We start from the raw sequence: 72,089 nt of genomic DNA on the forward strand, positions 1-72,089 counted from the left end.
CATGGAGATACCATAAATTGGTAGACATTATGTGTACACGAATTTGTCAATGATTTGGAATGGAGTTCCAGCTGGGTTTTTGTGATATTTTACATAATGACGGGGGATGCTGTGATTGAGACGACCCTTCTTGATGCTGGCCAAATGCTCATTGACCCTCACTGAGAAAGTCCTGATGGTACGTCCCACATATTGCTTTTTACATGGGCAGGTCAGCAAATATACAATAAATCGGGTGGCACAGATAGTAAAGTGTGGTAGGTACGTTCGTTGAGTGGTAGTGGATGTAAGTGTATCTGTTTTACGTCTCCCATAGGTGTTATGCAAACATACATTACAACTGCAGCAGGGATGATACCCTTTAGTTGGAAAAAGGAAATAGTTTTCGGGGGATCGATGATATTGTATGGACTATGCACCTCAACAAATCACCCCAGCACGATCTGGGAAGATTGGTCCTAAATATCTATCATTCTGAAGGACCTTCCAATCTCTTTTATTTGTCTGTGTTCGATAGAAAAAGTGGTAAAAAAAGACCACCTATATTTGTTATCCACAGTGGGTTTGGGGCCGTTTTCCAATAGTGTGTTCCTATCAACCACAGAGGCCTTTTTGATGTCCTCATCTAAGTCAGTGGATCGTTTGCCCTTTTCTAAGAATCCTCAGAATTTAAAACTAATGGTAGAAATCTGTTATATTAGTACAGTTGCCATCACAGTCACTGGCTGTGATGGCAACTATCGACCAGAATAGGTACATTCCGGTTGATAGGATTGAGATATGTTTTGAATTCCAAACACTGTTTTAAAACTGAGATTTCAAGTTCCAAAAATGTATAGAGGTGCGAATAGCCTCATAACTCAGTTACCCCTGTTATTGTCATTGAGGGCTGTCATGAAGGTGTCCAGGGATTCGAAGTCTCCCTTCCATAGGAGGAGGATGTCATCAATGTAAATCACCCAAAGAACCAGCTCGGATCCCCCGAGAGTATAGACGACATCCTCCTCCCACTGTGACATAAATAAGTTTGCCAAACTGGGTGCAAACTTAGCCCCCCATAGCTACCCCTTTTTGTTGTAAATAGAACTGGCCCTGGAACCAAAAGTAGTTGTGTTTCATTGCAAACTCCAGGAGTTCCAAAATGAACTCCTGTTGGATCAAAGGGAGACCTGCATTTTTAGATAAATAGTACTTAACTGCCGCAAGGCCTAAATCATGTGGGATACAGGTGTAAAGGGCAGCAACTTCTGCTGTTACCAGTATTAGATCCTCCTGATAATCTACTAAAAGTCTTATGGTATCTTTAATTTACGAGGGGGCCAGTATAACCAATGGTTGAAGGTGGAAATCGATGTAACGTCCCATACGCGATGTGACTAAGTCGAAGGAAGGAACACACTATTGGAAAACTGCCCCAAACCCACAGTGGATAACAAATATAGGTGGTCTTTTTTTTTACCACTTTTTCTATCCAACACAGACAAATAAAAGATTTTCAATAGACATTGGAAGGTCCTTTAGAATGACAGATATTTGGGACCAATCCTCCCAGAACGCGCTGGGGTGATTTATAGTGGTGCATCGTCCATACAAGGACAGATTGCCCAGAATATCATCGATCCCCCGAAAACGATTTCCTTTTTCCAACATTGTAAGGGGTATCATTCCTGCTGCAGGTGTTATGAATGTTTGCATACCACCTGTGGGAGGGAAACACTTTACGACCTGTGCCACCCGATTTATCGTATATTTGTTGACTTGCCCATGTAAAAAGCAATACGTGGAATGCACCATCAGGACTTTCTTGGTGAGGGTCAATGAGCATTTGGCTAGCATAAGAAGGGCGTCTCAATCGCAGTATCCCCCGTCATTATCTAAAATATCATAACAAAAACCCCGTTGGAACTCCGTTCCAAATCATTGACAAATTCATCCCCCATTGGAAGGGTGATTCATGTCTACGAGGGGTCTCCAGACTTGAAACATTCTGGATCCTTGAGCTCAAGTCCTACTCCCCGTTCGGTATGAATATTGATTGGGATAAATGCTTTTATTAATCAAGCTTAGCTGTAGTTTATATCCCTTTTGTATGCATTTATGATTTTTTATATTTTTTTGTGTACATATAATGTCTACCAATTTATGGTATCTCCATGTGAGACGTCCTCCTCTTTTAGATTTAATTGCTAACCCCTTGATTTGCCAGTGATTCTTACTAATATTACACCTTTTTGCCTTATATTCGATCGAGGCTTGGAACACATATTGCCATTTACTATTGTTCATTATAACTTTTTCACTCAGATTGAGGCTTTTGAGTCCATACTGAGGCTTGGCGCGCATGTTCGCTATAGACGCGTCATATGTCATGGCAGGCACTATAGTAAGGCTCGAATGTCACACGTAGAGTCACGTGATTGGCGTTGCTGCACCCAGCGGCCCTCAGAACGTTGGCGTGCAGCTCACGCCGACGGCCATGCTTCCGGGTCTGGGCACCATGGGGTCTCATTGTATTTATGTTTTATTATAAAAGCTAGCAATGTGGCGGGAGCTGGCTAATACCCCAGTTGAAGCCCAGTGGGACAAAACACATCGGGTTTGCTAGTCCAGCTCCCCACATTGCTTTTAAATCTGTGATCACTATTTTTTGTACTAATCTCATCCAATGCTTGTACTATTAAATAAATTTCTACTTGTTTGATCTACACCATATGGAGGCTTTTTTCTTTCCATGATCCTTATACTGCTATTTGCTGATCCATACGTTAAACGATTTCTACCATTTACATTTTGGACGATTTCCTCCAGAGCTTCAGCTTCAACTTCCAGTGTAAGAGGTCCAGTGTTCCATCTCGGAGTCTACCTATTCGGTATTTTCTGCCTGATTGACCCACTGCCGCTGGCATGTGTGTCCACACCATCCAGGAAGAGTATTTACCCCCTAAATTGGGCCGATGATGCACTATCCCGGATGATCCAATTGTGGCTTTTTGGGTTTCTTCATGCACCTTCTCCCTTCTATTGGACCACATCTCCGATCCCTCCTCCCCGAGTGGACTGTTCTAGCATATTGTGGTATTAATACACCATTATATGAACTTTATTCATCATCTAATTATTTGCATTTTCACTTTTTGCACTTCTGCACTTTAATTAAGCAATGTGGTTTAATTATTTCATTGTATGATATATTTTGCACATGATTTATATGCCAATATCTCGTTCTAGCGCTACACTTTACTCACAGTTAAGTTTGTAGATTTGTAGATTCGTAATCCAATGTATAAGGAAAATCTTATCCATGATGTTGGTCTGGTGTAGATGTAGATGTTAATAGGGGACTCCATGCGAATAATAAAAAAATGATCTTGATGAGGGTCTAGTATGGATGTTAAGGGGTAAACAAAACAAAATAACAAAAAAAAAAGCAGAATGGGGTCCACCCCAGATCCCATAGCAGACCCTCATCTCACAATGCAGCCTGGCAGGCTACATGCCCTCAACATGGGGAAAGTTCCTTGTCAGGGGGGAACTTGGCAAAGCACCTTGTCCCATATTAATCAGGGGATGGGTCTCTTACCACAACCCTGGCGCAATGGTTGTGGGGGTCTAAAGGCAGGGGACTCATTGGAATCTGAAAGCCCCCTGCTTGCAGAACCCACAACAATAAGGGTACCTCCCTTACTCATTCACATAAAAAGTAATTAGTAAATAAACACATTTACATTTATGCCACAGGTTGCTAAGAATGTGATTTGTGCTGTTACCCACTGCTTTGTTACCAATCATTGACAGCTAGGAGGCTGTCATGTATAGCAGTGGTATGTCTACTGCTACTATTTTGAATTCATTTATACTCAGGACAGCCCATGATTTATATTATATTATATTATATTATATTAAAAGAATATTTGTACCTAAAAGGTTGCATCTATCCAGAGGGGTTATGTGCAAATGACTCCAGTAAATAGTCCGGAGCCTGAACATGTTGCCGATGTGTAGGTGTCCCCATCCACCCGAAAGCAGATGGGGACAACAGGAGACATGGAAAAGCCTCCCTTTGTACACATCGCAGCCCCCAATGCTAGACAGAAAATGCCAACGCCAACCAAAGAATCGCACAACAAGGAGCCAGGGTATAAAACAATACTGGGATAAAAAGTAACATACTTATGTTTACAGCCTACACTCTTTATGAACTAACGAGGTCTCTAGGGTTACATCACTACACCCATGCCATGCCTGCTCGCTGTTTGGCCCCTGGTGGGGTCCCATCTTACTTCGCCCCCTCAGCTCCCTGGTGAGGCACCTGCTGCCGCTATCTTGGAGCCGCACACCTGTAGCCATGGTCAAGCTCAGTGGTGAGTATGGGGACCCATAACCCCTCCTACCCTGTGCCTTTATAACTAATACTGTGCCATTTTGCCAACTATATACTTTTTTATCTTAGGTACAATGTAACACACATCCACCCCTGAAGAGCAAGCTGGATCTCGCGAAACTAGTCGGGTAGTATGATGCCCGTGTACTATGACTGCTATTACATCCATGTACCACTATTTCTTGTTTTATATATCTTTTTTTGGCAACTGTTGGTGTTATCTATGCATGTAAACAATTTTACTTGAATAAACCATATACTGTATTTACTACTGTTATGTTTCCTGGCAGAAATGGTACCCACTTCATTTAAAGTCCCAGGGCGAATCCTTTGTTTTACTATATGTTATAGGGATGGAAGTGTGTTACTGGGGACACCAGACCTTTCTCTTTTTTCTTTATGACTCCAGTAAAAAGCATGGTTTGTTGGAATAATTTTTGATTCTTAGTGAGCTAACTTTAATTAGCATACCAGTATTAAGATCTTTTGCTTACATTATAACTGAGACTGAATAGTATCCACTTGAAGACCAGGCCTTTTCTGATACTTCTCACAAAATTACTTAGAACCCCCAAACAGTATATATAGTTTTTCAAAACAGAGGCCTTAGAGAATAAAATTGTGGGTGTTGCAATTTTTTATGTTACAGGGGACAGGGGGGTGCGGGGCCGGGGCTCCGTGTCTGAATGGACACAGGGAGCTGTGTCTCAGATCAGGTGCCCCCATATAGCAAGCTGCTTGCTGTGGGGGCACTGAACAGGAGGGATGGACCAGGAGCAAAGACGAGGAACGTGAGAAAAGGAGGATCTGGGATGCTCTGTGCAAATCCACTGCAACAGAGCAGGTAAGTATAACATGTTTGTTATTTTTATAGGAAAAAAAACAAGACTTTACAATCACTTTAAAGTATTTTTTGTGATAAAGTAGACAAGATGAAAGACATTCCACTCTAATGTAAACCAACTGAATGTGCTTTCTCAGGTGAAGCAAATTTGAGAGTAATTAGTTTTACTGCCCTAATGTCCACTATGCTAAGCACAATAAATGTTAATGTGTCCACAGGGTGGGGCACACACTGATGGTATTCAGCATATCACATCCTAATAATTAACAACATGAAATAGTATATATCAATGAACACTAGGACTTTTTAAGGCACTCAGACCCATGGGGGGGGGGGGGGGGGAGTGATTGGGACAAACGGATTTTACAGAAAAATACTCTCTGGATAGAACACCTCAGTGCTACTCAGCCACCAGGCAAGTATTAACATATAAACCATTATGTGTCTGAGTGCCTAAAAAGTCCAAGTGTTCATTGATCTATTCTATTTCACTATGCACAGCACACCCAGCATGCACAGGACAGAATGCACTGAAGACATACAACACAGAGTTCACAAAACACTGGACTTAAGCCGGATGTACATGGATCAACATTCAGCCAGTTTAGCAGGGACCGGCCGAATTTCGATCCAGGTATGTTCAGGGAGGTTGTACAGAATTATACCTACTGATTGACTTCTGTACAACCATCCTGTAAAATTTCCTCTGCTTGATCAGCACTGCCGGCTATAGCCAGTGGTGCTGATCAGTGTATTCTGACAGCGGGGAACTCCCCCCACTATCAGAATACAATGACACAACAGGGAGGATTCCCCCATTTACATTGAGTGCATGGATGGGGGAATCTAGTAATTTTTTTTGTTCAATCCCAGCGCCGTATAATCCATGTTTGCAGCGTGTGTGGGGCACATGGGCCATGATGGAAGGGTGGTCCACTGCACAGATAAGGTTAAATAAAAGTTAGTTCAATAAAATTTCCCTGGGCCCCCTTATTTAGATCAGAGCGGTGCAGGGGGTAGTAGCAGTGATGGAACTCTTTTTTTTTTTTAATTATTTTCTGCAGTGCAGGCGATAGTAGGTTTGTAGTTGTCCAGACTCCTTGCAGCCCTGGTGTATATGGGCAGCTGCTGCTTCTCTCTTAGTAAATCCTAAAGGTAGAGGGTGGGGCTGTAGCCAGCAGAGTATGAGAGCTCATAGCAGGATCACAGTTATAAGGTGGCGGCAGCAGCAGCGGCAGACATAAGCCAGTAGGGTACGTTTCTTTTTTGGTAAGAATGATGAAACGATAGTATGGTACATTAAGATGCAGGCTGCATACAGTGTTTGCACTGTATACTATTACTACTGCTGTCAGCAGTAGTAATAGTATACAGTGCAAACACTGTCTGCAGATGTGAATGAATGATACAGCCACAATACTTGTGATCATTATGATAATCACACAGCACAGCTTGTACTTCATAATCATCATCATGACAATGATGATGATCACATAAGAACAGTGAAATTATGCCTTTTAGCATACCGTCCTGGATTCACTGGATTCAGTGGACCATCCTAAGATTTCAAGTAAAATCCTGGCATCCTGCATATCAAGGATGGAGTCCCACAGCCTACAGTGGCAGAACGTGTTCTGGCACTGGGCTCCACTAATGAGGGGGGGACATGCACTCACTGGGTAACTGCCCCACATACTGCGAGGTGCCCTGGGTCCCTGGCACCCTAATTTTCCACTCTGTTTATTGTGATAGGCAGTGGCAGGGAGAGGTTCTGGCTGCCTTTCACAGTAATACACGGAGAGCACTGAGGGAAACTTCCTTTAGACTCCTCCTCTGCTCTGACATGTATCAAGCACAACAGTAAGAGGAAGAGCCCAGTTGGAGGGAGTTCCCCTAGCATTCAGCCAAGCTGACCTGAGGTCTATAGGTTTTGAGAATGTCACTTGGGGCACACAAGTGATTCGGAAGGGGGGCACCAGGTAACAAAAGATGCTGTGAGGAGAGGTGGTCGCAGTTAACAAAGGATTTTTTTTTCGGGTGGGGGGATTTGTGCTTTAAGGAGGGGAGAAGTTTTGCTGGGAGGAGGAATCAGGGATGGGGGGATTTATGCTGGGAGGTGCAGTACATACTCCTGGACCCTGCTGTGTGACTGCAGCACTCTATGCCTTACACACCCCTGACCCCTGCACTCTGTGTTATACAGTTGTCAGAAACCATGAAATCAGGCTGAGACAGAAGTACAGTTAAATCACACTTGTTTAATAATAAAAGTAAAAAGAACAAACATAGTCAAAACATAGCCAAAGTTCAGTAACCGGAACGGATAGTCAGCCAAGTCAGAAGTCAGGGATCAATGTAGTGGAACAGCAAGCAGGATCTGGAGCCAGAAGGGACGTCAGCAAATCAAGTTTTGAACAGGATCACAGGAGATAGTTTCTGTGATGTGACCGAGGCGAAGGCAGAGCGCCTCTGGACTGGACAGCTTAAGTAGGCAGGACTGAAGAGCAGGATATCATCAACAGCTGAGTAACTGTTGAGAGATAGGAGCTGGCAATTAGCCGACAGCTGAGCGGCCAACTCAGAGAAGGAAGGGCTGAGCCCAGCCCTGACAGTACCCCCTCCTCAACGACAACTCCCCCTCGGAGGACCACCAGGCTTGAGGGGAAAACGTCTATGGAAATCATGGAGGAGGACAGGGACATGTACGTCTGAGGATGAGACCCTCCGGAACCTACCCTTTCTAATGCACCAGGTACTGTATGTACCCACGGAACCTACGGGAGTCAACAATGGACTGTACTTCATACTCCTCATGGTTCTCAACCTTCACAGGGTGAGGACATGGCACCAAGGTGGTAAATCAGTTGCAGACCAAAGGTTTTAATAAGGAGACATGAAATACATTTGAAATATGCATATTAGAAGGAAGGTCTAATGCGTAAGCCACTGGGTTAATCCTGCGGAAAGGCCCAATAAACCGAGGTGCGAACTTCAGTGAGGGAACACGAAGTCGGGGGTTGCGAGATGACAGCCAGACCTTGTTCCCAACCTGGTAGGAAGGCGCAGGCAGATGTCTGCGGTCAGCATGGAGTCTGTGTATAACAAAAGCTAATAAACGTAGGAAGAAACCGCGCTAGAAAATATGGCCATAAACAACAAAAACTGTAGCTGCACAAACAAACACCAATATCCGTGTAAACATAAATAAAAAATCAAAAATAAGTGCACTTACAGCTTGTATGTAAGAATTAGTGACATTAATTGATTAAAATATAAATTGTAAATTTCCGTGCATGATAGTGAAATCAAAAATGTATATCATAAAGAGTGATAAGATGATAAGCAACTGTGAAAACAATACAAATGTACCATATATTAAATAAATAATCACATCAAACTACTACTTGACAGAGTGAACTTCATTAGTAGTAAGAACCAAAAAATAATGATGTAAGTCCATAAATTAGAAAAAAAGGGGACGAAAAAGCACAAATAAGTTCATGAATAGATATCAGCTTCATGCAGATAGGGAGACCTCCCTTATAGCAAGGTCTATCGAACATGCAGATCTAGCCCTCTGCAGGGACCGTGAAGTAAAGCCGTCCAGCTCTGTTGCTGTGTCCAGCGTCTCCAGCCTGGCGCAGTCCAAGTAATCTACCTGGTGTAGGGGGGGGGAAGCGCTCACTTGTCCTCCAGGAGATGGATGGAAAAAACAAAAAAGGCTCCAATGGTGTAGTATATTCCAAATAGATTTATTCAAAAAGTAAAATCAGAATTGGAGGGAACACACTCCGTAAGACTGTAATTTAAAATACATAAAAAAGCCGGCATGTAAAAAGAAGCGAACACCCGTGCAAGTCATGGGGCGATCTCTGTAATGGCATTCAATGCGTATCCATGCCCTACATGTTTCGTCACAACTGACGTCTTCAAAGGGGCACGGGCGACGCATTGAGCCATCACCTATGTAGTGCTGAGCTGGAGCCAAGCCTCGTTTTCGACTTGGCGTCGAACAGCATTTAACATTACTCATAAAATTAAAATGAAAGACGAAGCCTCTACCTGGTGCTCTCCCCGGGACGATTGTTGCCATAGAGACCTCCCTCTAGCGGAAATACATAGAATGTGGAGTTTAACCCTATGAATATGTAATCTTCCATTCCTCGAGACAGCTGCCACTATAAGGCGTGGTTAGACTCTGTCCCTAAGAGCCAATATATCAGGTTAAATCGCAACTGCTCCACATATGAGGACTTCGTGGCCCAGTCCAGGATCTTAACTGATAGATTCTTGGAGAAAGGCTACAAGGCCCAATTTCTGGAGGAGAAATTAGATCAGGTCAAACTAATAGATAGAGACTCACTCCTAGTGGATAAACCTAGTAACAACACTGATAGAAAGGTGGTTTGCCCTTTTATAACTGGCTTTTCATGTCATCACCTCTCTATTAAAAAAATACTTCAGAAACACTGGCACATTATTAAGAATGATCCTCTTTTGGGTCCAATCCTTCCTGATAGACCCCAGTTGGTTTTTAGAGGGGCTCCTTCAATTAAATCAAGGATTGTGTCCACTGTGTGTGACCTCCCTGTTAATAAACCTATGTTTTTCCAACATTTAACAGGCTACTATAAATGTAAGAACTGTGAAGTTTGCTCCATCAATGCCATTACAGAAAGGAAGGTCTGTCAATTTCACTCGAATAACACATCTCGTAATTTTCTTATTAATTCATTCATTACTTGTTCCACTACTCATGTCGTATATCTCCTCACTTGTCCATGTGGGCCCCACTATGTGGGCCACACTGTACGCTCATTGAAGGTGAGACTTGGGGAACATATTGGAAATATAAAGAGAGGGTTTGTGGGCCATCCCGTTTCCAAACACTTCTTAGAGGTACACAAACAAGATCCTAGAGGGACCTCATTTATAGGGATTGATAAACTCAAAATCCCATGGAGAGGAGGGTCCAAGAGACGGGCTATTTCAAAGCTAGAAATGGAGTGGATTTATAAAATCCGCTCTCTTAGGCCACTAGGATTAAATGTGGATATTGAGCTGAACGCATTCATTGATAATTCCTAATAGGGGTTGTTCCCCCTTTTTCATGATAGCAAGGTGGGCTAAAGATATCTTTCACCTATATGCGATTCCCATTGTAGCTTTTATGATTACAATGTCCACGGTTTATATTAAATTTGTTTTAATATTTTTTGTTTTTTGTTGCTATTTTTAGATTTTTCCATATAAAATTGAATTTCTATTATTATGTGGTATTTATACATAAGGTTCAGGAGTGTATCTCCCAATTGTTCAATGGTTAAAAAACTTTGTGATACTTAGTGCTCCCCACGCAAAAGAATGTGCCTTATATTAAAATTTGGGGCATAGGAGACACTTTTGTATATTTATCCCTTTTGCTTCTTTTTTTTTTTTCCCTAATATTTTATGGCAATAATTTTTATTTTTATACATTTTTTATCTTCCTTTAACTGTATTCTGTTTTCCGGGCATTTTTTTTGCCTCCCTATACACAGCCTACAATTCGGAGAGATCATGCACGGTGAAGCGGTCCTACGATTACATATTCATAGGTTTAAACTCCACATTCTATGTATTTCTGCTAGAGGGAGGTCTCTATGGCAACACTCGTCCCGGGGAGAGCACCAGGTAGAGGCTTGGTCTATCATTTTAATTTTATGAGTAATGTTAAATGCTGTTCGACGCCAAGTCGAAAACGAGGCTTGGCTCCAGCTCAGCACTACATAGGTGATGGCTCAATGCGTCGTCCGTGCCCCTTTGAAGATGTCAGTTGTGACGAAACATGTAGGGCGTGGCTATGCATTGAATGCCATTACAGAGATCGCCCCATGACTTGCACGGGTGTTCGCTTCTTTTTACATGCCGGCTTTTTTATGTATTTTAAATTACAGTCTTACGGAGTGTGTTCCCTCCAATTCTGATTTTACTTTTTGAATAAATCTATTTGGAATATACTACACCATTGGAGCCTTTTTTGTTTTTTCCATCCATCTCCTTGAGGACAAGTGAGCGCTCCCCCCCCTACACCAGGTAGATTACTTGGACTGCGCCAGGCTGGAGACGCTGGACACAGCAACAGATCTGGACGGCTTTACTTCACGGTCCCTGCAGAGGGCTAGATCTGCATGCTCGATAGACCTTGCTATAAGGGAGGTCCACCGTTCGTGGTAAGGGTCCATCTTTAGCACTATTTGTGGAGTCACCTCAACAGAGAGTCACATCTTTATATTCCTTTCCTTTTCCTTCACCTATATGGATCACAGCGGGACGGAGCGTGGATGTGTCTCCCTATCTGCATGAAGCTGATATCTATTCATGAACTTATTTGTGCTTTTTCGTCCCCTTTTTTCTAATTTATGGACTTACATCATTATTTTTTGGATCTTACTACTAATGAAGTTCACTCTGTCAAGTAGTAGTTTGATGTGATTATTTATTTAATATATGGTACATTTGTATTGTTTTCACAGTTGCTTATCATCTTATCACTCTTTATGATATACATTTTTGATTTCATTATCATGCACGGAAATTTACAATTTATATTTTAATCAATTAATGTCACTAATTCTTACATACAAGCTGTAAGCGCACTTATTTTTGATTTTTTTATACCATGGAGTCTGTACCTATCATTAGCATGTCGCAAAGCCTCCTGGACTTGTGCCCAAGTGGAACGAAGACCACGGAGATGCTCCTCTAACGCAGGACTATTCTGCGGAAAAAAATAGTCAGGCAAAATGGAAGGTTGGAAACCATAATTCGCCATAAACGGGGACAATCGGGAAGCAGAATTCGAGGCACTGTTGTGAGCGGTAATAGGTCTGACCAGTTGTTATGATGGTCAGAAATATAGCAACGTAGGAATTGCTCCAAGGTCTGATTGGCTCGTTCTGTGGCCCCATTAGACTGCGGGTGATATGCAGAGGTGAAAGCAAGCTGAATTCCCAACTGTGCAAAAAAGGCTCGCTGGAACCGGGACACAAACTGACTACCCCTGTCTGAGACAAACAGCTTGGGTAGCCCATGTAAGCGAAAGATCTCCAGAGCAAAAATAGAAGCCAGTTCCTTAGAAGTGGGCAACTTCTTAAGTGGAATACAATGACACATCTTTGAGAACCGGTCAACCACCAAAATGGTAACTGTGTTGCCCTGGGAGTTGGGTAACTCCACAATGAAATCCATAGACAGGTGGGTCCAGGGCCTCTCTCCATTGGGTATGGGTTGTAGGAGGCCCACTGGAAGGTGTTGTGGAGTCTTACTCTGAGCACACATGGAACAGGCAGTTACGAAGGCAGTTACATCAGCACGTAGACTAGGTCACCAGAATTGTTGGGAAATGGCCCAAAAGAGTTGATTCCTCCCAGGGTGGCCAGCAGCCTTGGGAGAATGGTAAGTCTGGAGCACGGCAGTACGGAGACTCTCTGGGACAAAGCAGCGGTCACAAGATTTCTCAGATGGAGCATGGACCCGAGCAGCAAAAATTTTGTCACCCAAACGAGAAGTGAGACTGGTGCGAACCGTAGCCAGAATACAATTAGGAGGAATCACAGGAACCGATTCCAACTTGGAAGTTGGAGGAAAATTGTCGTGACAAGGTGTCAGCCCTTACATTCTTAGTACCGGGTACGAATGAGACATTGTAATTGAAACTTGACAAGAATAGAGCCCATCGCACCCTTCTGGGAGAGAGGTGTTTAGCCTTAGTCAAGAATGTGAGATTCTTATGGTCAGTAATAATGAGAACCGGCACAGTGGTACCTTTGAGGATATGTCTCCATTCTTTCAGGGCTAAAATGATCGCCAACGGCTCTCTGTCACCAATCTCATAATTACACTCCACAGGTGACAATTTCTTGGAAAAGTAACCACAAGGATGCATAGCGCTCTCAGATGTAGGACATTGAGACAGAAGGGCGCCAACACCAGTCTCAGAAGTATCAATCTCATGGATAAAAGGTAACATCGGATTAGGATGTGCCAACACAGGAGCAGAAACAAAGGCAGCCTTGAGTCTCTCAAAGGCCTTAATGGACTCCGGAGACCAAGTCTTTGGGTTAGCGTCCTTTCTGGTCATATCAGTCAGGGGCTTGACCAGAGACGAGAAGTTACAAATAAACTTCTGCTAATAGTTGGCAAAGTCCAGGAAACGCTGCAGAGGATGTAAACTCTTGGGTCGGGGCCACTGTAGAACTGCCGAAAGTTTCTCTGTGTCCATTGAAAAACCAGCAGTGGAAATGACATAACCCAGGAATTTAACCTGTTCACGATAGAACTCGCACTTCTCCAGTTTACAATAGAGATTGTTCTCTCTTAGTTTCTGAAGCACACGGCAGACATCTGTGTGGCGGCTCTCCAGGGACTTGGAAAATATGAGGATATCATCGAGATAAACCACCACACATAACTGCAACAAATCTCGGAGGACATCGTTAATAAATTCCTGGAAAACTGCTGGGGCTTTACAAAGGCCAAAATGCATTATGAGGTACTCATAATGGCCTGGTCTGGTATCAAACGCAGTTTTCCACTCGTCACCCTCCTCATGAGATTGTATGCCCTTCTCAAATAAAGCTTTGTGAAAACCGTTGCTCCCTTGAGGCGGTCAAATAATTCTATAATCAACAGAATCGGCTAGGTATTCTTAATCGTGATACAATTGAGACCCCTATAATCAATACAAGGTCTGAGTTCACCACTCTTCTTCTTTACAAAGAAGAAACCAGCACCAGCAGGAGGCAAGGATTTGTGGATGAAACCTCGAGAAAGTGCGTCTGCAACATACTCCTCTATGGCCTTATCCTCCAAGACCGAAAAAGGGTAAACCCGGTCACGAGAGGAGATATGGCACCTGGTTGAAGGTCAATTGTGCAATCATACAGCCGGTGTGGAGGCAAACTACCGGCTTGACCTTTGTCAAAGACATCGCTAAAATCGCAGTACTCCTCCGGCAAGGAGGAGAGAGAAGAGGTGCACAGGACCCTGGCTACCTTCTGGAAGCATGTCTCACTGCATTGTGGTGAACAGGAGAGAACCTCAGCACGTAGCCAATCAAAAGAGGGGTTGTGCCTCTGTAACCAAAGATAACCGATAACCAGTGGAAATTTAGGTGAGGAAATAACTTGGAATTGAATTATCTCATGGTGAAGAGCCCCTACGGCCATGGACAATGGAACAGTCTCATGAGTCACATGGGCAGGCTGTAGAGGTCTCCCGTTAAGAGCCTCCATGGAAAGTGGAGCGTCACGCAGCTGCAGCAGAATCGAGTACTTCGATACAAAGGCAGCATCAATGAACAGGCCTGCAGTCCCAGAGTCGATTAGAGCCTGTATCTCGACGGACGACTCAGCCCAAGAAAGGGTGACCGAAACCAGGGGCTTATCCTTCTGGATAACTGGGGATGAAACAACGGCACCTAAGGTCTGTCCATGACAGGACCTCAAGGTTCGGGTGTTCCCTGGATGGGTAGGACAAGACTTCAAAAAGTGACCTGCTTGGCCACAATAAAGGCACAATCTCTCCCTCCTAAAGGCTCTCCCATCCGCAGAGACGCGTGAAACCTAAGTGCAAGGGTTCACCTTCACTCACCGACTCTGTACCAGGAAGCATGGGAGGTGAGGGAGGTACCGGTGGGACTGCAAAGCTTGGAGACAAACATACAGGAGGCGTCCACAAGCGCTCCTTGAAAGAGAGTCTTTCTCTGAGTCTGGAGTCAATGAGGATGGCAAACGTGATCAACTTCTCCAGCTCAGTGGGTATATCTCGGGCTGCTATCTCATCCTTGATGGTATCTTTGTTCCACGCAACCTCTGCTGCCAGAGTACGGAATTCAATGGCGTAGTCGGCAACCGTTCTCGTACTCTGTTCGATGGACATGAGGCACTTGGCAGTAGAAGCGGAGCGTGCGGGAACATCAAATACCCTTTTAAACAAAGCCACAAACTCAGGGTAGCTCAAGACAACAGGTTTTTGCATCCCCCATAGAGGGTTTGCCCAGGTCAAGGATCTGGAAAAAATATTACCAACAAATGGATTGACTGCATCTTCTGAATTCATGGCCTTTGCCTACTGTCAGAAATCATGAAATCAGGCCGAGACAGAAGTACAGTTAAATCACAATTGTTTAATAATAAAAGTAAAAAGATCAAACGTAGTCAAAACAAAGCCAAAGTTCAGTAACTGGAACGGATTGCCAGCCAAGCCAGAATTCAGGGATCAATATAGTGGAACAACAAGCAGGATCTGGAGCCAGAAGGGATGTCAGAAGGGATGTCAGCAAAGCAAGTATCCTGCTGTGTGTAAATCATATACTGCTAAACCCAGCACTGACTGCAGCACTCTATGCCTTACACACCCCTGACCCCTGCACTCTGGGTTATACAGTTTTCGGAAACCATGAAATCAGGCCGAGACAGAAGTACAGTTAAATCACACTTGTTTAATAATAAAAGTAAAAAGAACAAACGTAGTCAAAACATAGCCAAAGTTCAGTAACCGGAACAGATAGTCAGCCAAGCCAGAAGTCAGGGATCAATGCAGTGGAACGGCAAGCAGGATCTGGAGCCAGAAGGGATGTCAGCAAAGCAAGTCTTGAACAGGATCGCAAGAGATAGTTTCTGTGATGTGACCAAGGCAAAGGCATGGGACAGCTTAAGTAGGCAGGACTGATGAGCAGGATATCATCAACAGCTGAGTAACTGTGGAGAGATAGGAGCTGGCAATTAGCCGACAGCTGAGCGGCCAGATCAGAGAAGGAAGGGCTGAGTCCAGCTCTGACAACAGTGCCTTGTAAAAGTATTCATACCCCTTGAAATTTTCCACATTTTGTCATGTTACAACCAAAAACGTAAATGTATTTTATTGGGATTTTATGTGATGGACCAACACAAAGTGGCACATAATTGTGAAGTGGAAGGAAAATGATAAATGGTTTTCAAATTATTTTACAAATAAATATGTGAAAAGTTTGGCGTGCATTTGTATTCAGCCCCCCTGAGTAAATACTTTGTAGAACCACCTTTTGCTGCAATTACAGCTGCAAGTCTTTTTGGGTATGTCTCCACCAGCTTTGCACATCTAGAGCGTGACATTTTTGCCCATTCAGCAAAATAGCTCAAGCTCTGTCAGATTGGATGGAGAGCGTCTATGAACAGCAATTTTCAAGTCTTGCCACAGATTCTCAATTGGATTTAGGTCTGGACTTTGACTGGGCCATTCTAACACATGGATATGCTTTGGGGGTGAATACAAATGCATGCCACACTTTTCAGATATTGATTTGTAAAAAAAAAAATGAAAACCATTTGTCATATACCTTCGACTTCAAAATTATGTGCTAGTTTGTGTTGGTCTATTACGTAAAATTCCAATAAAATACATTTAAGTTTTTGGTTGTAACATGACAATGTGGAAAATTTCAAGGGGTATGAATACTTTTTCAATGCACTGTATGTATCCTAAACCCAACACAGACTGCAACACTCTGTGCATTGTACACCCCGGACCCCTGCACTCAGCCTTACAGACTCCTCCACTATATACACTATATTGTACATTATATACTTCTCACTAAAGTATTTATTGTCTTAACAGTTGCTGGTTGCTATTTTAATTAGGTTTTTCTTGAAGGTAGGCTTGGAAAAAAGTGTTAGCAGTTTTTTTTTTTTATATAGCGCTTGGGTTTCTATGTGTAGCAAGGTCTTTTACCTCTTTTGGTCTAATGAGGACCTCCAAGGCCAAAGATAGCTGACATCCTTCAATAGGTGGTGGGTTGTGGGGCATAGTGGGTACAAAGATAGTGAAAGTCATTGGGCGCCAGACACTTCTTGGATCTAAAAGAGATTTTATTTCTTTTGACAGTCCTTTTTATACATTTTGGGGAAAGAGGGTTAGGGCCAGGACACCCTTAGATAGTTGCAAACTCAATTGGCAGACTCTGAGACTTCAATAGGAAGACAGCCATACAGGGAAAGGCCCCAGCAAGGCACCACTTCTGCACGTGTAGGGTTGCTGCCTCCTATGGTAACAGTCCTTTAACAGTTCCTAACTCAATGTATCAGTTCTTTCAGCTCCACTGCAACTGCTTCTTGTAGTTCTTCAATACTGAGCTCCTGGTCTCTCACTAGATCCACTGATTCACTGACTATGAATCCCTTTAGCTCATCCAAGGTTTGCGGTGGTGTCCCCTCAAGCGTCATCCCCGCTTCTCTGCAGGGTCCCTAGCTTGGTACTCCAGATGCTTCACCCCTGCTGACGGGCTGGGCCCCTGGCTTGACACACAAGGCTGCTCTGCAAGTATCACCTTCGCTGGTTGGGTCCCTGACTTGATCACTGCCTGAAGTTTCCCCATTTTCCACCGTGCCCTTCGGTGAGAATATGATTCCAGTACTTGCTTTAGTTACTCACTATGGTCCCTGGTAAAGACGATTGGTCCCTTCATGGTGACAGTTTCCCTTCTACCTTCGACCACTGACAGGTTCTCTGGGAGGCAGAACCATCACTTTTGGTTGGACTGCAAGCCGCAGTCCCAACCCTGCGCAGCCCTCTTACTTCTGGATAGGCCCCCACACAGCCTGGCAGCCAGATGCCCCCGGGATAGGGGGCATTTTTCTCACTGAATGAATACAAATCTTACCCCGATTGGCGTAGAGGCAGGCCGATGATGTCACAAACTTTGCTTCAGCCAATCAGAGAAAGCTTTGTATTCATTCATAGAATACAAAGCTTTCTGTGAGTGCTTAGTCCTATTTTGTTTCAGAACTTGGACAGGAAGTCCCCATCAGGCTGCTGGAAGGCAGCCCAAGGCTGTATACTATATATAGAAAGTGGCTGGATGTACTGAACCTGCACATTAAATCAAGACCTGCTGTATGAAGATGAATGGCAATCTCAGCCTGAACCCCTGTCAGGCCACGCCCCCAACAAGTTTTGCCCTGCCCACCGGAGCTTACTCTGGGGATCAGCTGAGGCTACATACTGTACAGTTGATATAGCTCACCGATCAAGATCACCAATGCAGTAAATAGTTTGTTTGGGCCAGCTTGGCCTAAACAAACGATTTAATCTGACATTTAATTGGAATTGTGGAGTTAAGCTTTCAAAGGTGCATATAGAAAACAATTGTTCTCCATGAGACCTTTCAGTGACCTGCATATATCTAGCATGGAAAAATGAAGGTTATGGCATATAGTATGAACAAGCTGCTACTTTTGTGTGTCATTCCCATGTTGTCCGGACAGGGGATCATCTACACCAGCACACTACCACATTTTGCACTGTAAGTCATCTCAGACTCTATTTAACAACACCCTTTAAGCCACACCCAATATTTAGCACAGTGTAAACCACACGGACTTTTTCTTTCCTCTGGGTCTAGGGCCCAACTTATGATCTTGCACACAGGCCCACTGAATTCATAAAACACTCCTGTTCATAAAAAATATAAAGCACAACACACAACACGAAATGTACACTGTACAGAGGGTACACGGCTCTGCCACCATACACACACACGCACAGAACATACACAGCACACGGCAGATGCAGTACATAGTGCATATTACATTCACCACTTACAACATTCACAACTCAGAGTGCACATAGCATACACAGCAAAGAGCACACAGATCATGCATTAAGTAACAAAACATATAGCGAACAGTTTAGTCTTGTATGTATAGTTTATTATTGTAATCTATTATCCTGTTGCTAATTTTTTGACTGTATTACTGTTACCATACTTCCTCATTATTAATTAACAAATAAATAACTAACCCACTTTAATACTACTGATAATTAATATATCATTCCATGTATAATGTGATTGCTATGTAGTACCATCCAATTAGGAAATTACATCACAAGCAACACATTACGTGCAGGTTTTTTAGGCAAGATAATAACTTTTTAAATAGAATACAATTAGGACAACAGGCACTTGCAACATTTTACCCATGAAATCTGCCGTTGTTCAAATCAAATCATTCAAAACTCTCATAAGGTTTAGTGAGCAAAACATTTATTGGTCCATAAAGTTGTCTGACATTTACAGTGCCGTCAGCCTATATTAGACTGACATCAGAGTTACATCAAGGAGGTTACAGCAAATTTCATGTTAATGACACTGTTGCTTTGAATTAACGTAAATCAGGCTAATTTCTTTATTAAAACATTAATAATTTAAACAGATTATAGGCTAAACAATGTGTGTCAAACTATTTTAACAGAACATAGGGGCAATTCATTTTAGGTTAGTGGAAGGTTGTTCAAGTAATAATAAGGCTCATGTATGTATATTTGTGTATCATTTTATGAAGACATCTGACATTTAATAAAAACAGTTCAAAGGACGAAGAATCCATTTAGATTCCAGAATCTGTAATATTGCATAGCTAAAAGTTTCAAGGAAAAAAGCAAATAACATACAAAATATATAAAAAATATATACAATTTTTTAAAATGTAATTGTGTGATTTTATACATTACTATGCACCTGTATGGCATTGGTGAGAAAAATACCCATAGGACTAATCAGCCAAAATACCCAATAACATTATCAATGCACAATCACCTGGCACATTTTGATATTCAAAAGCATAATTCAGCATGTATTGTATAGTGTAGCCCCCTGCTGTGAAGTATTGGGATTCACCAAAGAACTGAAGAACAGGGGAATGCTGACTACTTTTAGACAGAGTGTAACACAGCCTATGTAGTTACGGTATAACTTTCAGCATTTGGTAAAAAGATACTTCTTGATTCATTAGAATCTAGCTTTACAGCTGAAGTTTAATATACAGTGTGTGTATATATATATATATATATATATATATATATATATATATATATATATCTATATTGTAGAAGGTCAACCTGGGGCAGGGTTAAGAAGGGGTTAATCGAAGAGGGCAGGTACTTCCCCTTCAGACCTGCTTATTGTTAGCTGGGCTGAAAGTGTCAGAGGAGAGCTGTTTGAGTAGGAGAGAGAGAGAGACACAGCAGCACGCTGTGTGAAATTTTCCATTGCTGGATTGTGTACTTGCTGGGTGAGCTTAACCACATAAAGGTCTGTAGCTCTGATTAGAGCCACAAACTATTGCCTGTAAGCCTGTATGCTACGGAACTGTGAGCTTTACCTGTGTGCACAACCGTATGACAAGACAGCCTGTTGTGTTTTCTGTTTGTTTTTGCAAGTTTGCTGAATAAAGCCATTTATATTTTTACGGGACTGTCTCTGAGCCGGCTGTTCACCCCTCTGATACCCTACAAATTGGTGGAGGGTGGATCGGGCAGTTTGAGGAGTCCAGTCCAATCCCATGTCCTGGGTTAAAGCTGCACAGACGGTGAAGTCTTCTGAACAGGCCATGGAGGACGTGGTTAAGCAGCTGGTACTGGCCAATACACAAGCGCAGGCCCGCCATCAGGAGGCCCAGGCCCGTCAGGAGCAGGCCCTGCTATAAGTGCAGGCCCACTATGAGGAGGCACAGATCCGTCAAGAGCAGATCCTGGTACAGACAGATGCTGTGCAACAGGAAACAATCCTCTTATGAGTGAGCAGATAGCAGGACAGCAAAAGGCGGTGACCCAGTCGGCTGAAATGATGAAAGGTGATCCCGCTTTAACCACTTGAGCCCCGGACCATTATGCTGCCTAAGGACCAGAGGTCTTTTTCCAATTTGGCACTGCGTCGCTTTAACTGCTAATTGCGCGGTCATGCAATGCTGTACCCAAACGAAATTTGCGTCCTTTTCTTCCCACAAATAGAGCTTTCTTTTGATGGTATTTGATCACCTCTGCAGTTTTTATTTTTTGCGCTATAAACGGAAAAAGACCGAAAATTTTGAAAAAAAATGATATTTTCTACTTTTTGTTATAAAAAAAATCCAATAAACTAAATTTTAGTCATACATTTAGGCCAAAATGTATTCGGCCACATGTCTTTGGTAAAAAAAATGTCAATAAGCATATATTTATTGGTTTGCGCAAAAGTTATAGCGTCTACAAACTAGGGTACATTTTCTGTAATTTACACAGCTTTTAGTTTATGACTGCCTATGTCATTTCTTGAGGTGCTAAAATGGCAGGGCAGTACAAAACCCCCCCAAATGACCCCATTTTGGAAAGTAGACACCCCAAGGAAATTGCTGAGAGGCATGTTGAACCCATTGAATATTTATTTTTTTTGTCCCAAGTGATTGAATAATGACAAAAAAAAAAAAATATTTACAAAAAGTTGTCACTAAATGATATATTGCTCACACAGGCCATGGGCCTATGTGGAATTGCACCCCAAAATACATTCAGCTGCTTCTCCTGAGTATGGGGATACCACATGTGTGGGACTTTTTGGGAGCTTAGCCGCGTACGGGGCCCCGAAAACCAAGCACCGCCTTCAGGATTTCTAAGGGTGTAAATTTTTGATTTCACTCTTCACTGCCTATCACAGTTTCGGAGGCCATGGAATGCCCAGGTGGCACAAAACCTCCCCAAATGACCCCATTTTGGAAAGTAGACATCCCAAGCTATTTGCTGAGAGGCATGGTGAGTATTTTGCAGCTCTCATTTGTTTTTGAAAATGAAGAAAGACAAGAAAAAACTTTTTTTTTTCTTTTTTCAATTTTCAAAACTTTGTGACAAAAAGTGAGGTCTGCAAAATACTCACTATACCTCTCAGCAAATTGCTTTGGGTGTCTACTTTCCAAAATGGGGTCATTTGGGGGGGTTTTGTCCCACCTGGGCTTTCCATGGCCTCCGAAACTGTGATAGGCAGTGAAGAGTGAAATCAAAAATTCACGCCCTTAGAAAGCCTGAAGGCGGTGCTTGGATTTCGGGGTCCCGTACGCGGCTAGGCTCCCAAAAAGTCTCACACATGTGGTATCCCCGTACTCAGGAGAAGCAGCAGAATGTATTTTGGGGTGTAATTTCACATATTCCCATGGCATGTTTGAGCAATATATCATTTAGTGACAACTTTGTGCAAAAAAAAAAAAAATTTGTCTCTTTCCCGCAACTTGTGTCGCAATATAAAATATTCCATGGACTCGACATGCCTCTCAGCAAATAGCTTGAGGTGTCTACTTTCCAAAATGGGGTCATTTGAGGGGGTTTTGAACTGTCCTGGCATTTTATGCACAACATTTAGAAGCTTATGTCACACATCACTCACTCTTCTAACCACTTGAAGACAAAGCCCTTTCTGACACTCATTGTTTACATGAAAAAGTTATTTTTTTTTGCAAAAAAATTACTTTGAACCCCCAAACATTATATATTTTTTTAAAGCAAATGCCCTACAGATTAAAATGGTGGATGTTTCATTTTTTTTTTCACACAGTATTTGCGCAGCGATTTTTCAAACGCATTTTTTGGGGAAAAAACACACTTTTTAAAATTTTAATGCACTAAAACACACTATATTGCCCAAATGTTTGATGAAATAAAAAAGATGATCTTAGGCTGAGTTCATGAATACCAAACATGACATGCTTTAAAATTGCGCACAAACGTGCAGTGGCAACAAAATAAATACATTTTTAAAAGCCTTTAAAAGCCTTTACAGGTTACCACTTTAGATTTACAGAGGAGGTCTACTGCAAAAATTACTGCCCTCGATCTGACCTTCGCGGCGATACCTCACATGCATGGTGCAATTGCTGTTTACATTTGACGACAGACCGCCGCTTGCGTTCGCCTTAGCGCGAGAGCAGGGGGCGACAGGGGTGCTTTTTTTTTTTTTTTTTTTTTTTCTTTATTATTTTTTTGCTTTTTTATCTTATTTTTAAACTGTTCCTTTAATTTTTTTTTTTTTAATCATTTTTATTGTTATCTCGGGGAATGTAAATATCCCCTATGATAGCAATAGGTAGTGACAGGTACTCTTTTTTGAAAAAATTGGGGTCTATTAGACCCTAGATCTCTCCTCTGCCCTCAAAGCATCTGATGACACCAAGATCGGTGTGATAAAATGCTTCCCCAATTTCCCAATGGCGCTATTTACATCCGGCGAAATCTAAGTCATAAAATGCTCATAGCTTCCGGTTTCTTAGGCCATAGAGATGTTTGGAGCCACTCTGGTCTCTGATCAGCTCTATGGTCAGCTGGCTGAATCACCGGCTGCATTCTCAGGTTCCCTGTTGAGACAGGAGAGCCAGAGAAAAACACGGAAGACGGTGGGGGGGGGGGGCATTCCCTCCCACGGCTTGTAAAAGCAGTCTAGAGGCTAATTAGCCACTAGGATTGCTTTTACATGAAAGCCGACCGCTAGCTGAAAAGAATGATACCAAGATGATACCTAAACCTGCAGGCATCATTCTGGTATAACCATTGAATGGCGTACCTGAAGACAAAAAAATGGTTAACAATAAAGCACAGTAAACGGTAAAGTATAAAAAATTGCATACCTGAAAAGCAAACATGATAAAACATAATAACAATAAAACATTGCAGAATAGAATACAGTAAAAAAGAGCAGAACAAGAGAGAGAGAATAGAGAGAGAGAGAGAGAACAATAAAACGACAACTATTTTTTTTTTATTTTATATATATTTTTTTTTTTTTTTACACTTTTTTTGTAACTAACTTTTATAACGGTAACCGGTTCCAGGTTCGGGTCTCTCAAAATGCGATGGCATCTTGGGAGACCCTGTGAAAGTGTGCCTAGTCTGTGCAATGCTGTACCCTACGCTAATACTCAACTAATGAATGGTAGCGTTCAAAACATTCACCAATGCAAAGACCAAGATTGTCAGGACAGGAGGGATAATAATAGAGGGTGTCACGCCTATATTCGCGCTTGCTGCAGACACGACATCTTTTTTGGGGGGGTTCGTTGGGTAGGGGTACTCGGGAGGACATAAAGAAAATGCCTCTCATGCAGCCGACTGCATTTGGTTGGGGATGTGAATGGGGGAAGTACGGGCGCTGCAGAAGCGGTGGGTTCCCAATTTAGATTGGCGAATACAGCAGGAAGGGCACTATGGGCACGACGGGCCTGTGTTTGTCTTCTTGGTGGCAGCGGGACACTACTTGTGCTTGCCACCTCACCAGCTTGAACTGCACTTATGGGACTCGCCACGTCACCAAGTGTTACTGCAGTGCTGGTTTGACTACGACCGGGGTGTACTAGGCCGCTGGCGCTTGCCAGTTCAATAAAAAGCTACCAAAAAAACTGTTAGCGATCGCAGGGATCAGGCCTGACTCTGCGAATGCTGCAGTTATGCGTTAAGTGTTTTGTAAGTGACAGTGATCGATCGATACTGCACTTGGGTGGGCTGGGCCGGGCGGAGGGGCAAAATGCAGGTGCTAGCAGGTATCTGGGCTGATCCCGCTAACACTGCGTTTTTGGGAACCCTAAACTGCTGGGGACGCCAGTATAGATCTGATCGGATCAGATATTGATCCGTTCAGATACTATACCACTAAGGGAGGTGTACGGTGCGTGCGTGGGTGTTAGCGGTACTGGCGCTAATCTGACGCTGCTTGGGGCTGGTGCTTGCCAGTTCACCAAAATACTACCAAAAAAACTGTTAGCGATCGCAGGGATCAGGCCTGACTCTGCGAACGCTGCAGTTATGCATTTAGTGTTTTGTAAGTGTCAGTGATCGATCGATACTGCACTTGGGTGGGCTGGGCTGGGCCGGGCGGAGGGGCAAAACGCAGGTGCTAGCAGGTATCTGGGCTGATCCCGCTAACACTGCGTTTTTGGGAACCCTAAACTGCTGGGGACGCTAGTATAGATCTGATCGGATCAGATATTGATCCGATCAGATACTATACCACTAAGGGAGGCGTATGCTGCACGCGTGGGTGTTAGCGGTACTGGCGCTAATCTGACGCTGCCTGGGGCGATGCATATCACCGCCGGGCGATCAGGGGGCTAAACCTTTATTCGGTAATAAACGGCGGGTGCCCTGACACTATAAAAAATAAACAAACTAACCACCGTCACCTGTAACAGTTATACGGTGATCAGTGGTGAAAGGGTTAACTAGGGGGCCATCAAGGGGTTAAAACATTTATTCGGTAGTATATGGGGGTCCCTGTCGCTATAAAACGCTGACGGGGAACCTAAATATTTAGGTCCCTAACTAGCGTCACCAGCGACACTAATACAGCGATCAGAAAAATGATCGCTTAGCGACACTGGTGACAGGGGGTGATCAAGGGGTTAAAACTTTATTAGGGGGGGTTAGGGGGGTATCCTAGACCTACAGGGGGGTAATACTAACTGTCCCAACACTGTAACTGTCACAAACTGACACCAATGCAGTAATCAAAAAAAAAAAAAAAAACTGCTGGTGTCAGTTTGTGACGGGGGGGGGGGTGGGTGACTGTGGGGGGATCGGGGGGCGATCGGGGGGGGGGGGGATCGGGGTGTTTTGTGTGCCTGGCATGTTCTACTGTGTGTGTGTAGTGTTGTGCACTCACATACCTGTCTTCTCTCCTCGGGCCGGAACGGAAATTACCGAGCCGAGGAGAGATGACATCATTTCCTTTGCTGCTGTTTAGCATACAGCAGCAAAGGAATGATGTGATTGGCCGGCGGCGATCGCGAGGGGGGGCCACGAGCGGATGGCCTTCCCCTCATCTCCGATCGCCGTGGGACAAAAGACGACCGCCTCGGGCACCGGGGGGGGTCCGATCGGACCCCCCACGCGCGGAAGGCAAATCACGTATATGTACGTGATTTTGCCTGTCCGTGCCACCTTGCCGACGTAAATCGGCGTGAGGCGGTCGTCAAGTGGTTAAAGAGTGACACCCGGAAGGCATAGCAGCGGACCCTGTAAAAGATGACGACGTCAGACAACGTGGAAGCGTATCTAGCGTGTTTGAGCGGGTTGCAGCAAGGGAAGGGCTGCCTGATAAAGACTGGGCAGATGTACTGGCTCCTTTCCTGACCAGACTCCCAACAAGCGTACTGTGACTTGGCCCCTGAATCAGCATGGGATTATAAGCTCCTGAAAGCAGAAATCCTAGCAAGGCTGGGAGTGACTGTCGCTTTAAGGGTGAACTGAGTACATGGCTGGCATTTTGACCATGCGCAGCTCTATCACCTAATGCACTTGTTCCAAGATTGGCTGAAACCTGAGGAAAAGACACCCACTCAGATTGTGGAAAGAGTCGCACTGGACCGTTTCCTGCATGGACTACCCAGGGAGCTCCACCAATGGGTGTCTCAGTCCGAGCCTCAGTCCCTGGATGAGATGGCTGCTGCTGTTGAGCGTTATAGTTGTGCGGAAAAGTTCCAGGAGAGCCTCTCTGTGACAAGAGAGCTGGCCTATGTCAAAGAAGTGCATTCCAGCACCAGGGTAGCTTCCGGTGATCGCATGGTGGCTGCTCGGGGGTATAATACAACTGCCAGGAGCACCCCAGGACCTAAGCTTCCAGGGAACCGACAGAGGGAACCCCATGAGGTTCACTGTTGGTCCTGCCATCAACTGGGCTATCTGGTGGCCCAATGCTCAAGTTGGGAAGAACCAATGGAGTGGGACATGGGTCGCCATGTATGCCCATGCATTATGTGCTGCAACCTGCCTGAATCCACATGAGTGTGTGGTGCGGTTCAATGGACAGGAGGTGGTAGCGCTCCTTGACTCTGAGAGTGTTGTCACCCTGCTCCGATTGGACAGGTTGCCAAGAAAGCTGGTACCAAGGGAACAGGTCGGGATCATCTGTGTGCATGGTGATGTTAAAAACTATCCGGTGACCTACGTGACCCTGTGTACACCAGCAGGAACGGCTACACTAAAAATTTGGGTTGTTCCCGGGATTACCTCACGACTTACTAATCGGGCAAGACTGCCCCATGTTTTGGGACTTGTATGATCAAAAGCTCAAAGGTTTGGGGGTTTCCCCCAAAGGCAAGAACCCACAGAGGTGGTAAATAATACTGTGTTGCAGGAGGTTGTTACTAAGGATCAGTACCAGGTTGCTGAACATACAGGAAGTGAGCCCTGTCCCCTGGAGACATTTCCTGACAGACTCCATGGCAGCCGGGCCTAACCTCAGTAATTTAACATAATGTCATCACAGACCCTGGCGGTCGAGTAAACCTCAAACCCTACCACATACCCAAAGCTCGCCGGAATATTATCTCGGCCGAGCTTAAGAGTATGTTGGACCTTGGGATCATTGAGGAGTCTTCAAGTAGCTGGTCCAGCCCTATAGTCCTTGTACCCAAGCCAAATGGAACCTGGCGGTTCTGCAATGACTTTCGCAAGTTAAATGAAGTCTCCAAGCCAGACACGTATCCCATGCCCCGGGTGGATGAGTTAATTGAGAGATTAGGACCGGCCTGGTACATCACCACTCCTGACTTGACCAAGGGATGTTGGCAAATCCCGCTTTCCCCAGAGGCTTCTCAGGAGCCTATCTTGATGACATTGTTTAGTCAGGACTGGAGAAGTGACTTATCGAAGGTCCAGTTGGTCTTGGATGCGATCCAAAGGGCGGGGTTCACAGTCAACCCGGAAAAGAGCAAGCTTGGGTTGGAGGAAGCTCGCTAACTGGGGCATGTTGTAGGCAGGGGCATGATTAAACCCCAACTAAACAAGGTTGAGGCTATGCAGAAATGGCCCTGTCCACTCACAAAGAAACTGGTGCATTCTTTCCTTGGCATTGTGGGCTATTATAGGAGGTTTGTCCCCAACTTTGCCAGTCTAGCAGTGCCTCTGACTGATCTCACCAAAGGAAAGAACGCAACTGTTGTTCAGTGGAGTGCAGAAGCAGCGTTCTGCAGGTTGAAGCAAGCTTTGTGCCAAGAACCAGTGTTGGTAGCTCCCGACTAGGGATGAGCTTCGTGTTCGAATCGAACCCATGTTCGATTCGAACATCGGCTGTTCGATCGTTCGTCGAATTGCAAATAATATGGGCCGTTCGTGCCAAATTCGTGTGGCACATCACGGCCCATAATTCACTGCGGCATTGCAGTGCATTGCTGGCTGATGATTGGCCAAGCATGCACTATGACCCGCATGCTTGGCCAATCACAGCGCCGTCGGTAGAGAGAGCTGCAATTGGCCAAAGCCAGGGTGGCTTTGGCCAATTATGGCTTAGGGGGTTTAGAACACGCCCCACACTATATAAGGTTGCCTGCACGGCGGCCCTGTGTAGTGTGTTCCGGCGTGCTTAGAGAGAGAGAGAGAGAGACAGTGTCATTTAATTTGAGTTAGCTAGATTAGGCAGGACAGTCAGTGAGTTAGCTGCACTTACAGTGTATTGTGTATATATATATATATATATATATATATATATATATATATGCATCCCAGGTATTGCATATATATATATATATACACTGTATTCAGTTTAGCTAGATCCGTTCCTGTTATCTTCCTACTGACAGGCAGGCTTGTCTTGTTACAGTATTTACAGCTACCTGAAGAAAATTGCTGGTGTTCTTTTGATCCTATTAGTACCACAGTCAGGCAGCTAGACTATTTACAGTTAGTGTAGTGCGTCCTCCTCACAGTGTTTAGTTAAAGCTACAAGTTAGTCTAGTGTGACCTCTGCACAGTGTTCAGCTAAAACTAAAAGTTAGTGTAGTGCACAGTGTTCAGCTAAAGCTACAAGTTAGGGTAGTGCGTCCTCCTCACAGTGTTCAGCTAAAGCTACAAGTTTAGTGTGACCTCTGCACAGTGTTCAGCTAAAGCTACAAGTTAGGGCAGTGCGTCCTGCTCAGTGTTCAGCTAAAACTACAAGTTAGTGTAGTGCGACCTCTGCACAGTCTTCAGCTAAAGCTACAAGTTAGTGTAGTGCGTCCTCCTCAGTGTTCAGCTAAAACTACAAGTTAGTGTAGTGCGACCTCTGCACAGTGTTCAGCTAAAGCTACAAGTTAGTGTAGTGCGTCCTCCTCACAGTGTTCAGCTAAAGCTACAAGTTAGTGTAGTGAGACCTCTGCACAGTGTTCAGCTAAAGCTACAAGTTAGTGTAGTGCGTCCTGCTCACAGTGTTCAGCTAAAACTACAAGTTAGTGTAGTGCGACCTCTGCACAGTGTTCAGCTAAAGCTACAAGTTAGTGTAGTGCGTCCTTCTCACAGTGTTCAGCTAAAGCTACAAGTTAGTGTAGTGTGTCCTCCTCAGTGTTCAGCTAAAGCTACAAGTTAGTTTAGTGCGTCCTTCTCACAGTGTTCAGCTAAAGCTACAAGTTAGTTTAGTGTGACCTCTGCAGTGTGTTCAGCTAAAGCTACAAGTTAGGGTAGTGTGTCCTCCTCACAGTGTTCAGCTAAAGCTACAAGTTGGTGTAGTGTGTCCTCCTCACAATGTTCAGCGAAAACTACAAGTTAGTGTAGTGCGACCTCTGCACAGTGTTCAGCTAAAGCTACAAGTTAGTGTAGTGCGTCCTCTGAACAGTGTTCAGCTAAAACTACAAGTTAGTGTAATGTGACCTCTGCACAGTGTTCAGCTAAAGCTACAAGTTAGTGTAGTGCGTCCTCTGAACAGCGTTCAGCTAAACCTACAAGTTATTTTTTTGCGAGCTCTGCACAGTGTTCAGCTAAAGCTACCTGTAGAAGGTTGGTGGTGTTTTCCTGATCCTATCACTACCACAGGCAGCTAAATAAGCCATTAGTATGTCTGGAAGGCCAACAAGGAGAGGCAGACAGTCACAAGCCAATAAAAGAGGGCAAGCAGGCTTTGTGTCTAGAGGCAACAGCGCTGGTCGTGAAGACAGTGCATCCTCATCAGCACGTGCCGTGGGACATGCTTGGCCTTTTTTCCGGCAGCTGGCCATGTGCGGATGACCAAGCCGTCCTCATTCTCCTCATCCTCTCTTACCCATGCTCAGGGTACTTTGGCAAAGCAGCGGCCTCTTCCCTCGGCTCAATGTCATCTGTGACTCCTTACCTAGCCCCACCATGTCCTCCTGAGGAGTCCCTCGAACTGTTTGACCACAGTGTTGGGTACATGCTCCAGGAGCATGCCCAGTGTTTTGAAGGCTCTGATGATGATACTGAGCTAGATGAAGGCAGTAACGTGAGCACGGACAGAGGGGGTGCCCAAGAAGGACAGCAATCTGGCAGTCATGCTCCCCCTGCTGCAGCATACTGCCAGGTTTGCTCCAGTGATGAGGAGGGAGGGGATGATGAGGTCACTGACTCAACGTGGGTGCCTGATAGGAGAGAGGAGGAGGAGGAGGAGGCACATCACCGAGGCAGGATGCCCTCCAGGGGCCAGCCTAAGGGCAGCACACTGACTGCATCACACCCCAAAGCTCCGCATTTGCAGGGCGCTGCAGTCTCTGCGTGTTATTCAAAAAGTTCTTTGGTGTGGGCCTTTTTTGAGACGAGTGCATCAGATCGCACCGCTGCTATTTGCAACATATGTCTCAAGCGTATCTCGCGTGGCCAAAACATCTCCCGCTTGGGCACCACATGCTTGACCAGACATATGTTGACCTGCCATGCAGTTCGTTGGCAAGCGTATCTAAAAGACCCACACCAAAGAACAAAGAGGACCTCTCCTTGCTCCTCATCAGGTGAGATCCCCAACCCCACTATACCTTCAGTCCTCTCTGAGACCTGCACTGAGAGGAATGAAGGTGTAGAATTAGGTGTGTCACAGCCAAGTACTTGTGGGCAATCTGCTTTCGGTACACCGACGTCAGATTGTACCAGGCAAATTTCCCTGCCCCAGCTGCTGCACCGCCGAAAGAAGTTCGCTCCCAGCCATCCACATGCCCAGCGGTTGAATGATAGCTTGGCTAAATTGCTAGCACTTCAACTGCTGCCTTTTCAGTTGGTAGACTCTGCCCCCTTCCGTGAGTTTGTGGAATGTGCCGTTCCTCAGTGGCAGGTACCCAAACGCCACTTTTTCTCACGGAAGGCGATTCCGGCTCTCTACCGGCATGTGGAAGGCAATGTTTTGGCCTCGCTGGACAGGGCGGTCAGCGGTAAGGTGCATATTACCGCTGACTTATGGTCCAGCAGGCATGAACAGGGACGTTACCTAACTTTCACCGCGCATTGGGTGACTCTGCTGGCAGCTGGGAAGGATGCAGGACAAGGTGCAGTAGTGTTGGAATTTGTTCTGCCACCATGCCACTACTAATGATTGTGACACACCTCTCTCCTCCACCCCCACCTCTTCTTCCTCCATGGCTTCTTCCTGTGATTTGTCCTTGGAACCAGCGGTGCTCCGTAGGCGTTCAAGGGGCTACGCAGGTATGCAGGCCAAAAAATGCCATGCGGTGCTTGAGCTGGTGTGCTTGGGGGACAGGAGCCACACTGGGGCAGAGGTTCTGTCAGCTCTGCAGGGGCAGGTTCAGAGTTGGTTGACGCCACGCCAACTTAAGGCAGGAATGGTGGTTTGCGACAATGGCACCAACCTCCTCTCTGCCCTCCGACAGGGTCAAATGATCCATGTGCCCTGTTTGGCTCACGTCCTTAACTTGGTGGTACAGCGGTTCTTGGGCAGGTACCTGGGCTTATAGGATGTCCTGAGACAGGCCAGGAAAGTCTGTGTGCATTTCTGGCGGTCATATAATGCCAGTGCTCGGCTGGCGGACCTCCAAAAGGAGTTTAACCTGCCCAAGAACTGCCTAATCTGTGACATGCCCACCAGGTGGAACTCAACATTGGCCATGCTGCAGCGGCTGCACACGCAGCAGAGGGCCATCAATGAGTACCTGTGCGACTATGGCACCAGGACAGGGTCAGGGGAGCTTGGTTTTTTTCCCCATGCCAGTGGGCCATGATCAGAGATGCATGCACTGTCCTATCACCATTTGAGGAGGCCACGAGGATAGTGAGCAGTGACAGTGCATGCATCAGTGACACTGTCCCCCTTGTCCACCTGTTGGAGCACACGCTGCATGGAATAATGGACAGGGCACTTGAGGCAGAACAGAGGCAGGAAGAGGAGGACTTCCTTAGCTCTCAAGGCCCCCTTTATCCAGACAGTGTTCCTGCGTGCCCGCCGATCACACAGGAAGAGGAGGATGAGGAGGAGGAGGAGGATTGTGTCAGTATGGAGGTGGAGCCTGGCACTCAGCATGAGCAGCAGTCTTTAAGGGATCAGTCCCAAGAAACACATGGACTTGTACGTGGCTGGGAGGAGGTGGCTGCGGACCATGTCGTCCTTAGTGACCCAGAGGACTCTGGACTGAATGCCTCAGCAAACCTATGCTGCATGGCCTCCCTGATCCTGCAAAGCCTGCGTAAGGATCCTCGTATTCGTGGTATCAAGGAGAAGGACCAATACTGGCTGGCAACCCTCCTTGATCCACGTTACAAGGGTAAGGTTGCGGACCTTATCTTGCCGTCGCAGAGGGAGCAGAGGATGAAACATCTTCAGGAGGCCTTGCAGAAAGGTCTGTGCAACGCGCTTCCAGAGACTGGGAGGTTACAAACTCCTGTTTCTGTACAACGTGTTGCTGAGGCTTCGGTCAGTCAAAGAAGGAGCGGTGGAGAAGGTGGCCGCCTGACCGATGCGCTCAGACAATTTTTTAGTCCACAGCCCCAAGGTATGATTGGTTCCAGCAACCATCGCCAGCGTCTGTTTTACATGGTGCAGGAATACCTAGGGGCAAGATCTGACTTGAAACCTTTACCACCGAAAATCCTCTGGGTTACTGGGTCTTGAGGATGGATCACTGGCCAGAGCTTGCACAGTATGCAATTGAGCTACTGGCCTGTCCTGAATCCAGCGTTCTTTCGGAACGCACATTCAGTGCTGCTGGAGGCTTTGTAACCAAACACAGGGCGCGTCTGTCCACCGACTCGGTCGATCGACTGACCTTCACAAAGATGAAATAGTCTTGGATCACCACCAGCTACCAAGCACCTGATGCTGATGTAACCGAATAATTTTTTTTGAAATCTCAGATCCCTTCAAAGACTGCCTATGCTGATGCTGAGTGACTATCCTGAGTAATTATCCTCTTCCTCCTCAATGATCACGCTGATAGCTTGTAAGAACATTTTTGGTTCTGGGCGCCGCCACCAGTGCCTAAGGCCCAATTTTTCAGCCCCTGTTTAACAGGGGCGTGTAATTACAATTTTTGATGCAATACTTTGCAGCAGGGCTCCTTCCTGCGTTCCAACTAGAGTATCTGTGAGGGGTTGCAGTGTTGTGGCACCAGCACCTGTGCCTAAGGCCTAATTTTTCAGCCCCTGTTTAACAGGGGCATGTAATTACAATTTTGATGCAATACTTTGCAGCAGGGCTCGTTCCTGCGTTCCAACTAGAGTATCTGTAAGGGGTTGCAGTATTGTGGCACCAGCACCGACAACAAAATCCTAGGATTTTTTCCGACGGATGTTGGCTCAAACTTGTTTTGCGTACACACGGTCGCACAAAGTTGTCGGAATTTCCCATCGCCAAGAACGCGGTGACGTCAAGCACGTACGACGAGACTAGAAAAGGCCAGTTCAGAACCAAGCGCGGCACCCTTTGGGCTCCTTTTGCTAATCTCGTGTTAGTAAAAGTTTGGTGAGAGACGATTTGCGCTTTTTCAGACTCGTGGTTTTCAGATCGTTTTCTGCTGTTCAGTTTGTGCTTGTAGGTTTGTATCTGCTCTTCAGTGCATGCAGCAAGTACCATTGACTTGTCAGTGTGTTCTTGTTCGTTCGTTACTGTTTTTTCAGGTCGCTCTTCACAGGCCTTGCTGTTCTTCAGTGCGTTCTGTTACTTCGTTCTGAGCAGCCAACCGTTTTCTAGCCATGTTGCGTATACGTACTCCTCGTAGAGTTCATGCTGTGCGGGGGCTTAGTGTTGGGGTCCTGACCTTGACACAAGTCCAGTCCATAAACAGGGTGGGGAGGAGTTCATGGACCAAGAATTGGTTGCTTCAGCATGACCAGTTCTGTCATATGCCTTTGCTCCGTGAGATCCGTGAGAATAATCATTTCTCCGGATGACGGACCCCGTATTTCACCGTTTGTTGGCTTTGCTGACCCCCTATATCAGCAGGCAGAATACCTGCATGAGGCAAGCCATCACTCCGGAGCAGAGGCTCGTTGCCACCCTGCGGTACTTAGCGACGGGGAGAAGCCTGCAGGACCTGTTCTGCCATCATCCAGGTCCTGCAGAAGGAGTATATTAAGGTAACATTTTTATCCTTTAATATCACATTTTATTGTATATAATGTTTGCTAATATATTGTATTTCTTTCCTCATTCCCTAATTACCATGATTGTAATATGCTGTGAATGTCCCCTTTGTCCTCATGCATGCTGGATTTTTATGTAATTTTTTTTTTGGTCCTTCATACTTATTTGCCTTCACTTACCTCCCCAGCATGGTCTCCTGCCCCTATATTCACCTCATGTAGTCACTTAACAATGTATTTTATCAGCTCCATAGTAGTGCTTTACCCCAAACACCCCTAAAATGTTTTTAAATGTGATTTGTGCTTTAAATTCAGGCAGAGTGCCAGAGGCTTTTTTTGGGGGGTACCCAAATCATTTGGAGCCCTCCCTCCCCCAACTGCTAAGTCAGCTGATACCAATTCTTTATCTATCCTCTGTATCCTCTGAAAGCCTGTATGCTTTCAAATGGTACTGTTTCAAGTTTTTGTATCTTATTATTATCTTGATAGGTAATAGCAGAATGTCCAAATGTGCTCAAATGTGTACAGTGTGTATTTATATCTTTGTATTATGACACTTCTTACCTGTCCAGTGGGCTGCCAATAGTGTAACTAAGGAGGGGCTGTTCCAAGTAATACACATTATTTAGGCATTCATCTCTCAATGAAGTGGAGAGGGTTACCTGTCTAAGAGCCCCCCCCCATAATGTTAGAAATGGCCCATGAGAGGGGGGGGGGAATATGATAGGTGTACCCTATACTTTGGTCTTTAAAAATTCCCATAAATCAATGTTATCTTGATGTTGGCCAAGAATGTTTGTGTCTAATCTGCTTTCCATGTTTATGTGCAAAAAGCCTAATTTTTTTTTCCTCAAGAGTTTCCTTCTACGTCACAGGAATGACAGACTGTGGCCTCCCACTTTGCCCAGCGGTGGGACTTTCCTAACTGTGGAGGGGCAATTGATGGGAAACACGTCCACATCATCCCACCACCCAACTCGGGGTCGTACTATTATAATTATAAGGGGTTCAATAGTATTGTGATGTTGGCGGTGGTGTCGGCTACTTATGAGTTCCTGTATGTGGACGTGGGGAAGAATGGACGGATGTCCAATGGTGGAGTCATCGCCCAGACCGAGTTCTACAGGCGTCTCCAGAATGGCAGCTTGGACTTGCCACCTCCAGATGTGGAAGGACTCCCATTCGTCTTCATTGCGGATGAAGCCTTTGCTCTGGGGGACCATGTTATGCGGCCATTTCCGATGAGGAACCTCACCCCGGACCAGAGGGTTTTTAATTACCATTTACTGCTTGTGTTTGTTTTAGCTGACCCTGACAGAAATGTGTGGAGTCCTGAAAATAGCGTGATTGTGTAACCTTACAAAGCACTGTTGGGTGTTATTTACTAAAGGCAAAGACACTTTGCACTACAAGTGCACTTGAAACTGCACTTGTAGTGCAAAGTGGATTTGCCCTTAGGAAATAACCCCCATTGTCACAGAAAGCAGCAATTAGAGCACAACAAAAGTGTTGGAGCGTTGAGACAATAATCCACACATTCTTGATTAACCATCTTTTTAATACCTGCACAATCACATGTGCATTTAGAAAAGGTTTTTAAAACAAACCAACATGTTTGTATAACAATTTTTGGGGTGGCATTAGAAAAAGTAGAAATGTCCATTTAAGATAAAACAGGCATGTTTCAAACCAACAAGAAAGACACAAATCTTGAACTTACAAAGTTCACTTTTGGTAGAACTTGAAGGCAATATCAGACATGAGTATTTAGGAACTGTGTTTGATATTGCGTTCAGATGGGGTGAAGTCACCCCAGGAAAAGCCAAATTTTGTAGATGCACACAAATTTACGAATGTCAACATGTGCTACCTGCCGTCACGGGGGATCAAGGGACGTGTTTTGGGGGAGCAACCCCTTCCTCTCAGATACTTTATTATTGAGGAAAGGGTTGCACCCCCAAAACGCATCCATTGATCTCCCGTGATGGCAGATAGCACATGTTGACACACTGTGTGCATCTTCAAAATTTGGCTTTTCTACAATTCGACAAAAAATTTTAAAATTGTAGCACACCATAAAAGAAAGGGATTTGGAGGGGTTTTAAACTCTCCCCAAAACATCAATGATGTTCTTATTTTTTTGAATAACATCATTGATGTTTTTCAATGCAACATTACACCCCATGATCTCCCCAATCAGGATCTGTGCACTTTCCGAGGTGAAATGCCCTGGATCCACAACATCACGATCACCTAAAGAGATAGAAACCAAACAAAAACATGTATTATAAATATGCCGGCATCCATCTCTTACCTGAGCCTGTGGTCGCAGACACTCACCTGTTGTGGTGACAATTTCCACCACGTCTTCCTCCTCCTGCTCTTCTTGTCTTTGGGGGATTTCCCCTTCTTCCAGAGGTGGGGGGGTCTCTGGTCTCCTCGGATGAGGGGTGTCCTCCGAGTCTTTTCTCCCCTATGTAAAAAAAAAAATGGTATACTTAGCTCACAGATATTTGATGGCAGAACTATAAATATGAAACATTGCTTGGAAGTGGGGTACAATTGTCTATTTTGGCAGAGTTCCAAGATGTAGAATTTTTAGTGTCCTTTGTCAAGCTTCAATACTTTACCTGTTTTGTCCAAGCTTCACAGATGGAGACACCCCTATAGTATACACTGGAGCACCTGTGTGGGCCCCCTAATAAAAAGGATGTTCTTGTGTCCCACACTAGTGCTCCAGTGTCCAGATGTGAAAACTGCTGCTGAGTGTCCTCTCCTTACACAGAATCGAGTTTGCATTTCATTCTAGTAACAAACCCATCTACACAACCAAATTATTTTCATACAAGTAAGCCCTAAAAAATGTGGTCAAATGCATACGCCCAAAACAATGGTGTTTTATAGGCCGAAAGAAAAATGTTTGATACGAACGAATAATGTGCCCATGAACATGAAAGTTGCCATTTTAAACTGTACAACAGTTAAGAAAAGCACATAGAGCAGCACGAACGTAATAAACACAAAAAGAATAGGAACACAGCACAACTACTTACTTTTTTGCAGCATCCGGATCTTTCTGTACTGCTCATGTTCTCTTAATTTTAGGTCCGACCACCGCTTTCTAAGCTGGTCTTTCGATCGGCGTACCTCAAAATTGCGGTGCAGACTCTTGACCACTTTTGCCATTATCTTGGCCTTTCTGACATTGGGGTTGGGGTAAGGTCCATACTTTCAATCATAGTCGGCCCTCTTCAGGATGTCCACCATCTCCAACATCTCCCCAAAGGACATATTTGAGGCCTTAAATCTTCTCCTTCTGGATCCAGACGTTTCCGGCTCCGGGCTTTCCTCCTCCTCGTTGCTGTAATTAGCATGCACCTGCTGTGTCTCCGCCATGTGCTCTTCCCCCACTGTGCCGAACAAAAAGCGGCGGGGAATAGACTAGAAAGAATGTCAGGGGCGGGCGGAGTTACACGCATGCGCAGTGTCTATTAAGCGTAACACGCATGCATAGTACGTGCGATCTGTGAGCGGAGGAAGGAGTATCGGAGGCGTCGATCGTGAAAACGAAGGTAAGATCTAAACTTGGGCCTATACTGTTTCCAAATTGAGGCCTATATTGTAACTATATTAGGAGAGTTTCGCCTGACATTAGGGTTTGTCTTGTGTTGTGTCTTGCAGAGAAAATGGATGGCTTCAATGACCACAATTTCCTCCCCCTGTTCATAGACAAATACAGGGAGCTGCCCTGTCTGTGGCAGGTGAAACACCCCCATTACAACAATAAACAAAAGAGGCAGGCAGCGCTGGAGAAACTGCTGGAGTTGGTGAAGCCGGTGGTCCCCATGGCAACCATCCCCTATTTAAAAGCCAAAATTGGTGGCCTGAGGAGCACTTATCTTAGGGAGCGCAAGAAGGTCACGGATTCCCAGAGATCCGGAGCTGCAGCGGATGACGTTTATGTCCCCAGGCTGTGGTACTATGAGAGACTGCGATTTCTGTCAGACCGCACTGAAGTCAGGGAATCCCTCTCCACTCTTCCTTCCACTCTTCCTTCCACCCCAGCTGAGGCTTCCGATGTCCAACCTGGGACTTCCAGCCAGGAAGAAATGGAGGAGCCCAGCTTGAGCCAGGTATAGCATTCTTCTACAGATTTCTGGTCAATAAATAAATGATGTTTAATAGATATTAGTATTGATCACTAATTGCTGATTTAATAAAGTGTTTGACATATCAATAGACAGTAGTGGGCAAAAATAATTGGGACAAGAATGAAAAATGCTGGGCTCAGAATGATAGTCTGTTATATTTGTTAACATTCAATTTGCAACAGTCATGAGGTGAAAATTGTGTGTGATTGATGACTAAAAAACTAAAACTGGAACTGGCTGTCTCTATTCTGGCTAGTGATCAGGAAACTGGTGCTGGCTAACAATGGTACTAGAACACTAGTACTGGCTGGGGATCAGAACACTGACACTAGTACAAGAATTTTTTCCTGGTGCTGGCTGGCAATCATGACCAATGTAGTCCATATGTCCCCAACCTTCTTAGACTGCCCAACCACTCATACTCCACCAAAACTCTCTTACCATTCTAAATTAACGAGACCACACCTGAATTTGGAGTATAACTGGCCATAGCAGCCTTTAACAAAATATCAATAACTCAAACTTTTAAACATAACATCCTTAACAACAACTTTTCACCCTCAGTCCATTGGTCTTTGAGGGCACCCCGAACTTCACACTTCTTCCACCACTTCACTGCAGGACCTTTTTCCATGATAGGCATCCAGCCGTACCACCAGCTTGGAGAAAACCCCCTTCCCACAGTGCAACCATTACCGTATTCCAGCTAACCTTTCTACTGGAATACACAAGAAGGGCATATACTACCGATGAGCCCCCCAACACTTCCACTCGTATGTTTTCTGACACCATCAAAGACCAAAAACACCACCACAGCCAACAAGGATAACACCTTAACCTCAAGGGACCCTCCACACCCGCAAGGTCCGCTGAATCTCATCTTGCAAACCCAGCGCCCACAGGTCAATCCCCACTGCTGAGAGGTGAACCCCATCTCCTCTTAAATACAGGCCAACATTGGATTCCAACTCAATGTGTCGTACCCCCATTCTTGGAAACAAATCTCCCCACCACCTTGTTAACTTTTATGCGAGCCTTGTTGAGCCTCCCTACTGATCGTGCCAGCTGCACGCTCACTCCTTTTCCCTTTTGGTCCGTCTATGATCTCTGAAGCTGTAACAAGACCCTTTCCTCTACACAATTCACGTCCTGGGCCATAAATTCACCTGCTACTCCCTTAGATGGGCTTACCAATTCCCCAACATGAAATTCCCCAAAGAACGCCAACGAAAACGCCACCCGAAATAAAGATACCTCATACTCTGATGTACACAATGATCCTACCTAGCCAAAATTGCCTGAAGGTTAGCAAATGACACTGGACGCCTAGTGTCCTTATGCCTATGCACCTTCCTATAACCCTTGACCGCCTGATGTACCCAAAATCCTTTGTGAAATCCGCCATGCCCTGTAACTTGAAGAAAAAGGCCAGACCCGCTAACTTCTGTTCAATGGCAGACACCAACCCCCCGCGTTCCATGTTTCACGACACGAAATATAGAACTAGCACTTTCACCTCGACATCCCCTTGTACCACCCTGCTGAACCAAAACCAACCATTCCTGCCATACCTTGGCGTATGCATTCCATGTGGATTCGCTCACCGACCTTCTGATCCATCCACAGCCAACCCAGGCAAGGAATCCCTACCTTCTCTGCTGAAGGAGCCAACTCTATGAACCTGTCCCACTGAAACCGAGATAAGGTGTCAGCCAGAGTGTTCTCAACACCTGGCAGATGAACAGCATATGGAAAGATGTTAAATTGCAGGCATCGCAGCACCAAGTGGCACAGCAGACTTATCACTGGCTGTGATGATACTGATATGCGGTTGATGACCTGCACCACTCCCATGTTGTCACAATTCAACCTAATCTTCAGGTTCCTACAAGACTCCCCCCATACCTTCATCACACCTCACCTCCCGCCGACGATCCCGATGCCTGGTCATTGATAAGGGAAGACACCTGGCTATGCAGCCATTCCAGTCCCCGAGTCATGGCAGCCGCCCGCAATGAGTGCTAGGATGGTGTCAATGTCGGCCATAACGTCTGAGGCAGCAGCGTGTGTAAACTGCTTCCTCCTCTCTGTCTCTTCCTCTGCTGCCTGGAAGTTCCCGCCTCTTTCTTAAATAATGCTCCACCCCCTCAGTCTTTCTCAAACCATTCCAACCCCTTCCTGTTACACTTTCTTATTTCACCATGTGTTAACACTTTGTTGTCTCCCCTTGCACACTGCCATGCCCGACCCTGCACTACTTTCTTCTTTTCTTTTTGTTCCGGGCCTCACTGGACACTGGTAGAAGAACATGAATTAGTTTTGGCTGATGATCAGAACACTGGCCTGTCTGACACTGGTATTAGAACACTGGTACTAGTGTGGCTGGGGATTAGGACACCGGCACTGGCAGACATTGGCATTAAAACACTGGTACTGGTGCTGGCTGGCAATTAGGGATGGGCTGTCTGTTTGAGTTGAATATGAGTTTGACTCGAACATCGGCCATTCGTTTGTTCGCTGAATTTCGAACATTATAGACCGTTCGCGCCAAATTCGAGCGGCGCGTCATGGCCCATAATGCACTGCGTCATCGCAGTGCATTGCTGGCTGATGATTGGCCAAGCATGCACTATGACCCGCATGCTTTGGCCAATCACAGCGCCGTCAGCGAAGAGAGCCATAATTGGCCACAGGCAGGGTGCCTGTGGCCAATTATGGCTCAGGGGGATAATTACATGCCCCACACTATTTAAGGCCGCCCGCACATCGGCCTCATGTAGTGTGTTGTTGGCGTTTGTTCAGAGAGAAAGAGAGAGTGTCATTTCATTTAGTTTGAGCAGGCAGGCAATTCCTGGTGTTCTGTTGCTAATTTACTTCAGGCAGGCAGGTGAGACAGTTAGTTGCAGTTTATTTAGTATATACAGTGGGACGGAAAATATTCAGACCCCCTTAAATTTTTCACTTTGTTATATTGCAGCCATTTGCTAAAATCATTTAAGTTCATTTTTTTCCCTCATTAATGTACACACAGCACCCCATATTGACAGAAAAACACAGAATTGTTGACAGATTTATTAAAAAAGAAAAACTGAAATATCACATGGTCCTAAGTATTCAGACCCTTTGCTCGGTATTTAGTAGAAGCACCCTTTTGATCTAATACAGCCATGAGTTTTTTTGGGAAAGATGCAACAAGTTTTTCACACCTGGATTTGGGGATCCTCTGCCATTCCTCCTTGCAGATCCTCTCCAGTTCTGTCAGGTTGGATGGTAAATGTTGGTGGACAGCCATTTTTAGGTCTCTCCAGAGATGCTCAATTGGGTTTAAGTCAGGGCTCTAGCTGGGCCATTCAAGAACAGTCACGGAGTTGTTGTGAAGCCACTCCTTTGTTATTTTAGCTGTGTGCTTAGGGTCATTGTCTTGTTGGAAGGTAAACCTTCTGCCTAGTCTGAGGTTCTGAGCACTCTAGAGAAGGTTAATATGGGGTGCTGTGGGTGAATTAATGAGGAAAAAAAATGAACTTAAATGATTTTAGAAAATGGCTGCACTATGAAAAAGAGTGAAAAATTTAAGGGGGTTTAAATACTATCCGTCCCCAGTGTATATACATCCCGGCTTTGTATATATATATATATATATATATATATATATATATATATATATATATATATATATAGATATATATATATAGATAGATATATATATACACTGTATACAGATTAGCTTCATCTCACTGCAGACCGTTCCTGGTATACTGTTGCTAATATAGGCTGTCTAGCCAAGCCTATACCTGACTAGACCATTGCCTGAGTGCGTGTTCAAAGACACTTTCAGCCAGGCAGGTTACTCATTGAGCTGCAGTTCATAAAATATATATCCACTGCATTGTATTCCAGCCAAGTCTATAACTGACTGTAGGCCATCCCTTGAGTGCGTGTTTAAAGACACTTTCAGCCAGGCAGGTGACTCACCGAGCTGCAGTTCATTTAATAAATATATATACAGGGTTGTATATATATAGTCTAGCCAAGCCTATACCTGACTAGGCCATTGCTTGTAATATATATAGTCTAGCCAAGCCTATACCTGACTAGGCCATTGCCTGAGTGCGTGTTCAAAGACACTTTCAGCCAGGCAGGTTACTCATTGAGCTGCAGTTCATAAAATATATATCCACTGCATTGTATTCCAGCCAAGCCTATACCTGACTGTAGGCCATTCCTTGAGTGCATGTTCAAAGACACTTTCAGCCAGCCAGGTGACTCACTGAGCTGCAGTTCATTTAATAAATATATATACAGGGTTGTATATATATATATATATATATATATATATATATATATATATATATATATATATATATATATATATATATATATATATATAGTCTAGCCAAGCCTATACCTGACTAGGCCATTGCTTGTAATATATATAGTCTAGCCAAGCCTATACCTGACTAGGCCATTGCCTGAGTGCGTGTTCAAAGACACTTTCAGCCAGGCAGGTGACTCACTGAGCTGCAGTTCATAAAATATATATCCACTGCATTGTAGTCCAGCCAAGCCTATACTCTGCCTAGCTCTGTGTCTGCAGCAGTGCTGGTCATGGACACGGTGCATCCTCAGCACGTGGCCGTGGGGCACGCTTGTCCTTTTTTTTCGGAAGCTGGCCGTGTTGAACCACAACATGCAGAAGAGTTGGTAGAGTGGATGACCAAGCCGTCCTCATCCTCCTCATCCTCTGTCACCCAGGCTCAGGGTACTTTGTTTGCCAATGCAGCTGCCAAAGCGGCCTCTTCCATCAGCTCAAATCAGTCACCCCTTCTCTAGCCCCACCATCATGCCCTGAGGAGTCCCCCAAACTGTTCGACCACAGTGTAGGGTACATGCTGCAGGAGGATGCACAGTGTTTCGAAGGCTCTGATGATGGTACCCAGGTTGAGGATGAAGGCAGTAACGTGAGCCCAGAGAGAAGAGGGGGTGCCCAAGAAGCACAAGAAACTGGCAGTCATGTTCCCCCAGCTGCAGCATACTGCCAGGTTTGCTCCAGTGGCGAGGAGGGAGGGGATGATGTCACTGACTCTATGTGGGTGCCTGATAGAAGAGAGGAGGAGGAGGAGGCACATCTCCAACAAGGCAGGATGCCCTCCAGGGGCATCCAACTGACTGCATCACACCGCAGAGCTCCGCATGTGCAGGGCCCTGCTGACTCTAAACGTTTTACCAAAAGTTCTTTGGTGTGGGTCTTTTTTGAGATGTGTGCAGCAGATCGCACTGTTGCTGTTTGCAAAATATGTCTGAAGGGTATCAAGTGTGACCAAAACAGCAGCCGCTTGAGCACCACATGCTTGACCAGACATATGTCAAGCTCCCATGCAGTCCATGGGCAACAGTACTTAAAAGACCCACACCAAAGAACAAGGCAGACCTCGCCTTGCTCCTCATCAGCTGGGATCTCCAACCCCACCTGACTCTTCCCTGCCGCGTATCACCCTTTTGATAAAGTCACGTGGGCGGTGACAATACGCGCCAGGGAAGAGTCAGATGTCATCACTTCTGGCCGCAGCCGAGACCGGAAGTACTGGGATCTGTGCTGTTCATTTTATGCTGTATATGTAAGTTACTATGTTGTTTTGAATTAACCTGTTTTGAATACTGCACAATGGGCATACTCCTTTCTATTGCATGCCTCCACCCAACTTACCGAACTTGAGGCTATCCATTTGGAGATTTGCCAGACCTGTGACGATCGGAGGAGACTGATCGATTGATGGTATTTCATCCACTTCCTGACTGCAGGCCCGACTTGACCCTAGAGGTCTTTGCTAGAGGTGATAGGCTGGGGGAAATGTGTGGCGCACCACGGAGTACAGTTATTAAGAGGAATCTGTCACCTATTATCGTTTGCACTTGCACTTTTTTTATCTATTTTTTGCACAAACTGTTTTATGAAGACTCTCTTTGTTCACGTTGGAACTGTATTACATTAATAGGATCGATTTGTGGCTATTTTTATAGTGTTTCTGCACTTTTTTGCACCTTATGCGATTTTGTTGTTGCATGCAACTTTTTTTATCTCATGCGATTTTTTTTTTTCTAAATTTGTGATTTTTTTTTTTATCTTGATGCACTTTTAGACTATTTTTAGATTTATTCACCTTTATTTCGATTTGTTTATTTACTTATTTGATGTCATAGTTCATGAATTTTCACTGTTATTTATCGGTTGTCACTTCTTATGAATTTAATGGATGTTTAGTCACTTTATTTATGTGATTTTGCTCTTTACGCATATGCACTTTACTTGAACAATTGGATTATATTTATTTCATCACATTTATGCACTTTGAGTTAGCACCACATATCTCTGTTTACCTTATTCCTGTGGGCCCGCCAACCTCAGAGGAAGAGGAAGAGGAGGAGAATGAGGATTGTGTCACCGTGGAGGTGGAGCCTAGCACTCAGCATTAGCAGCAATCTTCAAGGGATCATTTACAGTCCCAGAAACCCATGGACTTGTACGTGGCTGGGAGGAGGTGGCTGCGGATTAGGACGTCCTTAGTGACCCAGAGGACTCCGGATCGAATGCCTCAGCAAACCTACGCTGCATGGCCTCCCTGATCCTGCAAAGCCTACGAAAGGACCTTCGGATTTGTGTGATGAAGGAGAGGGATCACTGCTGGCTGGCAACCCTTCTTGATCCACATTACAAGGGTAAGGTTGCGGAGCTTATCCAGCCATCGCAGAGGGAGCAGAGGATGAAACATCTTTGGGAGGCTTTGCAGAAAGGTTTGTTCAACACATTTCAATGTGTTGCTAAGGCTTCGGTCAGTCACAGAAGGAGCGGTGGAGAAGGTGGCCGTCTGAATGATGCGTTCAGACAATTTTTTAGTCTGCAGCCCCAAGGTATGATCGGTTCCAGCAACCATCGCCAGTGTCTGTTGTACATGGTGCAGGAATACCTAGGGGCAAGATCAGACTTGGAGACCTTTAAAAAATGAAAATCCACTGGGTTACTGGGTCTTGAGGATGGACCACTGGCCAGAGCTTGCTCAATATGCAATTGAGCTACTGGCCTGTCCTGCATCCAGCGCTCTTTCTGAATGCACATTCAGTGCTGCTGGAGGCTTTGTAACTGATCACACAGTGCGCCTGTCCACAGACTCTGTTGATCGGCTCACCTTCATAAAAATTAATCAGTCTTGGATCACCAGCTACCAAGCACCTGATGCTGATGTAACCAAATAATTTTTTATAAATGTGAGATCCCTTGAAGACTGCCTATGCTGATGCTGACTGACTATCCTGTTATGCCGAGTGACTATCCTATTCCTCCTCAATGTTCATGTTGATAGCTTCTAAGAACATTTTAGGTTCTAGGCACCAGCACCAGTGCCTAAAGCCCAATTTTTCTGCCCCTGTTTAACAGGGGCACGTAATTACAATTTTGCTGCAATATTTCACAGCAGGGCTCGTTCCTGCTCTCAACAACAGAATTTGTGAGGGGTTACAGTGTTGTGGCACCAGCACCAGTGCCTAAAGCCCAATTTTTCTGCTCCTGTTTAACAAGGGCATGTAATTACAATTTTTGCTGTAATATTTTGCAGCAGGGCTTGTTCCTGCACTCAACAACAGAATCTGTGAGGGGTTACAGTGTTGTGGCACCAGCACCAGTGCCTAAAGCCCAATTTTTCTGCTCCTGTTTAACAAGGGCATGTAATTACAATTTTTGCTGTAATATTTTGCAGCAGGGCTTGTTCCTGCACTCAACTAGAGTATCTGTGAGGGGTTGCAGTGTTGTGGCACCAGCACCAGTGCCTAAAGCCCAATTTTTCAGCCCCTGTTTAACAGGGGCATGTAATTACAATTCTTGATATAATATTTCACAGCAGGGCCCGTTCCAGCGCCCACCAAGAGTAACCGTGAGGGCTTACAGTGTTGTGTCAACACCACCACACCACCACCAAAGGCCCAATTTTTCTGACCCTGTTCAACAGGGGCATGTAATTACAATTCTTGATATAATATTTCATTGCAGGGCCCGTTCCAGTGCCCAGCAAGTTATGCCCCGTACACACGTCAGACTTTGTTCGGACACTCCGACAACAAAATCCTAGGATTTTTTCCGATGGATGTTGGCTCAAACTTGTTTTGCGTACACACGGTCGCACAAAGTTGTTGGAATTTCCGATCGCCAAGAGCGCGGTGACATCAAGCACGTACGACGAGACTAGAAAAGGCCAGTTCAGAACCAAGCGCGGCACCCTTTGGGCTCCTTTTGCTAATCTCGTGTTAGTAAAAGTTTGGTGAGAGACGATTCGCGCTTTTTCAGACTCATGGCTTTCAGATCGTTTTCTGATGTTCAGTTTGTGCTTGTGGGTTTGTATCTGCTCTTCAGTGCGTGCAAGCAAGTTCCGCGTGACTTTAAGTAGTCATTGTGTTCTTGTTCGTTTGTTACTGTTTTTCAGGTCGCTCTTCACAGGCCTTGCTGTTCTTCAGTGCATTCTGTTACTTCGTTCTGAGCAGCCGACCATTTTCTAGCCATGTTTCGTATACGTACTCCTCGTAGAGTTCGTGCTGTGCGGGGGCTTGGTGTTGGGGTCCTGACCTTGACACAAGTCCAGTCCATGAACAGGGTGGGGAGGAGTTCATGGACCAAGAATTGGTTGCTTCAGCGTGACCAGTTCTCTCATATGCCTTTGCTCCGTGAGATCCGTGAGAATAATCCTGATGATTTCAGGAACTTTCTCAGGATGACGGACCCCGTATTTCACAGTCTGCTGGCTTCGCTGACCCCCTATATCAACAGGCAGGATACCTGCATGAGGCAAGCCATCACTCTGGAGCAGAGGCTAGTCGCTACCCTGCGGTACTTGGCGACAGGGAGAAGCCTGCAGGACTCGAAGTTCTCGACAGGCATCTCCCCCCAGGCTCTGGGTATCATTATCCCGGAGACCTGTTCTGCCATCATCCAGGTCCTGCAGAAGGAGTATATGAAGGTAAGATTTTTATCCTTTTATATCAAATTTTATTGTATTTAATGTTTGCTAATATCTTGCATTTCTTTCCTCATTCCCTAATTACCATGATTGTAATATGCTGTGAATGTCCCCTTTGTTCTCATGCATGCTGGTTTTTTAGGTATTTATTTTTTAAGTCCTTCATATCTGCCTTCAATAACCTCCCCAACATGCTCTCCTGCCCCTATATTCACCTCATGTAGTCACTTAACAATGTATTTTATCAGCTCCATAGTAGTGCTTTACCCCAAACACCCCCTAAAATGTTTAAAAATTTGATTTGTGCTTTAAATTCAGGCAGAGTTCCAGAGGCTTTTTTTGTAGTGTCCCCAAATCATTTTTCTAAACCCTCCCTCCCCCCAACTGCTAAGTCAGCTGATCCCAATTCTCTATCTATCCTCAATCATCAATCTGCTGACTTTGCCAAACCCTTACACACTATACCAATCTCTTTACTGGTCAGATTTATGGATGAATTCCCCAAAGCATGTAGTGCAAGGGCCTGCCTGTATACTTTCCAATGGTACTGTTTAAAGTTTTTGTATTCTATTTTTATCTTGATAGGTAATATCAGAATGTCCAAATGTCCTCAAATGTGTACAGTGTGTATTTATATCTTTGTATTATGACACTTCTTACCTGTCCAGTTGGCTGCCAATAGTGTAACTAAGGAGGGGCTGTTACAAGTAATACCCTGTATTTAGGCATTCATCTCTCAATGAAGTGAAGAGGGTTACCTGTCCACGATCCCCCCCCCCTATAATGTTAGAAATGGCCCATGGGGGGGGGGGGGGTTAAATATGATAGGTGTACCTTATACTTTGGTGTTAATTTACCCTTAATAAATGCTATCTGGAGGTTGGCCAAGAATGTTTGTGCCTAATCTGCTTGCCATGTTTATGTGCAAAAATAGTAAATTATTTTTGTTTTCCTCAACAGTTTCCTTGCACGCCACAGGAATGGCAGACTGTGGCCTCCCACTTTGCCCAGCGGTGGGACTTTCCTAACTGCGGAGGGGCAATTGATGGGAAACACGTCCACATCGTCCCACCACCCAACTCGGGGTCGTACTATTTCAACTATAAGGGGTTCAATAGTATTGTGATGTTGGCGGTCGTGTCGGCTAATTATGACTTCTTGTATGTGGACGTGGGGAAGAATGGCCGGATGTCCGATGGTGGAGTCATCGCCCAGACGGAGTTCTACAGGCGTCTCCAGAATGGCAGCTAGGACTTGCCACCTCCAGAGGACAATGTGGAAGGACTCCCATTCGTCTTCATTGTGGATGAAGCATTTGCGCTGGGGGACCAACCTATGCGGCCATTCCCGATGAGGACCCTCACCCCGCAACAGAGGGTTTTTAATTATCGACTGGCCAGAGCAAGAAGGGTGGTGGAGAACACATTTGGAATCATGGCCAGCCGGTTCCGCCTATTTCTGACACCCATCCATATGGCGGAGTATAAACTTAATCATCTAATCCTGGCGTGCTGTGTTCTCCATAACTTTTTACGCCAACATTCTGCCAACTATGCTGGCTCAGTTGGGCCTGAGGCCGGAAATCTACATGATACAACCCTGACGGTGCTTGAAAGTGGCCATCCTGGCTTGCCCTCCCTGAGTGCCCGTGATGTCCGGTTAAGAAACCTTGAGTTCTTTGCGGGTAGGGGGGCCATCAATATGCCAGACAATTTGTGAAGCATTTATCAAATAAAAAAAACAAATTTAATCTTTGGTGACATTTACTGCTTGTGTTTGTTTTAGCTGACCCTGACAGCAATGTGTGGAGTCCTGAAAATGGCGTGATTGTGTAACCTTATACAAAGCACTGTTGGCTGTTATTTACTAAAGGTGTATACACTTTTTATACTACATGTGCTCTTGAAACTGCACTGAAAATGCTCTTTTAATGCAAAGAGGATTTGCCCTTAGGAAATAACCACCATTTTCTCAGAAAACAGCTATTACATCACCACAAAAGTGTTGTAGCGTTGAGACAATAATCCACACATTCTTGATTAACAAACTTTTTAATACCTGCACAATCACATGTGCATTTAGAAATGTTTTTTAAAACAAACCAACATGTTTGTTGTATAACAATTTTTGGGGTGGCATTATCAAAAATAGAAATGTCCATTTACGATAAAACAGGCCTGTGTAAAACCAACAAGAAACACAACAATCTTGAACTTACAAAGTTCACATATGGTAAAACTTGAAGGCAATATCAGACATGAGTATTTAGGAACTGTGTTTGATATTGCGTTCAGATGGGGTGAAGTCACCCCTTGAAAAGCCAAATTTGGAAGATGCACACCAATTTACGAATGTCAACATGTGCTAGCTGCCTTCACCGGGGATCAAGGGACGTGTTTTGTGGGAGCAAACCCTTCCTCACCGCTACTTTATTATTGAGGAAGGGGTTGCACCCCCAAAACGCGTCCATTGATCTCCCGTGATGGCAGATAGCACATGTTGGCACACTGTGTGCATCCTCCAAATTTGGCATTTCGAAACATCGCTCAAAAATGTAAAAGATTGTACCACACAAAAAAAAAAAGTGATTTTGTGGGGTTTTAAATTCGCCCCAAAACATCAATGATGTTATTATTTTTTTGAATCACATCATTGATTTTTTTCTTGATGTTTTCCAATTCTAAATTACACCCCATTATCTCCCCGATCAGGATCTGGGCACTTTCTGATGTGAAAGGATCTCGACCCATAACTTCACGATCACCTAAAAAGAGAGAGACCAAACAAAAACAGGTATCAAAAATCTGCCAACATCCATCTCTTACCTGAGCCTGTGGTCGCAGACACTCACTTGTTGTGGTGCCAATTTCCACCACATCATCTTCCTCCTCCTGCTCAGCTTGGGTTGGGGGTATTTCACCTTCTTTCAGAGGTGGGGGGGTCATTGGTCTCCTCGGATGAGGGGTGTCCTCCGAGTCTTTTCTCCCCTATGTAAAACAAAAATGGTATAATTAGCACACAGATATTTGATGGCAGAACTATAAATAGGAAACATTGCTTGGAAGTGGTGTACAATTGTCAATTTTAGCAGAGTTCCAAGATGTTGCTTTTTTAGTGTCCTTTGTCAACCTGCAATACTTTACCAGTTTTGTACAAGCTTCACAGATGGAGACCCCCCTATAGTATACACTGGAGCACCTGTGTGGGCCCCCTAATAAAAAGGGTGTTCTTGTGTCCCACACTAGTGCTCCAGCGTCCAGATGTGAAAACAGCTGCTGAGTGTCCTCTCCTTAGGCCCCTTTCACACATGCGGACAGTATGTCCGTATTTCATCCATCCATTTTCGGATGAAATACGGACATACATGCATCCCTATGGGATAGCGGGTGTCAGCGGATGTACATCCGCTGACACCCGATGTTGTCCGGCTCCGCTCTCGTCCGATTCTGCGGACGGAAGAAAATCCTATTTTTCTATCCGTCTGCAGAGCGGATCGGAGGAACACGGACAGACGGTCCGTGTTCCTCCGATCCCCCATAGGGGAGAGCGGAGATCTGACAGGGCGGTCCCTACACAGTGTGCGGGTCCCGCCCTGTCATCTGCCTGCTCAGCTGGGGAAAGCGGAGCAGGCACTTAATTTCAGGTCCGACCACCGCTTCCTGAGCTGATCTTTCGATCGTCATACCCCGAAATTCCTGTGCAGACTTTTGACCACTTTCGCAATGATCTTGGCCTTTCTGATATTGGGGTTGGGGTAAGGTTCATACTTTCCATCATAGTTGGCCTTCTTCAGGATGTCCACCATCTCCAACATCTCCCCAAAGGACATATTTGTGGCCTTAAATCTTCTCCTTCTGGATCGGGACGCGTCCGGATCTGGGCTTTCCTCCTCCTCGTTCCTGTAATAAGCACGCACCTGCTGTGACTCCGCCATGTGCTCTTCACCCACTGCACCGAACGAAAAGGGGCGGGGAATAGACTAGAAAGAATGTCAGGGGTGGGCGGAGTTACACGCATGCGCAGTGTGTATAAAGTGTAACACATGTGCGTATTACATACGATCTGTGAGCGGAGGAAGGAGCATTGGATGCACCGATCGTAAGAACGAAGGTAAGAGACATACTTGTGCCTATACTGCTTCTAGATTGAGGCCTATATTGTAACAAGATTAGGAGAGTTTGGTCTGACATTAGGCTTTGTCTTGTGTTGTGTCTTGCAGTGAACATGGATATCTTATTACAAGATAATGACTTCATGTCAATATTCATTGATATGTTCAGGGAGCTGCCCTGTCTTTGGGAGATCAACCACCCACATTACAGGAACCAAACAAAGAGGAAGGCAGCGCTGGATCAATTGTTGGAAATTGTGAAGCAGGTGATCCCCACGGCAGACATCACATATTTGAAGATCCTAATTGGTGGCCTGAGGAGCACATATGTAAGGGAGCGCCAGAAAGTCCAGGATTCGCAGAGATCCGGAGCAGCAGATGACATCTATCTCCCCAGGATGTGGTACTATGACAGGCTGCATTTTTTGGCAGGCCAGACTGAACCCAGGTCATCACTCTCCAGTCTTCCTTCCACGCTTCCTTCCCCCCCAGCTGAGGCTTCTGACGCCCAACCTGGGCCTTCCAGGCAGCAACATGTGGAGGAGCCCAGCTTGAGCCAGGTATAGCATTCCTCTAAATATTTCTGCTTGTCCAATCAATGATGTTAACTAGATGTTAGTTTGGAGTACTAATTTAGGATTGTGATTGATGAAGCAAAAACTAAAACCATGTCCCTTTTTCATACACAGGGAAGTCTCAGCCAGGAGGTGGCCAGGCCGAGCCGGCTGCCTGATCTGCAGGTCCCTCCCCTCCCCCTGGAAAGAGAAAGTGGCAGGAGGAGGAGTGCCCTAGAGGAGGCTGCCATAGGCCTCTTTTGGAGGGCTACAGAGGCCCTGGGAGCACCACACACCGTGGAGGAGGACTTCGCTGCCATCATTGCCTCTAAAATGCAGAGGATGGAGGAGGGACAACAACTCATGTGTGAGTCGCTCCTATTGGAGGCTCTTAATAAAGGTATGAGGGCCCAAATTACATCTGAGACACACCTTTGCGAACTCACACATGGTCCTCCTCCTCCTCCTGCAGGTCCTCCTCCTCCTCCTCCTTCTCCTCCAGGTCCTCCCAGTCCTCCTCCTCCAGGTCCTACTCCTCCTCCTGCCACATCTCCAACAGCACAGCCACAGCCCGGAATGAAGCGTGGAAGGAAGACCAAAAAGTGAGGACCCTGGATCCAGTCTGGTCGGCCAAAAGATGCAGCCTCTTGTGGTACCACAGCCTGGGGACACAGATGTCATCTGCTGCTTTCCGGATCTCTGCGACTTCTGGACCAGACTGCCCTCCCTTACATATGGACTCCTCAGGCCACCAATTTTGATGTTCAAGAATTGATGTTTGCCCTGGGGGTCCCAGGCTTCGCTAATTTCTCCTGTTGATCCAGTGTTGCCTCCCTCTTTGTTTGGTTCTGAGCCCTTAATAAAGGATTTTTGTTCTGAATTATACTTGCCTATGTGTGTTTTACTTCAAAAAGGACAGTTTGTTTGTGAGGATTCAGGTACATTTCAAAAATACAATGTGAAATTAACAAGGGACACCAACAACAAACAATCTCCTTGAGATTAAATAATAAAAGATATCAATGGTGTTGTGGTAACTTGACACACAAAACACACACAAAAATAGTCTGGAGTAAAACTAAAAATAACATTAAACAAAGATCAGCCTTGGAAAAAATACAAACATAAAATCTAAACGAAAAATGGCTTTAAATAAAAAAAAAAATAAAACAAACAAAAAAAAAATTAAGTCAGATGTGACAAATAACAATATATTCAGGGAATCCCAAGAAAAAAACAAAAAAAATAAGTTTGTGAGGAGTCTGTGTGAATATGAGCAGCAAAACTACTTAATTCTTGTCACATTATAAAGAAGAAGAGAGTACGCTCTATTAAACCCTTTTTAACATTGCAGCGTGATGAAAGTGCTGTATCCATTGCGAACGCTAATTTTACCTGACCGAGCTGTTCCGTGTCGAAATTTCTTCTGAGCATGCGTGGCACTTTGTGCGTCGGAACAGGCCACACACGGTCGGAATTGACGCGATCAGATTTTGTTGTCGGAAAATTTTATCTCCTGCTCTCCAACTTTGTGTGTCGGAAAATCCGATGGAAAATATCCGATGGAGCCCACACACGGTCGGAATTTCCGACAACACGCTCCGATCGGACATTTTCCATCGGAAAATCCGACCGTGTGTACGGGGCATTACTGTGAGTATATAGGGCAGGCCCCTACTTTCAAACATCTGACTTACAAACGACTCCTACTTACAAACGACTCCTACTTACAAATGGAGGGAGACAGCAGGAAGTGAGAGGAAATCTACCCCTAGGAAGGGAAATTCTCTCCTGTAAGAGTTAATAAGGGAAAAAGGTGTCTCCTCCACTGATTTATCACCAATCCTTGTTTCCTTTAAAAAACACAAATTTTCAAAATCCAATTGTCATTGGGACAGAAAGTGAGGTGAAATCTTCTGAACAGGGGCACAGACAGCAAAACAAATGTTACAGGGGTGATGATAACCCTTCCCTATGTTTTCCAAAAAGCTTTAAAATAGATTTTTTGGCTGGAGCTACACTTACAAAATGTACCTGTTCCAAATTACAAACAGATTCTACATAAGAACAAACCTACAGTCCCTGTCTTGTTTGCACTGCCTGTATACTGCTGTTCAGAGTATATAGAGCCTGGGGGCCCAACGCCTTTTCTTTTTTTAATTTGGGTGCTGGGTTCCCCCTTAATATCCATACAAGACCCAAAGGGCCTGGTAATGGACTGGGGGGGGTACCCATGCCGTTTGTCTCACTGATTTTCATCCATATTGCTGGGACTCGACATTACATTAAAGCCGCAAGCAGTTTTAAATGACTTTTATTCCTTTAAAAATGTCATTTTGTGCAGGGACTGTTCTAAGCACGGGAAACATGCGCCACTTTACAGGCATACTATAGACACCCCCCAGGTACGATATTTAAAGGAATATTTCACTTTTATTTTTTCACTTTAAGCATCATTAAAATCACTGCTCCCGGAAAAACTGCCGTTTTTAAAACTTTCTTTTGCATTGATACATGTCCCCTGGGGCAGGACCCGGGTCCCCAAACCCTTTTTAGGGCAATAACTTGCATATTAGCCTCAAAATTTGCACTTTTGATTTCTCACGTTTGAGTCCCATAGACTTTAATGGTGTTTCGAATGTTTGCGCAAACTTTCGGTCTGTTCGCATGTTCTGTGATGAGAACCGGGGGTGTTCGGCCCATCCCTACTGGCAATCAAGACACTAGCACTAGCTGACACCAGTATGAGAATACTTGCACTTGTGCTGGTTGGCCACCAGGGCACTGTTGCTGGCTTGCACTGGTACCAGTGGCAGTGCGTCCATAAGGGCGCACGGGTGCTGCCCCCTCTCTCCTGCCACTCCCTCTAGCACCAATAGATTCATGGATTGCATGAATCTATCTATGGCCGCCGTTGCCACCCCCTATTCAGGCGCCCGACCCCCTTTCGGGTGCAGGGCGCCTGAATTACAGGCTCGGGGGGTGTCTTTGAAGCACCTGATTGGAGCCATAGGCTCTAATAGGTGTCAAAAAAGGTGACATGTGAGCGCCATGCTGGGCGCTCGCAGGTCACTCAGCTGTGTTAGAAAAGCAAATGAATATTCGCTTTCCTAACACTGAACCGCCTATCTGCCAATCAAGTGCTCGAATCTGTTACCCGTCACCTGATTGGCTGAAATGACAGGCGCTGTGATTGGACACTAGGCGTCCAATCTTAGCAGAGGATGGGAAAAGAGGATGGGAGAAGACATCGAGGAGCTGTCCCACTGCCACCGAGACAGGTAAGTGCAGACGGTGGCAGCATTTGACATGGCACAGTGGCTGCGTTTGATGGGGCACAGTGGGAGCAATTGATGGGCACAGTGGCGCCAATTGATGGGCACAGTTGCGGCAATTGATGGGCACAGTGACTGCATTTGATGGGGCACAGTGGGAGCAATTGATGGGCACAGTGGCGGCAATTGATGGGCACAGTGGCTGCGTTTGATGGCACAGTGGCTGCGTTTGACGGAACAGTGGCTGCGTTTGACGGAACAGTGGCTGCATTTTATGGGGCACAGTGGTGGCAATTGATGGGCACAGTGGCTGCGTTTGATGGCACAGTGGCTGCGTTTGATGGCACAGTGGCTGCGTTTGATGGGCACAGTGGCTGCGTTTGATGGGCACAGTGGCGGCAATTGATGGGCACAGTGGCGGCAATTGATGGGCACAGTGGCTGCGTTTGATGGCACAGTGGCTGCGTTTGATGGCACAGTGGCTGCGTTTGACGGCACTGTGGCTGCGTTTGATGGCACAGTGGCTGCATTTTATGGGGCACAGTGGTGGCAATTGATGGGCACAGTGGCGGCAATTGATGGGCACAGTGGCTGCGTTTGATGGCACAGTGGCTGCGTTTGACGGCACAGTGGCTGCGTTTGACGGCACAGTGGCTGCGTTTGACGGCACAGTGGCTGCATTTTATGGGGCACAGTGGTGGCAATTGATGGGCACAGTGGCTGCGTTTGATGGCACAGTGGCTGCGTTTGATGGCACAGTGGCTGCGTTTGATGGGCACAGTGGCGGCAATTGATGGGCACAGTGGCTGCGTTTGATGGCACAGTGGCTGCATTTTATGGGGCACAGTGGCGGCAATTGATGGGCACAGTGGCTGCATTTTATGGGTCACAGTGGCTGCATTTGATGGCACAGTGGCTGCATTTGATGGCACAGTGGCTGCGTTTGATGGGCACAGTGAGGCTGTAATTGATGGGGTTTTTTTCAGAATTTTTCAGTTTGTTTGCGCCCCCCCAAAAAAATTTTGAGCACCAGCCGCCACTGACTGGTACTAGCACATTTCACTTATGCTGGTTGGGGATCAAGCTGTAAAGCTCTTATTTTGGTCTTCTCCTGTGTGAGAAAAGAAAGCCAGCTGCAAACTGCAGTCCTTTGATGCGCTGTGATTGATCACCTTTAGCCTGTGATTCGCTGTGGCCAATGTCAGCACTATCACATGATTATGCACATGTAAACATGCACAGGAGCGCAGTTCCAGTATATCCTCCAGGATCAATAGGGATGCAGCCTGTCTGTATGTATAGTGGGCAGTCCGCAAGTGGTTAAAAACCTGTCACTAGAGGTGCGCATGTGCGGGACTCCTGGGAAGACTCTCTAACCGAGAGCTCCGCACTGCTCCGGCCGTTATCAGCCCCCCGAGCCTCCAGATTGAGCGGGACCCTCCCGAAACTGACCCCCATGGCTCCCGGAAGACCCAGGCTTCGAACCACATGCCGAGCGGCTCCCAAAAGAGGGAAGTGAGCCGCCAGCTTGACTTTAACCTGGTGGCCCCTGCACCATCCAAGATGGCAGCCAGGGCGCCCATATGAGGAGGCATGGAGGATCAGAACTCCATTGCGGACCTTTCATCCCCAAACCAGCAGCCGAATCCCTTGCTGGCAACCCCTGTGAGTACCTGCACCCCCCCAAGGGATCTCCCCAGCCTCCACCGAATCCCTACTGAACAGGACAATAGGAGATCTTCTCCACACTCCCATGCTGCACTCCCCCTTAGCCTGGCAGGCCCCCAACAATCCTCCCCCATGCATCCAATCCAGACCCCTGACATGAATCAACTGCTGCAGAGCTTCTCTGAAATGTTGGCCGCAGGCCTTGCTCAAAATGCCATGCAGATCACAGCCACCATTAATGCTGACTTGCAGAGCTTGGGAGCTCACATGGACTCAATTGAGCAGGTAGTAGATAACACGGCTGCTCGCACCACCCAAAACACCACCTGCATCCAAAGATTACAAGACCAACTGGAATCTGTGCTAGCCAAATTAGATGATTTAGAAAACAGAAGCAGGAGATATAATTTCCATATAAGGGGGATCGCTGAATCGGTTATGGACATACCTAGCACTGTCAAACTCTTCATTAAGGAGCTTATGCCGCACATCCAGGGACATAGACTCGAACTTGACAGAGCACATAGAGGGCTACAGCTCCCCCATCAAGATGGCCTCCCAAGGGACACTATAGTCAAACCCCATTACTACGGCAATAAAGAGGACGTTATGAGAAAAACCTGCAAGCCTCTCTTTTCAAGTAAACAAGATCCAAATTTTTGCAGATATTTCCCCTACCACTATCCAGAAGCAGAGATCCCTCAAACCTCTCCTTGAAATTCTCACTCAGAATTCCATCAAGTCGCTGGTCATTCCCTTTCTGCCTCCAGTTTCACTTCAGAGACAAATCATATGGATTCACCAACTTTCATGATGGTGAGCATTTGCTTCTGCAACTAGGACTTATCTAGAACTAACTCCTCTGCATCCGGCAGCCAAGTCAAGCTCCACCAAGCGACCCCCTCCGGGCAGCCCTCCGACCCCGCTGTGGATCAAACAACTATCAAAGAAACACCGAGACTTTCACCCTCCGAGATGAGCGGCTCTCTCTTTACTCCCGGACGGGATGTGTTACTCCTACTTTTTGGGCTGCATGTTTATCCCACTCGTGTGTGTAGTGGGTAGCCCTACACAAGTCTGACTATTGACGTTCTCGCCATGCCCTTGGCCTCTTTATGTTGGGCCCCATTAGCCCCCTTAATGGCTAATTGGAATACCTAACTTTGCTCTTGCCGCCCACCCTGGCTGGGTGGCATCTGCCTTACAATGGCTATTTTTTTCACAAAGTTATGCTCCTTCTAGTTACCTCTCCCCTAATGTTCTGCCTACCACCCTTCCCTCCCCTCCCTCCCTCCCTCCCCTCCTTTCCTTCCCTCCCTCCCCCTGCAGAGATCCCTATTCTCTCCAGTTAATGTATGGTTTCCTTATTGTTGCCAACTGTTGTCTCGCACCAGAGTGCTCCTCATCATACCCATTCCTTCTTCGGTCCCACAGTAATACTTTCCCCATAAGGGGACCTGACGGCCGGAGCAGCCCCACAGGCCACCCTTTCTGTTGTGATGCAGAGGGACTCACCTCCCTCTGGTGACACCAGGTTGTATCCTCTCTGAGTTCACCCTTACTGGGGGACTCGGACTAGGACTCGGCTTGCCAGTCCTGTAGCTACAATACCAGACTTTGCATATTGTTGTCTTGTACTAATTTCTTGTACTAATTACTTATGCTCTCACACTCTCTATTCTCTCCTCTTCTGTCTCTCTTTCTACTCCCATGTCTCCTCTCCAATCCCCTACCTACCTCATCTACATTCTCCAGGAACCTTCACGGAGAACACCTTTCGATCTACCCCCAGGGCTCCAACAGGTGACCAAGTCCTCAAAGGACAATACCCGATCTCCAAAGGCAGAGGTAAGCTCCACTCATACATTTTCGCTACCCACTCCTGGAGCCCATGGCTGACTCGAATCACCACCATTTATCCCTAAAGATCTCTTCACATAATACACAGGGGCTTAACTCGCACTCCAAACGCCGGAAGGCATTTCAAAGTTACCATGCCAGAAGCCTTGATATTGTCCTACTCCAGGAGACCCATTTCCCCGCCAGCTATACCCCCTCCTTCCTCCACTGTAGCTTCCTCACTTTTTATTTGGCAAATGCAGACTCCAAAAAAAGGGGGGTGGCCATACTTCTTGCTAAACGAATTCCATTCGTTCACACACACACGGTCAAAGACGCTGACGGCAGATATATACTCATCAAAGGGTTCATTGAAGGGGTAATGTACCCCATTATCTCCTACTATGAACCTAACCACGGCCAAACACACTTTTTCACCTCCATGCTATCAAACCTTTCCCCACATCTGAAAGGCAGAACAATTTTAAGGGTGCAACTTCAACATCACATTCAACCATATGCTAGACAAATCAACTCAGGACAGACCCCATCTCAAAAAACCACCTAAACAGAGCCTCAGTATAGCCCATCTTCTTCACGACATGGGCCTAATTGACTGCTGGAGGGAACTAAATCCCACAGTCAAGGACTTCACACACTATTCTGCACCGCACAAAACGTACGCCAGAATTGACCACATCTTTATCCCCAACTCGGAGATCCACACAGCGACTCACGCTTCTATACATGAAGTACCTTGGTCGGACCATTCCTTGGTGACCCTAATGCCGTGTACACACGAGCAGACTTTTCGACCGGACTGGTCCGACGGACCGAATCCGGTGGACAATCCGACCGTGTGTGGGCTTCATCAGACCTTCAGCTGACTTTTTCTGTTGAAAATCTGACGGACTTTAGATTTGGAACATGTTTCAAATCTTTCCATCTGGAACTCCGCTGGACCCAGTTCCTACAGAGAAATCCGCTCGTCTGTATGCTAGTCCGATGGACGAAAACCGACGCTAGGGCAGCTATTGGCTACTGGCTATGAACTTCCTTATTTTAGTCTGGTCGTACGTCATTATGTACGAATCCGTCGGACTTTGGTGTGATCGTGTGTAGGCAAGTCCGTTCGTTTGAAAGTTCGTCGTAACTCCATCGAAAGTCCGTCGTAAAGACCCTCAGATCTTTGATGATGCCGAAAAGCCCACCCGTATGTACGCAGCATTAGAACCACTAGCTCCCTTTCTCCTCCTGGGCTCCCCCCAGTGGCGCCTAAGTAAATCTCTCTTGTCCAATCCAGTCCACTGTACCATGTTAGAAAAAGACATTCGGGAATTTTTCATCCTTAATGATACAGGGGACACGGCCCCAAGCTCCCTATGGGGGGCTCACTGTCTTAAGGGGAAAAATGATCCAACTTGCATCCAAACTTAAAAGGGAAAGGAAAGCGGATGTGGAGAAACTCTAAAAAGAGTTTAAATCTCTTAGCAAATCCCATAAGAATAACCCCACATCCGATACTCTAGCCAAATTAGAATCTGCCCTAGTTGCCCTGAATTTAGCTCTGACATCCAACGCAGATTAGCTGGTTGAATGGCAGGTTCTATTTGCAGGCTGAAAAATTGGCCCACAATTAGCAGCAAAACTCTCCCCCAAAATAAAAACTTTCTCCCTCCCCAAGATCAAATCCCTGTCAGGAGCCTTAACCCAGAACCCCCAAAAAATCCTGGAAACCTTTCAGGCCTTTTACTCCAAACTCTACTCTGCACCCAGCCCAAACAACCCCGACTCCATTAACTCTCTTTCCTGAAGGACATCGCCATCCCCAAGCTCTCACACTCCCATCGCTCTATTATGGAATCGCCCTTCCAGGTGGAGGAAGTCCGAGACGTTATCAAGAATCTCAAAACAGACTCTGCCCCAGGCCCTGATGGTTTCTCTGCTCATTATTATAAAGTATTCTCTGAGGTCCTCTCTCCTCGTCTGGTCCGTCTCTATAACTCCCTACGTGAGGGATCCCCCCTGGAGCCGGCAGCCAACCTAGCATATATATCGCTTATTCCCAAACAAGGCAAATATCCCAGTGAGGTGGGTAACTATAGGCCAATCTCATTAATCAATAATGATTTAAAGATTGTTACCAAAATTCTAGCAAATAGAATGGCCTCATTTATAGATACTTACATCCATAAGGATCAGGTGGGTTTTATCCCCGGGAGACAGGGGCCAGACCAGATTAGGAGAGCGGTAGATTTAATCTCCCTCATGCAATCCTCATGGGATGGAGGCCCTTCCCAATCTGGATATGTCCTTTCCATAGACCTCCAAAAGGCCTTTGACACGGTCACCTGGCCATACCTTTTTACCATTCTACCAAAATGGAGCTTTGGCCCGGAATTTCTCAGAACCCTGATATTCCTTTACTCCTCCCCGAAAGCCCGAATTAAACTGCAATGTCACCTCTCTGACCAATTTCCAATCCTGGAAGGCACCAGACAAGGCTGCTCCCTTTCCCCCATCATCTTCGCCATTGCGATAGAAAAGTTAGCCCTGGCTATCAGACAACACCCGGATATTCATGGAATAAAATGTGGTCAACGGATTCACAAATGCGCCCTTTTTGCGGATGACGTTCTTCTGTTCATCACTTCCCCTCTCATCTCCACTCCCAACATACTCCAACTCCTCAAAACATTTGATTCAGTCTCAGGCCTCCATGTCAACATGTCCAAATCAACTGCCCTCAACATCTCAACTCCCCAAGACCTAGTGGATAGACTTAAAAATCACTTCCCCTTCTCCTGGAGCACCTCCTCTCTTCCCTATTTAGGTGTATTCCTCACTTCTAAAATCGAACTCCTGCACCACCACAATTACCCCTCTATGCTCAAGAGACTTCAGAAGACCTCTCGCAATGGTCCCTCTATAAAATGTCCTGGCTGGGGAGAGTAAATGCGGTCAAGATGACCCTGCTACCCAAGATCCTGTACCTCTTCCGCTCCCTTCCTATACCCCTTAAAAAGCATCTCCTAGAAAAACTACAGTCAGCAATTATACGTTTCATCTGGGGGATAAGGGACACCATCTCTCTAAGAAGGTACTGTACAGATCAAGGAAAAAAGGGGGTCTGGGACTGCCCAACTTATGGTGGTATTATCAAGCTGCCCAACTCTGCATATTCTCAGTCATTTACTCCAAAGGTCCAAAACCAGACTGGGTGGACATCGAAAGACAGGCAACTCCCAATCATACTCTAGATTTCCTAATCTGGAGACCACAAAAAAGATAGACCGCCAATCCTTTCCCCCACACTATCTCATTCAATGGCCCTATGTGACACACTGCATAAAAGACACTCCCTGACCTCGGCATGGCACCCTCTGGTACTCATTTTCCACAACCCCCAATTCCCTCTGGGTCTAAATATCAAGGCTTTTGGGCGGTGGCTCGACAAGGGCCTCTACAGAATAGGGCAATACTTTAACAGCAATGGCCCCATCTCAGTCAACTACTGCATTTCCAAATTGGACATGCCATCCTCTGTAACATTCCGCTATAACCAGCTGTTACATTTTTTACGCAGGGTTTGGAAAAGTTCTGACACCCCGCTTTCTGTAACTCAATACGAGCTTTGGAGCTTTGGTGCTCTTCAGCCACGGGCGTGAGGGCGGGAATCTCCCTTATCTATTCAGCGCTAGCTGATCCCCTCGGGAAAGAGTACTATATGTTAAAATGGGAGCGAGACCTTAAATTTGAATGGGACCTGGATACTTGGCACACAAATTTCGCCTGCTTCTACAGGGGAATACTTAATAACGTCCTTGTGGAAGCGGACCTCAAAGTCATTTCCCGTTGGTATCTGGTCCCCACCTGTCTCACCAAATTCTATCCTCAGTCCTCTCCTCACTGTTTTAGAGGGTGTGGCCATGTAGGCTCCCTCCTCCACACACTTTGGGATGGTCCCAAAACCAGAGGGTACTAGAATAGAATCTTCAATCTCATTCGTAAGTCTACTGGATACGCGGTAAAACAAGATCCCACCATAGCCCTTCTCAGTCAAATCCTGGATGTACCTAAATTGACCCTCTCCCTAATCCACTTTATCCTCCTGGGGGCCAAGATAACAATAGCCCGCTCATGGAAATCTTTCTTGGTCTCCTTCCGCCAGACCAAACAGAAGATTTCTTGGATAATGTCTCAGGTAGAAAATCTCTAATGCGATTTTGGACACTTCAGAAAAATTCAGACTCACATGGGAGCCCTGGGCTAAGTATATAGGAATCTCTCTACTCCCCTAAAATGCAGAAGCCCCGGTAGGCCCCCTCAAGTCGTATAGCCCTCCAGCCTTCTCTCTCCTCCGCAAAGCTTCCTGCCCTCCTCATTCCTCCTACCCCACTTTTACTTCTTCAGATCCACTTCCTACCCCCTTTTCTCCCTCTCACTGTTTCTCTCTTCTCCCTCTTTCCTCAGGCTCAGTTTTAAGTTGAATCAACCTTTCACATGGTCTGGAGTAAGCAATACTCCAGAATTATATTCCAGCCAAATGGACTGACCCATGTGAGAACAGGGGGGAATCTCACTTCCCTACCTTGATAACCTCAAACTACCCATGGCATATTGCTCTTGTTATTAACGGACTCACCTTTTTGATTTCTCTCCCATGGGGGTTTGATAGTTTGGTCAGGAGAGTGGCTTAGCCCTCCCAGTCGGCCCGCGCACAGCAGGATCCCATTTGGGGTGCGTGGGTCGGACTGGGGAGGGTCCGGAAACAGAGTCCTTCAGTTTCATATTTACTTTCACCTCCAATCCACTCCTATACAGCTACAGAGTCTGGTTCTTTTTGAAGTTTACCGGTTCTCTTTATGCTTTAGGATCAAATTCTCACATGGTCTAGTCTTATTTTTGTATCAATGTTATACATTATGTACCAACTTTATTATTGGTCTTTTGCTATTTTTGTACAACTGTTATGATCTGTTTGAATAAACTTTGTTAAAAACCCCCCAAAAAAACCTGTCACTACGGAAACAACAGATTCTTAATGAATTACAGCGAGTTTACAGATTAGGAAAATGGCAGTAATGAAGACCAGCTGTGAGCTGGTATGCAGAGGTTTGCCAGCGGTAGGAATGTTGGTGCTGGGAAGTTGTCATGAATGTCGCAACTTCCAGCACTCAGCTCTATACATAGCCACAGTCAACCGTTGGCTAGAGGATTCCTGGAAATACTAGTGATGTCAGATATTAGACAGATTCATGTGCTTGGTAGTATATTAATTAATGGTAAATTCAGCACCGGATAGACTAAACTATGATGAAAAAAGATTATGATTAATGGCCACAGATAGGCAAACATTGCAAGACACACATACAGTACCTGTGTAAATTCTAGGCTATTAGCAGAAAAAAAGCTTGGAAAACTTTGTTCGTTTTCCAAAAATGAGCAAGCTTCCAGATATGCAAACTCATTGCACACATACTTTGTGTTTATTTTGTTCCCTTTCATTTATTATATGCACTGATCAGTCATAACATTAAGACCACCGGCAGGTAAAGTGAATAACATTGATTATCTCATTACAATGACATCTGAATATCAGTGGGATCTATTAGGCAGCAAGTAAACAATAAACATCTTGTCCATGAAACTGATATGATGAAAGCGGAAAAAAATGGGCATTGCAGTTTGATGTGTGTGGGTCCACATACTGGCAGATCAGTCAGGGTGCCCATGCTGACCCATGTCCACAGCCAAAAGCTCTTACAGTGGGCACATGAGCATCAGAACCGGACCCCAGAGCAATGGAAGAACGTGGACTGATCTGATGATTCACATTTTTCTTTTACTTCATGAGGGTGGCAAGGTACATTGCTTACTTAGGGAAGAGAGGCATCAGGATGCAGTATGGGAAGCAGGCAAGCGGGTGTAGTCAGTGTGATGCTTTGGGTAATGTTCGGCAGGAATGGATGTTACTTTGACATGTATCACGTACCTAAACATCGTCGCTGACCAAGTACACCCCTTCTTGAAACAGTATTTCCAATGTCAGTGGCCTCTTTCAGCAATGTACCCTGCCATGCTGAAAAATCATTCAAGAATGGTTTGAGAAACACAATGAGTTTGAGGTGTTGACTCTAGATTCACCAGATCTCAATCCAATCATGCATCTGTGGGATGTTATGGAAAAACAAGTCTGATCCATGGAGGCCCTACCTCACAACCCACAGGACTTAAAAGATCTGCTACTGATGGCTTAGGGCCAGATACCAAAGAATACTTTCAGAGGTCTAGTGGCATCCATGCAATGGGTTGGGGCTGTTTTGGCAGCAAGAGGCAGACCCATTCAATATTAGGTGGGTCATTATAATGTTATGGCTGATTGGTGTAAATTTTATTCAAATCCCTAGTGGTCTTGTGGAGTACCTTTTTATATTTTTATTTTTTCATGTGTCAATTAACATACAAGCAATACAGTGAGGCTAATTTACTGTAGATGAAAAAATATATATAAATCCTGCGCTTATCCCGTTACCACTCTGCAGGAAAAGATCAATCAACCAATTTTACAATTAACCAGTGCTAAAATTAGGGCAAATGAATGCACATTGTGAACAAAAAATATATATCTAGAAAAGCTGCAACTCATATAGTCCGAACACAAGAACCATAAGGCAAATAAATCAAGAAACAAGTGTGCGCTAATCATATAAAAAATAAATAAAGAACAGTCTAGTCTAAATAAACATTGCACACAATCTTTGATAAAACAAACATAGTGTCCATCCCAAAAAATTTTGCAACAGTGAAAGTCATTAACATGAACTTTGATATTTTTCAGTGATGGGTTAAAAGTGTATATCTGTGTTCAAAATGGAATCCATAAGTGCTCAGGCGAATCCCTTCACCACAAATATACACCACTTACCAGAAATTGTGGATCTCAAGTTATAGAGATCATGCACGCCTCAATTAATCCAGATGGACTCAGTGGCCAAGCTGGGAAAGATATCTATTCCACTGGCATTCATACGAATAGCTCTATAGAGTCAAATGGCAAGGCAATCAGCTGCCTGGTAATAACTCCCCATATGCATAGGTAAAAAAGGGAAATCTTGTAGTGCAATATGTTTAGAACAGCATTAATTTAAAACACACACAGATTACACTTACGAGCCTCCTCTCCCAGTTGAAGCCTGTTAGGGGGAAACGCGTCGGGTGGAGCCATATTTGTGATATTCTGCATTCCGCACAAGCAGGCAAGGTGCTGACCGCCGCCGTGTGTGTTACTAATGTGATAACAACACTGATTTGCGTCTTCATTCTAATAAGTGTGTTTTAACTAAATGCTTTTCTAAACATATTGCACTATGGGATTTCCCTCTTTTACCTATGGCATATGGGGAGTTATTACCAGCTGACTGCCTTGCCATTTTTTTTTTATTTTTATAATCACTTTTTTTTCTTTATTGAGACAAATTTCATCATACAACACAAAAATACACACTAAAAAAATATCTATATAAATCTTTGTATTAGCTTTTCTAATTAATGCAGATTAATGCATGGGATGGAAATGGATGGAAATGAATGGATGGAAAAACATCAAGAAGGAAGCTTTACAGCGCCCAATAAAACATAATTAAAGTGCTTTTTAAATTAATATTATCATGTTTTATAATATTTAGTGCTTTTATTTTAATATAAAATCTCCCTTCTACTTCATTAAATATTTTTCCTCTCTTCCTTTCATTTCAGTGTTTCAATCCACCCTTCTTTATGTGCTATAATTAAGTGTTACCTATCTCTTCCTTTAATGACATCAATCATCTTTCCACTGCATTTCCCAAAACTCTCCCGATTTCCCCTTACCAGATGCATCCCTCAGACTATCCACTCCATAGCAAACCACTTCCCCCCATAGGGTTTATTCCGCCCCGATTTCTGAGGAGTAGTACAGACATCCTGCCCATGTATGTTTAAATTTATTCTGTTGGTCTTTAACCATATGTTCCCATCTCTCTGCTTCCATTGTTTTTTCCACCTCCCTCTTCCAATCCATTATCGTGGGACATCTGGACTGTTTCTAAAATCTGGGTTTCAGTATTTTAGCTGCATTTAGCAAATGTGGAGTAACACTTCTCCTATAGAACCTAGCAGATGATGGCATCCCATGGAAGAGAAAATGTAATGGGGATAATTCTATAGGTCTAAGTGTCATTCTTTTGATCCATGGTACTATTGCCTTCCAAAATGCTTTGCTCTTTGGGTAAAACCCCCATAAATGAAGAAATGAACCCCTTTGGTTGCATCCCCTCCAGCAATTAACATCTGCCGATGGCTACATCTGTGCCAACCAAACCGGTGTACAGTACCATCTTGTCAAAAATGTATATGACATTTCCTGTATGTGGGAGCTTATTGAAGTATGGTGTGTTGCCCTAATCAGTCTTTGAATTTGGGCACTCAGAACTAATTTATACATTCAGGACAACATGTGGCCTGGCTCTGGTAGATTGGCACACCATAATTCAAAAGTAGTAAGTGAGTTTGCTGGTCTTATCTGATGCTTCCACTTATTAAACAAAACCTGCCATTTGACGGTATCTCCATATGGCCATTGGTATTTCTCCTAGAGTCAAAATTAACTCTGCCAAGGGTAGCAAATTTCCCTGTGGGGCCACTCCTACATGATTGCCCTTTCCATACATTCCCCATTGATCTAAACATCCCTTCTCCTCCCCCGGGGGAAACCAGGGGAATCCTTCCAATGGTGTCATAGGGGATATTGGGGGGGGCAAACTTTCCAGTATTATTCATTCTATCCCATATGGATAGAGTTGTTCTTGTTAATGGTGATACCTATTCCGATAAACCACTATAAGAAGCCGGGATCCATAACGCTCCCGCCAGGTTCCTACCTGCTAGTGTCTTTTCCAAAGGCACCCAAAGTTTGCTAACGGAGTCATGACACCAGTTCATAATACGCACCAGGGCCATGGCTCTGTATTAATTCACTATATCTGGAAGCCCCACTCCCCCCTCTCATTTAGGTCTCCTCAAAAACTCATATGCCAGCCTAGGGTGCTTATCTCCCCACACAAACTTCATAAATGCCCTTCGTATCTGTTTAAAAAATATCTGTGGGAGTGCTATAGGTACTGTATGTAAAACGTAAATGATTCTAGGAATTATACTCATTTTAAGAGCGTTTACCCTGCCAAACCATGTCAGAGTATAACTTTTCCATCTCTGCAAGTCCTTTAATATAGATACCACCAAGGGTCCATAATTAAGATCATATAGGCGTTTTGCATCCAAAGAGATATAAACCCCAAATAGGATATAGAATCAAAACGCCAAACAAAAGGAAAGCATTGTTGCAGTGGCTGTCATCCCTTAAGGGACATGGTTCGGCATCAGCACCTAGTTCTCAATGTTTATTTTAAAATTGGATACAAAACCAAACTTACTTATTTCTAACAACAATTCAGTCAGGGATTCTTGAGGAGAGGAAGGATATAACAATAAATCATCCGCGTAAGCTGAGATCTTGTGTTCCATTGATCCAATACCGATCCCTCTGATCTTCCTATTTCCCCTAATCGTTCGCAGAAAAGGCTCCAGCACCATAGCTAATAATAATGGGGTTAGTGGACACCCCTGCCTAGTCCCATTCCGTATCTCAAAATAATCTGATACTCTACCATTAACTTTAACCCTTGCTCTAGGATCCACGTATAGTGCCATCACCCAACCCATCATCCGTTTTCTCAGGCCCATCTTCCTCAAAACTCCGACCATAAACTCCCACCCTATCAAATGCTTTTTTCAGCATCCATTGAAATTACTACACTCGGGGTCTGATTCGGTCCATTATGCATTTAGTGCAATACATGAAAGGCTCAAATAGCCTGTTTGACCTGGGTGAATCAGTTTTACTATATGATCTTGTAATCTAAAGGCAAGAATCTTAGCCAGGAGCTTAGTGTCAGAGTTAAGGAGGGAGATGGGTCTCGGGAAAACCGTCACATAGGCCAACAATGCCTCTTGGGGCAATGGGTTTGAAGCTGAAATGGAATTAATGTGCCTACAAAGAGGGGCCAGTAAAATTGAGGAAAACTTTTTATAGTACATATTTGTAAAGCCATCTGGTTTTTACCCATTGGCAAAGCGGCAATTTCTCCACCCAGCTCTTCCATAGAGATTGCGCTTTCCATTTCTTCCAGGGCCTCAGACCTGATGGACTGAAAATCTGAGGCCTTAAGCTATTCCTATAATTCTATTGGCACGTCCATCCTTTGCAGCTTCTGTAGAGGCTGGATCTATACTATACAAAGACCTATAGAAGCTGTGGAATTCAGCTGCTATTGCTTGGGAATCCGCTGTTTATCGTGTACCTTTAAAGTGTGAACATGGCGTGAGTCTTGTTTCTTTAATTGTCTAGCCAGTAACTTCCCACCCTCATTCCCCTGTTCATAGAAATGGTGGTCGAAATACTTACACTTATTTTGAACTTTCCGATCAAGAAACTGCTTCAGGTCGACCTGCAATTTCTCCAATCTCTGCACATCCCGAGATTTAAATGGGCCTTATGTTTCAATTTCAAAAGCTCTACCATTTCCCTTTCTCTCTTTTCTAACACGCGTACCCATTGAAATCAATTCCCCTCTGATAACCGCCTTATGGGCCTCCCACACCACTTGATCGGATACCTCTTCAGATGTATTCATTTCAAAATATAATGCTAATGTGCAAGACAGGGACTCTCCATTCTGTTTATCATCCAAAAAAAGTTTTGGGTTTTTTTTGTTTTTGGGTGATGTTCCTGGTCTGGCCCGGACGGATGCCTCATTCCCAGTACTTGAGTGTTTTCCTTCAGCTGTTGGTGAAATAATTTTATGTTTGGGGTCAGTATCTCTAGCCTTTGAAAGGAAAGATCTTTTGAAATTGCTGTTTAGACAATATGTATCCACTGAATGTACAAGCATATTTGGTGCCTGATTTTGATGGTACATTTTTGTTATCCTTGTAGAACTACAGCATTTGGAGTGGTGCAAATCGCAAGGTCCCTGAGGAAGATCTGCACTTTACGGTGCAATTGAAGGGCGTCGGATATTCATTTGCGAGCTCCCTCCCTTTCTTCAGCTGGTTTTCCCCTTATACATGTTTTTATCATCAGCGATATGTATTTCATGTTTACAATTGATTGATTGTTAATACATTTTGTAATTTTTTACTACTACTACATTGCGTCCATTAAAAGTCCCACTCTTTGATGAATCTTGTTCTTTAATATATGCCGGGATGGGATGCATAGGCAGTCCAGTCAGTTAGATGCGGCAAAGCTTTATTACTACTTATCATCCCAAATAGATTCATTCAAACGCCATATTCATTCCATACTACCAACAAATGTAGAACAAATCGTTAAACTTATTGGAGCATGGTCTGATATAGTGATTGAAAATGCATTATGTGTTTTGGAATAATAACTGAAATCCCTGTCTCGCTCATGCAGCACCCTCCAACTGTCTGCCAAATGCAGAGAGTGAAGGCGCTGCTTAATATGCTTTAAAGCTCTATGGGACAAAAAGGTTTTCCCTGAAGAGGTATCCAAACTGGGATCCGAAGTAATATTAAAGTCCCCTCCCACAACCAAAAAACCTTCCCTAAAATTCCTCAGAATATCCAAAGTTTTCGATAGAAATTTAACAGTATGATTATTGGGGGTATATATAGTAGCGAAGGTGTAACACTGGCCCTAGATTTACCCTTAACAAAGAGAAAATGACCCTCAGGGTCTACTCGTATTTCTGTAGATACCAAGGTGCATGATTTATGGATAGCTATTGTAACTCCTCTAGCCCTTGGAACTGGTGATGGTGCATGGAACCATTGATTATATGGAAAAAGAGGCATACAAGGAGCCGACCCTGTCATGAAGTGCATCTCCTGCAGAAACTCTCTCTGTCTTTATGTGATGCAGTTCTTGCCAGAGACAGTCCCTCTTACCAGATGTACAAAGCCCTCTCCCATTATATGATACAATTTTTATTCTATCTGTCATTATCTCAGCATATACAGTGGGGACGGAAAGTATTCAAACCCCTTTACATTTTTTACTCTTTGTTATATTGCAGCCATTTGCTAAAATCATTTAAGATCATTTTTTTCCTCATTGATGTACACACAGCACCCCATATTGACAGAAAAACACAGAATTGTTGACATTTTTGCAGATTTATTAAAAAAAGAAAAACTGAAATATCACATGGTCCTAAGTATTCAGACCCTTTGCTGTGACACTCATATATTTAACTCAGGTGCTGTCCATTTCTTCTGATAATCCTTGAGATGGTTCTACACCTTCATTTGAGTCCAGCTGTGTTTGGTTATATTGATTGGACTTGATTAGGAAAGCCACACACCTGTCCATATAAAACCTTACAGCTCACAGTGCATGTCAGAGGTCAAGGGAACTCTTGAAGAGCTCAGAGACAGAATTGTGGCAAGGCACAGATCTGGCCAAGGTTACAAAAAAATTTCTGCTGCACTTAAGGTTCCTAAGAGCACAGTGGCCTCCATAATCCTTACATGGAAGACATTTGGGATGACCAGAACCCTTCCTAGAGCTGGCCGTCCGGCCAAACTGAGCTATCGACGGAGAAGAGCCTTGGTGAGAGAGGTAAAGAAGAACCCAAAGATCACTGTAGCTGAGATCCAGAGATGCAGTCGGGAGATGGGAGAAAGTTGTTGAAAGTCAACCATCACTGCAGCCCTCCACCAGTCAGGGCTTTATGGCAGAGTGGCCCGACGGAAGCCTCTCCTCAGTGCAAGACAGTGAGAGCCCGCATGGAGTTTGCTAAAAAACACCTGAAGGACTCCAAGATGGTGAGAAATAAGATTCTCTGGTCTGATGAGACCTTGATAGAACTTTGAGGTCTTAATTCTAAGCGGTATGTGTGGAGAAAACCAGACACTGCTCATCACCTGTCCAATACAGTCCCAACAGTGAAGCATGATGGTAGCAGCATCATGCTGTGCTGGTGTTTTTCAGCTGCAGTGACAGGATGACTGGTTGCAATCAAGGGAAAGATGAATGCGGCCAAGTACAGGGCTATCCTGGATGAAAACCTTCTTCAGAGTGCTCAGGACCTCAGACTGGGCCGAAGG

The sequence above is a fragment of the Aquarana catesbeiana genome, linkage group LG07 (genome assembly GCF_042186555.1).
Source record: "Aquarana catesbeiana isolate 2022-GZ linkage group LG07, ASM4218655v1, whole genome shotgun sequence".
Classification (NCBI taxonomy): domain Eukaryota; kingdom Metazoa; phylum Chordata; class Amphibia; order Anura; family Ranidae; genus Aquarana; species Aquarana catesbeiana.